Source organism: Dicentrarchus labrax, unplaced genomic scaffold (genome assembly GCF_905237075.1).
Source record: "Dicentrarchus labrax unplaced genomic scaffold, dlabrax2021, whole genome shotgun sequence".
In the NCBI taxonomy this organism is placed as follows: domain Eukaryota; kingdom Metazoa; phylum Chordata; class Actinopteri; family Moronidae; genus Dicentrarchus; species Dicentrarchus labrax.
The window spans coordinates 4,809,430-4,869,426 of record NW_026136706.1 but is presented as its reverse complement, the minus strand read 5'-3'; the positions used below and the strand labels follow the sequence as shown (position 1 = coordinate 4,869,426).

Genomic DNA, 59,997 nt, shown 5'->3' with positions numbered 1-59,997 from the left:
TCATGGTGAGAACCAAGACATCGTATTACTCAAACAGCACTTGCTTACAATATTACTAGCAGCATGTCATGTGTTGTGTTGAAGTTCATTATTTCAGTTTATCTGGGGGAAAAAAAAAAGTTTACAGAACTTGGCAAGCAGCCAACCTCCATAATGTTAGCTGTTGTCACACACACTCACTTTCTCATTCTCACTCCCCATTTAGTCCCCCAAGTGAGGATTTCGCCTTTGCAACTGCATACTATACACAAACCCTGTTTTAAAAAATGTAGTGCAGTTACACTGACTAAATGACTTTAAGAAAGTACGTATTAAAATTCCAGCATTTTATGTCTTAAAGCCACATGAATCAATAGTTTTATTATTAAAGCCTCAGTAATATTTTTATATTTACATTTGATAAACTGTAACTGTGTGAAGCGAAGATGTCGTTCATATTGATGAACCCACAGAGAATTATCACCCTTTTAGTCTCTTTGAGCTCATGTTTCCAGACACTGGGGTGCTGTTTTCAGTAAAAAATGCTCTAACAAACATATTGCACACTACCCACTCAGCAACTAGTCGGTGAACATTGTGGAGCATTTTTTCCATCCATAGTTGGTGCAGACCAAAAAGGAGCCAAAAGAACATTTTAAATGTACTTACATTTGTGCTAATGCTATGGAACAAATGCTAATGTTGCTCTTTATTTGCTTGTCATATTAACTTTATAAGGTGATAATATGTAAATCAAAAAATCAATGAATGCAGTTGCAGTGTAGTATTTTGTGGAGTCACATTTTGACTGATGGTTTCATACCGTGGAAATACAATCTCCTCTCTATCAACACTAGTACATTAGTGTATACTGTATGGAATGCTTTAAAATATATACACTGAAATGTACAACACACTATATGTCAACAGGAAATATCCCTCAGCAGCACTTTGCATTTGAACTCTTAGAAATGCCTTTGTCCAGGCCAAATGAAGGGAGGATTGCTGCCACATTTTTCTGTCAGTGAGCTAAAACAGACTTTGTTTCCAGAGGTCAGCATGCTGTGAGATATAACTCACTTATATCTGTGTGAATCAAAGTTGAAAGCTGTGCTCTTACAGCAGTTTGATTGTCAGGGAAAGAAACCTCTGCCACCGTACTGCACTATCTCTGCATTTATACCGTGTTTCTTAAATCATCAAATGCAAAAAAAGAGACTCCAAATTGCACCATATGGAAGTATTTATAACACTGGCCCATTGCATCCTTGTTCTGTTGTCTGTAGGTCATTACTCACACCACCAGTATTTCCCAAAGCGTTGCGCTGTTTTGGTGCTGCTAGGCAACCACTGCTGTAAAATTCACTGGGTTACAAGCTGTTGAATGTCCCGGGAGAACATGTAGATCAGATAAGCAGCAAAACTGTCCCAAAATTATGAACGATTATACTGCTTCTAAAATTGATGACTCCATTTCTCCTTCGGTAACAACAATCAGTTCTTGGTGTATTCATATATGTTGCGAGTTAACATCAAAGCAAAAAGAGGGGCTGATCAACTACAGCCAAACATTCCCTCGTCATTTATGAAACATGTCTTACATATATTCCCTTGTGAGCGAGCTCTAACCCAACACAGACCCTTCCGAATTAAAACCTTTCACAGTCGCAGTGTGACAAGGACTAATAATCATATTGTTGGGTGATGTTAATGTCACGCTCACAGCTTTTAACAATTGCCTGAGATGTCAAGGAAGGCCAGAGCTGACATCTGCGGCAAAGGGATTCTTTGATGCATGCCACCAAGGTGACTTCATGTGGGTGGATGAAAGTACAGATTGTTTCCTGTGATGCTTTTAAAAGCTTCCCTGACTCTTGTTTCTGTCATTAATAAAAGACTGGCTTTCATAACAGACAGGTATGCCACAGACAGACAGACGACATAATCACTCAACATTTTATCACTTTAAACATAAAAAGTGGAGCTAATGGACATTTTCTTCAGCATCTAGAGGATGTTCTGGGTGTGGCTGTAATGTCATGAAGTTCCTTACAGTTTGTGGAACTTATGAAAAGCATAGGAAATGTGTCTTTAAGCTCTATAAAATTATGAACACACATTCAGTGTTTATTCTATTCTGAAATAAAAGCATGAGACTCCCCTCCACATAACTGGAGTATTCAATCTGGTCTTTCTAGAAGTTGCTTTCCTTGCCTGTGAAGACGTTACCACTAGGAACAAACTGTTCACTGGCCAGTTTGAGGAAAATGCATGTGTTGATTCCACCAACACACTTATTTCCATTGGAGCATAAGCAAATAAATGGGTGGAGATGGACCGGCCTTACCTCACTCCAACCGTGTCTGATGAGGAAAGTGTTAATACTCACTGTAACGGTGAGTGCTCCACAGAAGGAGGTGCGAATACACTGAGCAGTCGCAATTTTCTACCTTTTTTAAAGCTGCCACCCTTCAGCCATAATCCAACACAAACATACGTATGTGTCCAAATAGAAATATATAATGTATATGAGGATAATCTGCTTAGGGACTTTATACAGTGTTTTCTAACTTTTTACTCAGCTCTCAGGTTTTGTGAGTATCAGCAAGAAAATTGATTTTAATTCTACATTTTTAAACACCTGTTACACAATACAGCTCAAAGTAAACTGGACCAAGATAAAAAAGTTACATCAGTGCCTTTTAGCTACGGTTTATGTTCCCCCTGACTTTTCACAAACAAGCCAGTGTACGACAAGCTGATGGGTTTATTCGTAGTTCTCGTAGTTTATCTCTTAAATTCCCACTATAATAACATATCTGCTCCTACAAAGTCCTCTGGTTTGTCCTGAAACTCTAAACAAGCAATATATGAAAAATCACCGGAAAATACTATACATTCGTATGGTGTTAGTCTAGTTTTGTTCAGTAAAACAGATACAATCTACACAAAGATGCACACTGTATTATTCAAAGCCTTGACAGATCAGTTCAGAAAGAAAGGTAGGATTTTCCTCTGTAATCTGAGATCCACTTGACATCACGACTGTATCAAAGTTAGCGTGTGAGAAGTGTGTTCATACTGACCTCCAGCAGGGATGAGTTAACAGAGCTCAGAATTGGAGGTCAGAGGCCATAGACTGGGCTACGTTCAAAAGTACGCCAGAGGTCTGCAGAGACTTTAAATCAAAGCCAGTGATATGCCTGGTGAGGTCATCTGCTTTTTCTTTTGAGCTGGATCATATAAGCATGAGTCCCTTATGGCAGTGTTTCACTTTCTGCATTAGAAAAGTACACAGTTAATAAAACAAAGCTAATCAAACAAAGGCCAAGCTTCAGGGAGAAGAAAACACTACATTTGTCAAAAAAGAAGCCTATTAAGTCTGTATGATTGTTAAACAGACAGATAATTGTGTAAAAAGTTCCTAAAAATATCAGAAAAACTCATCCAAATTCCTTATTTTACACAAACTTCCTGCAGTTATTGCATTCGCTCTATCACTGATAGAAAAAGGGGCCCCTTAAGGAAAAAGGTTGGGAACCACTGCCTTATGGGGTGACAGTGTAATCGTGTGGGGAATCAGCCACCGCACAGCCTCAAGTCAGCTTAAATCCAACAAAATATTCTATAATAACCATTTGGGTTTTCATACTTGTCTGTTGTGTTTGACAGAAAACCAGAAACATGGATGGCTAAAAGTCATAATCATCAGAGTCAAATCTTTTCTGTGGTTTTCATATTCCTGCACGGTATAATACTGACTGGCACATGTGCTGTACTTTCCACTTCCTGAATGACTTTGACTCAGTAACACCCAATGACTCATGAAAATATGAGACTCCCAAGAAACAAGCATTAATATGGGATTGGATATGGGATTAGTACATATGGCAACATACCGATCAGAATAATGAATGAAGACAATGTAAAGCACTCTAAGTAAGCAGAGCGGGTGGGACTTTGAGCTGCTTTTTTGTGCTTCCAGCAGGTGGCCACATCCAGTACGCAAGCTACTGTTCATTTCCTGAAGTGGGATATAGCAATCACATCTGGACATACAAGCTGAGGCATCAGTCTAAATATGGAACTTATCTAAAGACAATTCTTTTGAGCCCCGACTTGAATAAGTGGATAGATTATAGGCTCCATTCGTCCGGAGTAAAATGCTGAGTAATCGCTCAGCAAAAGTTTGCTCGACAGGGTGACGGAGGCCAAGCTAGGAAGCTTTTTGTTGTTTGAGGGGCAAACTGAGCGTGGTGTGGAGCAGCAATTTCCTCTCGCAGAGTTTATATATGTTATTTCTACAAATATAAATGCGTTATTCTAGGCTTATACGCTGAATGGTCTTTCACAAGGGTGGGAGTACCGGGACAAACTTGTGATGTTGCCAATAAAAACTCTTAGTTCAAGTATAAGTACATTTACAACTGTCCTATGAATTATGATTCATACGTTAATATATTTGTTCTTTGCTTTTTAGCATATTTGAAGTTTAGTAATTACATTGTACCTTGTAAAAGCGGACCCTTTCACATTCTTGATAAAAATGGCTCATTCTTAAGTAAAGAAAACACAACCATTCTTAATTTCAAGTGATTAAAACATACCTATATGTCCAATAATATTATATTCCATTTCTGCCAATAGATCCTCCTAAATAGTACAAACTGGACCTTTAAAACATGATGAGATGTAGGAGGCACAACTACTTAAGATAGTAAGATTTGTTGTCGGATCCAAGAGGCCTTAAAGCTGAGTGCCAGTGATATGGGATGGGCCCTGACCATTATGAACCTTGAAGGTAATCAGAAAGGTCTTACATTAAGCTATAAAATGAACAGGGAGCGAGTTTTTTACATGTGCATTCACAACAAGGTGAGGTGGCCTAACGTACTGGTGGTGTTAGGTCACCTCACCTCGGTGGTGGTTTCTGGTTTTGGAGGGGCCAAAGCTAATAACTTTAATTTTATTACTGTTAAACTGAATTATTGTTGCATTATGGGAACATATGGAGTATATGAAGTTCAACCACAAACACGTATTTTCCCTATAATCCTTATTTTATTATTTGTTCTTTGCAATGCCTCTTGGCTCCAACTGGTTTATTTGTTCTCCCATTTCCATCTGTTTTATCGTGTTCATGAAGAACACCATTTCTCTGTTTCAGCCCATGGATGTATTAAGAGAACTGATACACTGAGGAGGTGGCGCTCCATTCTTGTGCTGCTCTGTGGTGTGTAAAGCCAAAAAAGCCAATTCCCGCTGCAAAGAAAAGATCCAGATGGGGGGTTTGAGGGGTATGCAAACTTTTTTGTATATCTCTGTGAAAAAATACTGAGATACGCTCGGCAGAGGTCACAGTACTCAAGAACTATCATTGTAGCTGTTGAGGTTTTGTGTAAGAGATGTGATAGTGGACCAGAACAAAAAAAACAACACAATTCACTAAGATGTCACAACTAAATATGTTTTGTGGAATTCTGTATGAATCAATAGTGACATCCATGTTTCTTCCTCTCCCTGGGAATTCAGGGTTGGAAAAATGAATGCACGCAGGGTCCAACAACAGTCAGTGGTTTTTCTTTCTCGAGAACACAGCAGCCAATTCTGAGCACATTAGGAACAAATAACCGAGTGAAAGTTACTGCCGTTGAGGCATAAATCACATCATCTGCATATTTCTCTTATCAAGACTTATCTCCAGCATTGGTTAGGAAACCCCTGCAGTTTATCTAACAAGGTCACACCGTAATCATCTAATTAGCACAGAAGCCCAAACTTCCTGACATGCGACACACCCAAATAACCAAAACACCTCAAACATTTTGTTGGCCCTTAATCTGTTTAATGTTGCTTGACTGACAGGCCTCAGGCCTCTGTTTTACAGTACATTTACAGTAAATAGTAGACAGTTAAAAAAAGTAAAATATGGTTTTGAAACAAAGTTAAATAAACTTGAATGTTGTGCAACCAACCAAATATAGTCAGTTGAATATAAACAATTTCCTAAAGTACAGACAAATATGAAATTATATATATCAACATTTAATTTTCAGTTTAGTCTCATTTTAGATACTCATAATGGACACAGCAGAAATGTATGTAACAAGATTCAAATATATAAATACTTCTCAATGGAGCTGTAATCTCCATTAGGCAGGAGATGCAGAACTGGACATAGCTCATAACTCTGACAGATGCTCCAGATGTGGGTTGTGGGATGTGTGTGTGTGTGTGTGTTCAGGTGTTAAAGTAAACTGCTTACAGATGACACTGGTAGGGGAGCAGAGTGTGGATTGAGGGCGGAAGACAGAGGGGGAACATACTGGTCCTCCTTGAGTGAGGAAACAGAAACTTATCTCTCCTGCTGGAGGCATTTCTTGCGAGCTTTTTACATTCTGCTGTGTTCCTCTCTCTTTATCTGCAGCTTGTGCTTGTGAGTGCTAATATTTGAGTCTGTGTATGGGCTGCACTTGAGTGAATGAGTGTTTTGCTATCCAAGTGTAAACCAATTTGAGTTTTAGACTGTTAAAATAACAACATTTTTGTCAAGTGAGGTCATTTTGGCTAGACATCGGATCTTGGCTTGGCTTTAGGAAAATAGAATTATGATAAGACTTTTATTAAGGGTCAACGGTAGCACTGTCTGACTCTGGATTGATACCTGTACTTATTGTCTAAAATGTTCTCTATTTTAACCGATTTTGCCTTAAACTAGATATTCTGATTAGTGGTCTGTATTTGACATCACTGGAATGTGGACTATGTATATAAGCTAGGATGAGAAGTTATGAGAAAGACAATGGGTTGTTGTGTAATGATGATGGATTGGGTGTTGAAATAAGCGCAACTCACACCTCACATCCATGTGCAGATGAAGTGGAATTTAACTCCTGGGGTCTTCGCTGGTTTCCTGGCAACCTTATGGTGATGACAAGACTCCTTGACAGCTATGTGTAAGTTCTCTTCTAAGTTATGGTTGTAAAGTTGACACTAGAGGCTCAGCTACTAAAATTGGTAGATCAATACTGAAATATCAAATCAGTAAATTAGGTCTCCGCTCGATTAAGTGTCGCAAAATGGTTGAAATTATTGAAAAAATGCTGCTGTGTGGCAGAAAACCTGCGAGTTTCACCATCAGTGAGTAAACTTTTTATGATTTACACCACCTTAGGGGCATGTGTAACTATTTAGTTGTTACTGTAACTTATGTCCGTGGTGCAACCGCCTTTATTTCACTTAGAATTTACGTTATAAGTAGTTTGAACTTACATACAGCTGGTGTAACAGTAACAAGAAAGTGAATAAGTGCATTTTCCTAAGAGTCAAACTATTCCTCTAAGGTTAAGGAATGCATTAAGTGGGGCATGGTCCTAACAAGTATCCAAGTAGAAACATGTGTGTGTGTGTGTGTGTGTGTGTGTGTGTGTGTGTGTGTGTGTGTGTGTGTGTGTGAATGTTTATAGGTTTTTGCATTCAATGGGTATGTGTTTGTTAGTATGTGTTTGTCAGTGTGTGAGTATGCTTGTTTGTGAGGCGTTGCTAAGGGACAAACCTAGAAAAAAAAAGGCAAAAAACTATTTATACAGGCTATTTCCTCTGCAGGGATGAACCCAGCCACTTAAATCTGCCAAAAGACTTGAAATTCTGTTGTAGATGTACTCATCAAATTGTGCATCTGTTTAATGTCATATCTTCCAAAAGCTGCACTTTATCTCCATTATCTATATTTCTTCAGATCAGCAGTGATGATCAGGGACAGGCAGCGAGGCTTGTGGCTCATCTCAAACTTTGAAGCTCAGCATCTGAACATCTGAGGAAGTTATAGACAAACTCTGAAACATGTAATCATTACTAAGGTAGGAGGAAGGCATACAACAGTCTTTTATTTTGTTATTTCTGCGCAGTGGGAGGCGTCCACCTACCTATGTTTTTTGGGGCTTTATAGTCTTTTATTCAGACATGTTGTTTTGTTTGTGAAATAAACGATGGCAACCATAATTGGAAAAACATGGATGTTTTTGGATGGATGTTGGTCCATCGTCTGCTCTGAGCTGCTAATCATTAATTAACTGACCAAATCACAGAATTAGTTTCAGTCATGATGAGAGTATGATAAAAGGAAAACGATATAACTCACCACTGAGAACTATCAAATAAATTCTTTATGTGATGTAGAGAAACAAAAGCCTATCTGCCATTTGAGCCTATGTGATTAACACAGACTAATGAATTTTGCTATTATTTTTGACACCCTGTACTAAGAAATGGAGGAATTTTGAAAGACAAAAGCTAAATAGGAAGCAGACAGGCCCAACAGCTGGCCAAAAGGGGGGAAAAAAAGCTAAAGCAAAAATGTTTTAGGCCCACGAGGAGTTATAAAATGGAAATGTGTTGCACACATGAGGCGCACAGCTGCGTACCATCCTTCAGTGATCCCATTTCCTTTGATTTCCCTCACTCTTATCGGGATTAAACACTGATATTCTGGAACACCAAGCAGTCCACATGATCCACACCGGTGGACATCACACTGACGTGGCCGTTCGGTTTCATACCTGGGTCTTCATCTGGCCTTCATTTGTGCTGACACTGCAAAACAGTCAAAGTTAAACAAACATGAAAAAAACACTTTAGTGTCCCATCAACCTTTTCTGTTTCAAATGTGTCACTGATAAGGTTTCAATAATACAGATTAGCAAGTAAAATGATTTAATTAAAAGAAAGAACACTATGGTCAGGCTTGAAAACAATCAAAGCTCATTCAAAGGTTTTTGAGGGTCCAGAATGTAACTTTTAGGAGAATCTATTGGCAAAAATGAAATATAGGAACTGGTTTTTTTTTGTTTTGACACCACTAAATCCTATATGTGTGCTTTTGAATGTGGTGAAACTTAAAACTTATTAAAGATGCACAATAAATGATTGAATGATGTAACCAATCTTGAAGCAAAGCAATTCGCCCACTGGTCAGTCAGCTAGCAGCTCTGTCAGGAGGTGCCAACGCAGAGCAATGCTTAGAACTAAATGTTAACCCCAGCATGCTAACAGGCTCACAATGACAATGCTAAATTATGGATGTTTCGTAGGTACTGTATGCAAAAAAAGGATCATTAGCACTACATTCAAAGCTTTCAGTTATGGAAATGTCATTAGTTTTACAGATATTTGGCCACAAAAGTTGTGAATTTATCATTTGCATTGTAGTCCGGTTGATTTTTTAAAACATGCCATTTACATGTACTTATTTAGAACTCAACAGCGAAAGTTAAGTAACTATTTATATGCTTAACGGAACAACATCAGCTCTGAAAGTGAAGCCTTCAACTAAAATAAGAGACTCAACTTTTATGTCTCTTGTCTGGGCTTTTATTTGGATGACGGTTACTAATGCCGTAGAAAATGCAAGTCATCTTCATCCAAGTGTCATTACTCAATTATTTCTCTTTGAAATGCATTCACATGGCTCCACAGTATTTCATTTATTTTTTTTTCAACAAACCGCTTTGAGCAGAAGAGCTCACTAACATGGCCAGTCACGTGAGGCACACATATTTCCATACCCATTTTGGGTTTGGAAAGCCGTTCTGGAATATTCCTCTCTTACTTTTCCCATGGTCAACCTCAGGCCCCTGTTACACCTCTTCTTACATGACAACGATGGAGTTACTGACCACACCTTCTTCCCACAACACCCACTCAATCTCACTGGGAGGTAAGCTCAAAAATAGAACCAGATACTGTAATTACGTAATTAAGAGAAACTCTCTCTAAGTTATCTTTTGGACTACTTGTGTTCTGAAGAATTAGTGTCATCAATAGTTTTCCATTTGGTTTTTAAGGGAAATATGGTTCTGATAACTCAAGTGCATAATTCTTTCAGATTTCTAAAAATGTCTATTCTGCTAAAAAGTAGCTGCATGTTTCTTTGGCTCCCTCTCGTCCCCACAAAAGAGTCAGGGACTAAATGTCTTTCCAACACTCAACTGTTGCTGAAACTTGCTTCTGGTGTATCACATCTCCCTGTTGCTCTGCCAAGTTGCAGCCACACAGTCCCCCCCGCCCCGCCTCCGGTGCTTCTCTGACTCACCAATCCGACTGAACAATGCCCACCATTGAACTCTCAATGGCTGTCTTTAATTGACAGCTGGAATCTATTAATGCTGTAGCCAGTAGCCATGGCTACTCCACAATAACTTACATACGTACATATTCATGAATGAAAAATATATTTTCAGACGGATTCAAGATGGAAACATGGTCGGACTCTGTCTCATAGTCCTTAGTTGTCCTGAAAAGGCCCTTCAGAGTTGCAGATGTTTGGAGGCTGACTCACTATACCGTCGCCTTTTCCACCCCTGGTCCATGAGTGGTATTTACCTTGAGAAGTTATAATTTCCATGATTTGGATAAATGAGTTGGCTTGCGTGACATCTGGGAATAATTTTTTCTCATCAGGCTTACAGTTTTGTTCTCTCGTCTCTCTTAATTTCAAGTACAGTGCTGGGTTTCACACTATTGCGGCAGGGATAAGGGGAGATTAGATAACAAAACTTGAGCGCTGACGTGCTTAAAATTTGAAGCATTACACACTTTAAAACCTCCATGTGGTGATTTTGTTATCATACAAAATATGCTGTTTGATTTCAACTCTAAATTGAGCTAAAGTTGAGGCGACATAGATACTGAACAGCTGTTTGCAAATGGACAACGCTTGCAGCCAAACATGACTCATTTTAAAGAGAATCCAACTCACTGTCATGACACAAAAGGTATCTTACAATCTGTACCATGTAATCAAGAAAAGCCTTAACTATGTAGCAGGCCGTACAGTGTGGTAGAGGGGACGTAGCCAAGCAGCTGACTGAGTGGAATAATGTTTAAGACTCTGGATGTTCTCCTTTACAGGTTCACTTGGGGAAGTAGTTGTTATGTAATAGCAGAGGCACGGCAAACACTTCAACATGGGAGTAAAGCAAACACTGCTATGAAAGGATGGATTGCTATATTGCAGCGCTGCATTCCTCTCTGTGCCGTATTTAACAAAGAACTGCCACCTCAGGACGGTGGTTTGACTGCAGGTCAAAAGGTCACTGTCCACTGTGGATGAGTTCGGTGATTGAACCTTGGCTCCTCTGCGTCATTATAACATTTTAACACTGCTTTCTCCCCTCCCTTGTTCAGGAGGTACTCTGTCACCATTAACACACTCTGTTAATCTCTTTTCCGTCATCCTCCTTTCTTGTGTGTGAGCTGACTTAAGTGCTGCCATTTTGCCAGGTGGCCCAAAAGGGAAATGAGTTAAGCAGCTTCAAGGTCTCTCAAGAAACTTTGTATGACATACCCATTAACACCCAGAACACATAAACCTCACTTTACTCATACTCTAAAACTGTGTTAAACAACATTTTTTTTACAGTAAAACACTTACCTTATGCCCTTGGGCAGATAATGCTGATCATTTCCCAGAAGAAAGCGAGAGAGCTCATTGTTTTCTGGATAAGGAAACTCAATCTATTATACTTTTAACATTGTACTGGAGACAATGCTGCACCAAAGTAACTCACCTGCCCTGGTTTGATTCCAACCTGCAGTCCTTTGCTTGTATGTCACCCCCTCCCTCCCTCTCTCTCTCTCTCTCTCCCTACTTTCCTGCCACTCCTCAGCTACTCTCTCAAATAAAGGCAATAAAAAGCCCTACAAAATAATATGCAAAAAAGAAGAAACTCAACCATTCAAACAATCAAACCTGAAAATGAAATCAGTGTGCACATACAACTACAGCAAGTGTGGCCAAACCTGAATCAGGAAGTAAGTCTGTAAACTGGGATGGATGTTTACAGTGGACATTTAATTTTCAAAGTTTTCTTTCTGCCACATGTGACCTATTTTTAACAATGTTATCACACTCCCAGATCTCAGTAATTATCCTGGTGGGTATAATGTAATCATGACTGATGGTAATAATGGTCATACCAAAGAAAGTAAGATTAAAGTTGCATCAAAGTCAGAGGCCCAAGTCTTTCTCAAGACTTATCGGCAATATTAAGAGTTAATTTATTCACAAACCTGACAAAGTGTAACTCCATCTATTCATGACTCAGCAAATTCCCTTCCGCAGCCAGAATGCTGCTGCCAGTCTGTTCACACTCTAAGAGATATTGCTCTAGTCTTGTCTACCCTTTAGTGGTTGATTTTAGCAACATGCACAGCATAATTACTGCAAGAGATCTTCTGGCCGGGCCCTGTTGCCAGACTACTTGGAAACAACACGATGATGCACACAGCTGTTGCCCCCAGTAACCCAGTGCTCTTAGAGAAAGCATCGGTGGGAACAGCGGATCCTGAGGGCGGTCAGTGACACACCATGAAGGGGGAACTTTTAATTTTCGTCCGATTTTTTCCCATTAAACTTCATTCCCAGAATGTCCGTCTCCCACACACTATCATTTTCAGCACATGTACAGAAGTTTGTGTGGGTATTTGCAGTATGTAGTTCAAGGCGAAGGTAAATCGTTGCACAAAAGGTTGCAGTGCGTCAGTGCCGCATTACAAATTCAAGGCTGCAGATGTTACATATACCTGTCCTGTTGCTGGCAGATGGCTAAATGGTTTGAATCAACTGAAAAGGAGAGGTTTCATAATGATGGTAGGAATAACCCATCTTTTGTCAGTACAGACTGCCTTACTAAATATGTGTCTACCATTGGAAAGTGTATATTCAGTGTTCAATGGTTCTACATTTGGGGGACATATGCTTTTTTGCTTGAGTTAGATGAGATGTCTATCTGTCCAGTAAGGTTACAGCAGCTAGCAGGCAATCTTGTTTAGCATTAAGATTGGAAACTGGGGAAACAGCTAGCCTGTTTGTTGAAGTAACACAATCCTCCAACGAGCACCTCTAAAGCTCACTAATTGACAAATTATTTCTTGTTTAATTAATCTGTACAAACACGGATAGAGCGCAGTTTTTAGTCTGCTGCGTATTTAGTTAAAGTATGCACCAAGTCATCCAAACTAAACAACAATATCAATTTTTTGTAAATACCCTTCAGGCGCCCTTATTGGCACAAGGACATCATTTTCAGTCATTTGTCAGCAAAAATATAATTGTTTTTCTGATCCGACACCACTATGGTTAAGGTTTGGTTAGATTTAGGCACAAAAAAGACTTGGTTTTATGATTTGGAAACAATTGTGGTCGTGGTTAAAAGACACCAACATTAACTGTTTGTATAGCAAACGCGAATCAAATGGTGGTCTCCCATGTCAAACTCCCACATTTTTGCTCCAGACGGATGCACAGATTCATAATTCCTGCAGCCGCTTTGTAATTTAGCCATAGGCACATGTTGGTGTTGGCCATTTGCTGGAATGACTGATCCTGTCATTTTCCTGGGAGGACAGTCTTGGGTTATGTGGGCTAATGAATGGAATTTATAAAAAGCATTTAGAGTGAGGCTGGAGAAGATTCCCACTTCCTCTGTCAGTTTATGTATTAACTTTTCTCAGAATAGTTAACACAAAAACTCCCACAAGAAAGAAAAAAACTGTGACAAGTTTTCCCTCTATGTATGGAACATGTGACACTGTAAAAGACCCTTGTGTGTAGCACTAAAACTGTCTCTATAATGAGGCTTTGTCATGTGGTCCAAACAGCTTTCACATAAGAAAAAAATGCATTGACTGCCAGCAGTGCCCAGCTGGATGTGTGAAAGGAAACTTTTCCAGGGTAAGGCCTCCAACATTATAAAATGGGGGATTCCCATGAAAGTGTTTTGGCTCTATAATCCACATTATAGAACATACAAAAAACCTTTGCATGTACATTTGTCTGTTCCAGTGCATAGACTCAATGCAAGGATTTAAAACCAATCAGCGACCACAGCATTACTGCCACTTATTGATGAAACAAGGCTCTGCCTACTATGTAATGCTAGAGCTTGGAAACAGTCAGATTTATGACAAAACCAAAAACCTTTCAGGCATTCATATAAAAAAACACTAGACTGGGATGATGTTTTACTGTGTAGTGAAAAACCTTGCGTGATGGTTTGGGTCTTTGGGGTGGTTTTTAGAGTCCAGGGGGGAATGTGACCATTTCCTGCTGTTATGGCTTCATCGCAGTGTTGTATTGAAAACACTTCTTCCTGCTTTCCAATGATTACTGGAGAGGAGGGCCAAAAGTCCAATGATAACCCAGGAAGAGATAACTAGCAGGCCTGTATCAAAGCCATTGCTTATACTAAAAGGGCCTAATCTCACAATAATGGAAAAAGAGAAGAGACTCCAAAACCACGTAATGATGACTGGTCAAGAGAAAAAAATGTCAATATAATTTGTGGTTGAGTTAAATTCTTTCACTCGTTCTTTCTAATCGTTTGGTTCACATTTTGGGGTCCAGTTTAAACTAGTTTAAACCAGGCTGTGACTTCTGTCCCATGAGATCCTTATTTCTACAGAATATTAGGCTGTCCAAGTACCACCATTATGATCAACAGTAGCATAGACTGACCATATTTATCTATAAGGACAGCTCACACAGGAGGCAGGTATATTCCTAACAAGGTGATTTATTGTTGACTGTTTTTGTTAAACCGGTTCAAGAACCAGAGTTAATTTGGTTGAAATGGGGTCCTTCTAGTCCACACTTCTCTTTCTACAGTCATAGTTCCTGTTTGGATGTAAGCATGTTCTACATACATGAACTTGACTATGAAGCAGGCTGATATTGAAACAAAATATTACAGGAAAAACAAAAAAACATAAGCAAAACTTATTTTAAATGGCAAGTATTTTCATTTGAAATTTGATTGTATTATGTGTTTTTTCAATTAAATTATTACATTTTAAAAACATATTCCTCTGCATAACACTAGAAGGCAGCTTGCATACCACCAGTGGTACACAAACCATAGTTTGAGAACCAGTGGATTACAGCCACTAGCAGTGCCTCATGTGTGTTCTGTGTTTAGTTCATTACCAGATGGATGAAGGTTTCCTGTGCCCCCTGTAGAGCATAGAGAAAGACTGAGCTGAGGTAGTATTATGTACTGTGTAGCTGCTGGTTGTGACCTTATTGGGCACTCCCTCAGCTGTGGGAAAAAGTATATATCATTGCAGATAACCAGTGGAGACAGTTAACCTAGCTCTCTCTCTCCGACCGGCTGACTGAAACAGCCTGTAACTGTGATTACAAACCTTGGATGACAGAGCTTTGGCTGTTGCTGTTGCTGTGATTGTGGCTGTAGCTATGGCTGCACTTTGGTTGTTATGATTATGGCTGTGACACATTAGTTTATAATGAGTGTAACACTAACTACACACAGGGGCTCTGTGTGTGCAGTGAACTGACATGGTTGTGTTGGCTGAGCGCTGTATTGAAGCTACTGTATTCCTGAACTCCCGCGGTGTATTCGTAACACATCTGTCAAATCTGATAGAAGCACAGCGTTCGAATCCTGTGTGGCTTAACAATGCTTTCTTGGCTTATGGTAACAGGAGCAGTAAATCTGTCACAGTTCAGCTACTGTATATCCAGAGCATCATAGATTCAACCACAAACACAGCCATAGGAACAAAGCAGCACAGCCAGTGGCTTTAAACTGTTGGAGGTCGGCCTTTTAAAAGAAGTATTGAGCAATAAATGCATCATCAAGTGTCACATCATCTCTTCTTTCTGTAGTGTTTCCACAATGTTCCCCTAAACTGTATTAAAACTGGGGTGGACCAACACATTTACTGTTACCATGGATCTGGTGGAAAGCAAAAAATATTGGAATGCTTGTTAACTGATCACTGCCCCTCTAAGAGATCACTTGTAAACTTAACATCTCCATTGTATGTCAGTTAGTTTTGTAGTGAAGCTCCGTATTTTTTAGCCACACCAGTAGGGTGGCCATATCTTTCACATCAAAAAGGAGGACACTTTGCATACACAGGGACACGCAAGCAGATATTTGTTTGGTATGATCCGGTTTTAATATGTTTTTCCACCAGATTACATAAAGGTGCATACACATACCACATAGCTAATAATAAATATACAAGATACAGCTCATGACAACGTGGCCTTCCAATTCAGATTACATAGGTCTAATAAACATCATACAGAAACTGTTCTTAATGTTTTTATCTGGATAGATAAAGGGTAAAACAATACAGCACCCTCTGAGCATTTTCAGAATTCAGTCCAACAACCGATGTTAGTTAATGTTAAGTTCTCTGTTGCTGAGAGCTTGACTGACAGCCTGGTGGTAGCAACTGCCTGATGGCTCATTTGAATATTAAAATTAGCCATGTCTTGATAGGTCACACATGAAAATGTAACCAATGAAATTACTTATTTTGACACACATTTTTAGCCAATAAGTATTAAACTAACGAGGTAATGTGTCAAAAGGCGGACCTTTTTTGTTATTTTCTCAAAAGGAGGACAAATGAGAGTCAGGCTTAAGGTTGCGCCTGCAGCCAGACAGGGCATTTAAAAGGCAGACTGTCTGGCCTAAAGCCAGACGAATGGCCCCCCTACACACCAGCATCATGGCTCTTGGGTAACATCTGTCGGACCACGACAACTTGAATCTTTATCCGGGCATTCGTGTTCCCCAGATTGAAGACCTCGGTTTGATGGATTGTCATAATCTCTTAACTTTTAACCTGGCGCCCTCATCAGGAAGAAATTAACACCAACACCAGCCTACTTTGGTTGTTAATACATTGGTTTATGACTGACTCAGTTTAGTGTTAATCGGCAGGTGTTAGCATGCTAACACGCTAAACTAGAATGGTGAAAGTGATAATCTACCTGCTAAAAATCAGCATATTAGCCTTGCTGTTGTTCACATGGCTGTAGATGAACAAAACACGGAAGCAGTTTTTTCCATCAGTCACTTCTATTATGCATAATGTGTGTGTGTGTGTGTGTGTGTGTGTGTGTGTGTGTGTGTGTGTGTGAATGGTCCCCATATTTTTTTTATTCACTAATAAAGTTTGCCATCTTATCTGTGCATATGCCGGATACCACAGTGTTTGCACACACACATCAGAGGTTGTAGTTGTAATTCACTGTTTGCTCACACATTTAGCTCTTTATTACAAGTGGATGAAGCAAACAGGATGTGAAGACAAACATGCACAATGAGAACAAGAAGAGGCAAACATCCATCACTGAGAAATTTTAATTTTACTCTTACAAAATAACTACCTCCAAATGTAAAAATTGTGTGTGAAGTCTCAGGTGGGTATCATTTTCAAGCCAGCAAAGGGAAAGTCAAAATCAAACATGCAAACCTGTTGATCATGCTGTCCAGGATTTTTATACACACTAGCTTGTTTGCACTGGGTGCTACCCAAGATAAAACGGGAGGAATTTAATGCTAACACACACAGTGGACGATAACTGCAGGAACTGACTGTACTGGAGCCAAACCTTTGTTGTAGTGTTTTTCTCATCAAATTCAAAGACTCTTTGAAGTTCTTGATATTTTCGGGGGATTTACAGCAAGACCAGCAGACTTTAAATGTCATTTTTAAGATGAATTCAGAAAAATCAGTAATATGCTGTCACACAACCTGCTGTGACTGACTTAAATGTAACTATCCGAAACTCCACAGGGTACTTTTAAAAAAATACATCACTGATAATGTCATCAGTATGAGCTCATGTGCAGTTTAAGTCACGGGACACTTGTTCAGCAGTGTGTGTCATCTTTCAAAACATATTCCACTCAGTTACACTCAAGATAAAGTTGTTTGTGAAGGTTTACACAATATACCAAACTTTACAAACTTCCATGTATTCAATGTACTGCGCATATTTTAACCCTGTTACAATAATGGCTTGTGGAATACATTTCAGTCATTTAAAAAATCATAATTAAATAATGTTAAAATGTATTATTAAGAAAAGTTATGGTTATTCTGAACAGGTCAGCATGTATGGAACATAGACATTGTACATTGAGTTAAATCTTCCTCAAAAATATAATTAAAGTAACAGTTTTTTACCCAGGTTTAGGATTTATTGCATCTCCGTAACCCATTGAACTGTGGACTTCATGTAAGCAAATAAAGATATGTTTACATTCAGTGTTTCTCACCAAAAAACAACTGTCGATCATTAGATAGAATGAAACCATCACCACGTGCACAATACAAACAAAACTGGACCCACATGTTTGCTCAATAGCACCCCTAGTGGTCAAAAACTACTATAGGGTTTCTTTAAGTTAGATGTACAATATGTGCGCACTTGATGAAGAGACAAGATGGTGGAGAACAGGAGTGATCTTTCTCTCTCTGCCAATACACCAAACATTTGTCCAAGCAGGAATGTCAACACTTAAATTAAAGGTTTTTTTAAAAAAAAGGCAAAGGTCATCCGGTAACCAGGACACCGGATTCATTCACCAGAATGTAACTTACTTACTAAAATGTGTAAAAAAAAGAAGAAATCTGTGTGACTAAGCTCTTCCAAAGACTATTTTCATGTTTGTTTACTTCACGGACAGATGACAGGGCCTGGTGGTTGAGCAAACAAGTAAATTGGATTGCTGGACAGGACACATGGCCCAATTCAACCTCTTGGAAAACATAAACCAGTGAGGGAGGAAATGGGAGCAGATCCTCATGTTTGTGAGAGGAGAATGAGATAAGTAAATTAACAAAGATCTTCTAATTTCAGCAATTTTGATTATCACATTTAATTAGATTGTTTCTAATTTGATCAGTTTCTGAGTGGACGTTTCTGTCACAATCGATGGGGAGTTCCAACTCATTCACATCACATTAGAGTAATTGTAATGATCCTGACACATAAAAACACTTCCAAGTTGTAATTTAATGTGTAAATGTTTGTCTTTATCATTGGAACCTGATTCTTCCAGAGAGAAAACCTGACCCACCCACTGTGCAAATAACAGTCTTACAACTATATTCGTACCCTTAAACCAACATTGCATCAATAACTGACAGAGATACAAAGGTTTTAATAGGCGTTGTATTCCTTTGCTGTACTGCTTTTTTTTGCAACATGTCATTCAGTTCAGTTTTAATTTGTCTACCTTCTCATGACACTTTCCATATAGATTCTCCTGATAAAATCCCTGGCATGAATGCAGCAAATCAACCATAACAAGATCTCACTTGTCAGTTAATATCTGAGGTCATGCATCACCATTCTCTCCTATAACATCTACAGATCCATGACATGTGACTGGGGACTTAAGCCCAACTGGCCTCTATGTAACCTCATGATCATTTCACACTTGAATACTGTCCAAGCAACGCAATGCCCCAAATTATTCCAATCTAATTTATTTACCATTAATCGGGCATTTCCTGACATAAATGCAAACCAAAAGGGGTTACAACGTGTTTAATACTGTACCAATGCCAAGGAGGCCAGGGGGGCCAAAGCACAAAGCTGGACCCTTTGAAGTAAAAAGTCAAGGAAGGCGGAGAGGAGGCTTGTCTCACTGCCTGACTCATGGTTAACTAGACATGTGATTAGCATTGCTGTCTGCTACTTAGTTTGCCCTGCAGTCAGCCTGGTCTGCCCTCAGAGGAAATACTGCCTGCGGGCTACTCTGTCAACACCAAGGTAAGTCTTATTTATGTATACTGACCTCCTCATGATGTTAAGAGGAATAAATTATGCTGATGCCCACATGTGTTTGTATCTCAGAGATGCTACTATAAATTTAAACCTGTTGTTGCCCCTTTTTTTTATACTTAAACTTATCAGCTGGCGTTTTTGGCTCCTTTCATTGGACCAAACTCATGTCTGAAACTTTTGACAACTTTCTTAAATCTACTGAAAGGTAACCAAGGTTGCCACATTTAAAATAAGTATAATATAGTATAATGTGTGCTTTATCTCTACTGTTCTTATGCCGGTAAAATTATTCCAGGTTTGTGTGCGTCCACACCTGTTATCAAGCCAAACCTTCCTTTTGCAAACACATGGAGTCCTTCAAATGTGCACCTGTGGAGTTTTGTGCACCAGCAGCAAATTTAATGCAGCTAATCCTTTGTAGACCTCATGGTAAACAATTTCACTGGCTAAGGAATAAAGACTGAAGGAAGTAAGGAATATGATAGTTAGTGTGTGCATGTTTTCATAATCTTCCCCTAATACAACAAAGATACCAAGTAGCTCACCCGCTTAGCAAATACACACAGGGCTTTTATATGCTGCTTGGCTATTCAATGAAGAATTTAACTCAGTGTGCAAACTATATCATGGCCTTCAGGGGAGCTCGATGTTCTGACTGTGGAAATGAATAATGGCAATTTGGTACAGATCAAGAAAGTTTTTGTTTAGTTTTTTCTGATCTTTTCTTAACTGACGTTCCTTAACTTAAAGTAAATAAAGTCAATGATATTGAGCCACCACGCTTCAATGGTGATGGCAAGGATACCATGCATGTCGGTATCTTTATTAAAGTGAATTGGTGATGAATCATCCTAATGCATCAATCATCAACCTTATTCTACGCCTGATCCGTGAAGATATAAAAAAAAGTATCATATCATATTGTCCATATTAAGTCTTATTAAGCTTCCCCTGGCTCCCCTGTAGTTCACACCCTGCTTTAACTGTGGGAAGGTCGTAAGCAGTATCTTACACAGCTGGCTGAGTACAATGTTCGACTCATATTGTTCTAGCATTTAGATGTGACTTGTATCTCTGTTAAACTTGCATGCTTGTTTTTACCATTAGTGCCCACTTGCACAAGCAGAAATTAGATTAGGCTTCTTTTTTTTTACATAACACAATTATGTGATGTTCCTGAGCATTCCTCCTGTCCTCCCTGATTATCTAGTGTTTACATGCAATTCAGTGGTATTAGATTGTGTGTGTGAAGGTCTGCGTGTACATGTGTGCATCGCTCTGTCAGCTTGAGAGATACCTCATCCTCTGAGACCAATTCATTATAAAACTGGACCATGTGAAATATTTGGGCAGGCTCCATTTCACAGAGACTTGATTAAAATCTCTGAGCAATGTGATGGTTGAATGGTGCCAAACCTCCCCAGATCACAGGACAGATGCATGTGACAGAGACGTTTTAAGCACCTAATCGAGAGCAATACTCCAAGTCACTGACCCTTGATCGATACTATTATTCTGGTCTGCTGTTTTCGGCGAAAAAGCAAGAAAAACATCTGTAACCTATGAATTGCAGTTTCAGTTAGGCTTAAGTTAAAGGTTAATTAACCTTTGGAGAAGTTAGCGTTACAGTCTGTCAAGGAAGGAAAAAGAGAACACAGAAACTAAGAGTCAGAAACTATTTTCTAGCTATTGAGCATTAAAGAACAGATAATAAAGCCATAAAGTCTGAAATGCAGAAGTTGTCAAGAAGACTCACAATCCATATTCAGGTTATTGGTTGCTGTCATCATTTATCTTGTCCATAATAGCCACAAAGTTATCCACATGACTTTGCTGTGAAAGAAAACAAAATCCACAGCCCAACCCCTTGTTCTGTGCAAAATACATTCTAAAGCCAAAGCTAATAAGAGGCCTCAGCAGCTGAGTTGGCCAATTAAGTGGGGATCTTCCAAATTTACAGTGTTTATAGTATGAGATTCCCTTTTCATGTTTCCATGGACAGTGTTTCCTACTTTGTATGTAGGCTTTTTTTTTTTACCATGGCACAACACCAGCAATGTACACACTGCAGCCAGGAGATGTCCATTTGACCTATCTTTTAATGAATATATAGGTATTAGCAAATGTCTTGACCTGACCTTTAATTTTACAGTGTTATGTTTCCAACAAAGTGAAATAGAGGAACATGCAACAGATGTAAACAGGGCCTTTTTCGACTGTTATGGTCTTTGTCTGCAATGTTCAAGAGTTTAAGAGGTCAGTGAAACACTTATGGTTTAGAAACTTGTGTTTCAATTCACTCCCTTCACCCACCGATGAGTAGCAGGGACATTCACGTGCAAACTTCATGCAAGAAATCTGTTTCCAACCTGGCATGTGAATTTGTACTGTGAACCAGACGTGACCAACTGTTTAACACTTGTGTCAAGTTGTTTTCTTTAACACTAATGTCGCATAGAATCGCTGGCGGTGCAACACTGATTGATTATTTGGAAAAATAATGCAAGTGCCCTTATTTTACAATTTGTAGTGATCATGCAACATCCTTACTCTCATTTTTTAACGCTAATGCTGACTAATAGCTTAACTTTGCCTCATTTACAACTGACTAATCGTTTTGTTTTTTTTACTGTAGCAGCACCAGGCAGCCTGCCAGCTCACAGGCATCAAATTCACAATTATGCCTGGCACAACAACAGGCAAGAAGCTGGATCTTTCCAAGCTCACAGATGAGGAGGCCAAGCATGTTTGGGCAGTCGTCCAACGAGATTTTGACCTGAGGAAGAAGGAGGAAGACAGACTTGGGTAAGTTAAAAAGATCATGTTATGTTTCTATTTGATAAAGATTGGTCTCTCAGCGATCCCATAGAAAGATACCCCTTTGGATGTGTATGGCTTCAGGATTAACGTCACAATGGTTATGCAATCCGACAATACTCCCCAAAACCCCTGACAACCCCTGAATTCTTTAGGGGTTTGGTATTCATAAAACACAAGTGGTAATGGTGTCTGTAATTAAAATTAACCCTATTACAGTATTCCAATACAGACAAACAAAAAATAAGCAGACAAATAATGAATAATGAATTCAGAATTATAAATCTAAGACTAGTATAAGATTATACTTTTTTCTAAGTAAAAAAATGTAGTGTTTTTATTTTCTGCTCCAAATGTCAGCCACGAGGCATGTGACTTACATAACGTAACTTGATCAATAAAGTGAAGTCTAAGTCTCTCTAAGTCTTATGTAAGTTTTGTTTTCATATGGGACACAAACCCTGGTTTCCTGGTTGAAAATCCACCCAAAATTGACTTTCTCGCTCTTTTTACTATGTTACCAGACACAGATGGGTTTACATCAATGCCCAGTGCGTCCCCTGAGACACTGAGGAGGTTTACAAAGTGTCGGTACTTGAAAAGAATTGAGAATTTTTGATTTCTTCTTTCACAACTCACAAATAGATCAGTAAATTGGACACTAGAGAAAAAAAAAATCGCTTTTGAATAGAAACACTGTATTTGTTTCACATGGTGGTTCATTGCTCTTATATCATATTATAACGTCAGCGTAAACAGCACAGGGTGCTCACATATCGCAGTGAGCCAGTAATCACATATCCTGTTCTCAAACCGTGTAATGTGAGATAATTGGTTGTCTGCTGGGTTTCTTTATTGAGGGAAGATGGCTGGTCTTGTTTAAATTTCGTAAGGCAGAAATACAGTAAAATGCTGCGCTGTATTTCTGAAGGCTGCTCTAACTTTGCTGAGCTGTGCGTCATCATGATTCAGTCATTTGCTCCTAACTGACTGAGCTACTGCTCACATGTCTCCTTGGCAATAGTGACTGATGGATGGTTTAGATATCAGGCTGTGGGAGGAAGAGGTTTAGAGGGAATTTCCCCTCTCTCTTGGATGTGGGATGACCTCTGCACAGCAGCAGCAGCAGCAGTCCTCTTGAAGAGTAAGGATAGTCCACAAAATGAAGAAAACATTCATTGATACATTCTTTCACCTGCTATTTGTATCTTTAATCCACTTTGTTGAATGCCTAAAGCTACAAAACTGGTGATGTGTGAAAGCTAACTCTAAGGGCTGTGTCGACACTGCAGGCTGTGACTCAGATCTGTTTTTTTCATGACAGTTTGAATGGAATAAATCACATATAATCTGGTCATGTGGTCCAAATCAGAGACTGTCACAACGCAGGAAAATCAGGATTGGACCTAAATGCAAGACAGCACTGGAAGCAGGGAGATTTTGGTGATTTAATATAATATTTCCACAAACAAGCAGGTCCACGTGCAGGTAAACAGATCGAAGACATATAAAAAGCAAAAAAATCCAACAAGGGAACTCAGAGCAGAGACAAAATAACCTGGGCTGAAACAACCAGGAACTAAAACAAGACTAAATACACAACTGAGGGGAAAGATAACAAGAGACAGGTAAAATCACAAACCATGACTGACACATGTTTTGTTTTTTTACAATGTGACCTCAGTGTGAACAGTCATATCAGAATTCATGTGACCTTTATGTCACTCTGGATTTATTTGGGTCAATTCAGGTCACTGTGACCTCTTCACACTGGAATGTCATATGGGCCAAACAAAACAACAACAAAAGGTTTATACACAATATTTCTTATTGAAATGATTCACTGAAACCACTCAAACATCATCCACCCCCAAGATTACACATGGCAGCCTCATTACATATTGCCTGGAAAACCTGAAATAGCTGCCTAAGTTTCCTCCGTAAAAGTTCATTTGATTAAACACAATACGTATATCAGAACAGGCACCACATGGGCATTATATAAACTAAAATAATGGAGGTATTAAAGCTAAATTTGGACCCAGGGCTCCTCTACAAGACAACAGGAACCGCTTTACAGTAAAGCCTTTCTCCTTTCACTTTATATGACCCTTCAGAGCATATCACCAAACACACTTGCAAGTGATCAGATCAAATGATCCCCAAGAGCTCCTGGTGTGTTCAACTTCACTTATTGTATTACAAGTTGTAACCTCTTGATGTACACACCCATAGTCCACACACACACAGGTGTTTCCACTAAAGGAGTGTGTGTGGGGGTAAAAGCTGTTTGTGATTGATCTCGAGTTTGGCGACGTCAAACAGTTTCCATAAAGCTCCACCTACTTCCACCTGACTGTAGCTAGTGATGGGAAACACTTATGTGGGGTTGCAGGGCCTTTAAAAAACAAGTAAACTAAGGTCTATCTTGATATGATCCGGCTCCTGGAGGGTTTTTTTTTTAAGATGGCTATCTCAGACAAATTGATTTCCTACTTATTCATACAGCTTTCTGATCTCCAGGACTAAAATACTCCAGTTTATATTTCTCAGTGTTGTTTCTGGGCTCGATATCTCATCTGGGCCACTTTGAAATGTTCCAGACTTTAAGACACTTTTGAACGCATTTACAAGATTTCCTGTTGTTCCTTATTTTCCCCCTTCTCTGTTGGACATTGTGCTTTTGTGCATAATAAAATGGTCTTTTTACAATGATTTAATCGCACTTGGACCTTCTTGTCTCCAGCCTGCATTTCCCCAAAGCAGCAATAAATGGGGGAAGTCAGACGTTTTTGTTTTTTTTGTCGACGTACATTTTCATACATGCTGTTTATTCTTGAAGATTCCTCACTCCTGAAGCAGGTTTGTCTGTGTTTGTGAGTCTCCTTCGGGACAACACTTTCCTTCTTCAGTTTCAGCCACTTAGCTTGCGTTCCCTGCCAAGGTTCTTCTTCAGCTATTTGTTTTCCGTTCACATGAGCTGTTGTTTTCATGCATGGCCTCTGCAATCTATAAATAGGTGCTGATCTTCATGTGGTTTACATATAAAACTGTCACGACTAAATCTTGTAAAACCACATATGTTGGATTATAGAATGGAATATCTTATTCTGGCAAGGATTTAGTGTTTGTTTTGCTTCACCAAGTCCACCACAACAACAAAGACATCATTTAACTTCAAAAAAAGGGATTTTTAAGTTTGTTTAGTCATAATTTTCCTGTGGTGGATTCATTTTAAAATCATTACAAATTTGATGACATGAAATCTATGATACATTAATAGCAAAATACTTTCTAATTAGGCTACTTCCTGTTGAGTTTGGACATACTTTCATCAGATCAGGTGATCAACTGAATGTTTCCAGTGTAAATAGGCCATTATTTGCTTACACATTTGCTATATCAACTTTAAAAAGTGATAATATGTCAGTGTTGTGTTTCCATTCCCTGCAAATGGCAAAAAAGGACAGAGGGAGAGAATTAATGCTGTTTGAAAGTGTTCTTGAGCATAGTTTTAACTGTGTAGCTTTCCTGCACAGAGATAAAAATAACCTGTCTTTAATTTGAAGACAGAAACCCAAATTAAGTTAAGCTGCAACAGATTTATAACTGTTAGATGTTTGTTAGTAAGGTCTAAATATGGATGGGTTCACAAATGAGTCATATGAGCAAAAGGTACATTTTAAAGAACATAAAAGCATAACGGCCATTTGTGGAAGAATCAAAAACTATCCCAATATCCCAAATGCATTTCCTCATTGATTGACTGTTTGTTGTCTTAAGCTGGGTCTCTCTCTGGAAAGCATTATGTCTTAGCCCTAATCCTCTCTGTGTGTGTGTGTGTGTGTGTGTGTGTGTGTGTGTGTGTGTGTGTGTGTGTGTGTGTGTGTGCCAGAGTGTGTGTGAGTCCCCTTTTTTATTTCTCTCTCATTCTCACTTTCAATCGCCCCTTGAAGTATACGGTGACAGAATTGATTTAAGAGAGAGGAAAAGAATAGAATATGAGGTTTTGATGTGGAGATAGAAGATTGAGAAATAAGCACACTGGCTTAAACGCGGATAAGAACGTCTGAAACTGGAAGTTCATTTAAAGGAGAGAGGGTTTGATTTGTGCGGACAGACATGGCGAGAAGATCACCATGTATGGGAACACTCAGTTACTTTGCTCTTCGTTGCTGTCTGTGTCTAAGTGAACGTCTGGCTGCCGCACCCGGATTCCTCAGCTCTGCCAGTTAAGCAAATACTCTGCAGTACCTGCTTTTAATCAGGAAAAGGGAGGATTCTGAGAACATACTTTAGTGTGTTACTTGGTCAAAACTACAGAGAAAATGTACATGGTCATGGGAGCTATTTATAGTGTAAAGCTTAGTTTTATGACCTTCACTTTTTGCAGCAGGAAAGGAAGTGAGAGAATATAATCATTTAATTGTTGCATTGTAGTTACTCTGGATCTCTATGAAAAAGTGCTGTTGTGATGAAAATTGAATATAATATTCATTGGTATGTTTTCGTAGTTTCTCCTACAAACAGAGGAAGGGGAGGTGAGTGGTATTCAGCTGGCTGCAATCTGAAATCTCACCAGTAGATGCCACTAAATCTTACTGGACCTTTTAAGGTGCCCTGTGGAGTTTCCTTGTAAATAACCAAGAGTTATTTTTACATTACACGTGCTGAATTCATTTCCTACATCGTGCAATATTTCAAAACAAATTTTTCTTAAAGATTTTTAAATCCAGCTGTTTTTACATCAATGTTTACTGACTTGCAATAAAAAAGTGTGAAACCAGTGGCAGGACAATGTATCATGTCACCTGTGTGAATCGGTGTGTGTACCATGTGTGTGTGTCCTCATGCACAAACACAACCTCCTGTACAGATATTTAAGTGAAGAACAATTAATCAGGAAAAATAACTGAGTATTATTATTAATGATTATATAAGAGCCAACTAAAATTTTGATAGAGTAAAATATTGAAGAGATCAGGTCGCTGGGGAAGGAGCAGATTGATGGATGGGAAGGGAAGGAGTAAAGAAGGATTTAAAAAGGTTTAGGTTATAGTTGGACATTCATGAAGAGGGCGTTTAATTTCAGGGGGTTTTGTTTCATTTTCCTTCCTCTTAAGTATGATATATTCTTGTATGTTTTTTTTTCTTCTGTATCCCTTACACTATTTGTTATTTTATTTATTTATTTAGATATGTGCTATGTACTCCATAATGAATGTGGTAATTGAGAAAGCCAAACCAACAAAAAACGTTTGTCACAATAACAAAACACAACAGGGACCCCTCTCTTTTATAATGGTTCATAAAAGCATTTAAACATTGCCAAGAAGAAATCCTCTGCTGCACATAAGTGTCTTCATATTTACAGATGGATTGGAATAAAATAAGAATGTAGAAATATGAGGGACAGCAGTCTACAATTAAAGGGGTTGACAAACCAACAGGGAATTATCATACAAATCTGCACTTTCACTCTACAGAGCCTTTTAGGGTCATTCAGCTCATTGTTTCTGTTTTATGGCCCACAGCTTTACTGCTTTGCATCAGTCTCACTGCTCTCATCAGCATCATTTCCAGCTGCAGGCAGCTGTTTCCAGTAAAAAAAAAAAAGCTCTACACTGTCTCTACCACCCAAAACAGCAGACGGAGACAGTTAGCAATTAGCTGTTGAACATAGTGTGGCATTTGGCAGCTAAAGAGCCACATACTTCACTCAGAAGTGGGTGGAGACCAAAACAGAGCTAAGAAGAAGAGTTATTATCGGACTTGCATTCATCAGGTGGCTTTTAACACTTCTGTAATTTTTGCACTACATTTCCCCTGTGCTGCTGTGTCAACTTTAATTTCTCCCATGGGGGATCAATAAAGAAACCACATATCTTAAAACACTAATGCTAATATGGCCCTGTGTCTGGTGGATATGTAACTTTCTGAACAAAAAATTATTAATTCTGCTTTAATTTTGTTATTGTATTATATTATACTGTGTTTATGTTGAGTGCAAAACAGTAAAGGCCCGGACACACCAACCAGATTATCGGCTGTCAGACGTCGGTGACTCGAGAGGGTTCGGTGTGTCCCATGCTGTCTTCAGTCGGTGTCGGCGTCAGTGTTCATTTTGGCCGATCCGACATGTAGAATCGGCCAATGGCCGTTGGCCTCAATGACCAATCTGATTGGTGGAGTGCTAGCCCTTGACTAGCGAATCACGAGAAAACCGGAAGTGACGATGGTAAACATACTACGCCAACGCCAGTATCTTGTTATTATTAGCCATCGTATTTTCCGTTCAGCGAGTAATGACAGAAATGATCCTTCTTGACTACAATCAACACTCTCTGATGAAAACAATGACTGAAGACAGCGTGCTCTGTGTTTACTAGGTCTAGAGTGATCCATCATTTCTGGTTTTCATTTTTTGGGGGCGACAACACAGATTAGCGTCGGCTGCTGTTATGGGAACGTATTACACCTCGCGCACGCGCAGAACGTCCGCTCCAGTCGGTATCGGTTTGGTGTGTTCAAAGGCACTTTTTTGACCGACTCGGGGAGACGGGAGCCGACTGATCAGTCCGACTGCTTTTCTGCCGACGGTCGGCCGTCGGTTTAGTGTGACCTGGCCTTTAAGCAACAACCTAATAAACAAAATCTCTGCAAAATTAAGAAAACTAAATCTAAAATATTCCAGAGCTTTCAGTCACATTTCAAACCCCCTCTCACTCTTGGGAAGTCACTTGATATTTGAACTTGCCAGCCATGTATCAGTGCTTGGAAGGCCTGGTAGTTGCCTACAGCACCCATCTTATTTGAATCATAGAAGGCCATCTTGTTTACCAGATCTGTGGGATTTGATGTTTCAGAGGAGGGAAGATTTAACAGATATTACTTTTAAATCACATCGCTAATGGCCAGCAGCTGTTTCTGCAAAAGGTTATGGGATTATCCCGATGATCTGGGCTATGATTTAAAATAAAAAAAAGCTTTAATAAACAATAAGCATCCTCTCATCCTCGGTGGACTCCACCCACGCTGTGTGACATTTGGGATTTGTTATCTGAATTTTTTCCTTTCCGCTACTGTCAGCATCTCGGAGCGCTGAGTGAGGATGTTGCTTTTCCAACAATCAGCACAAGTTTGCCTCAAACTTTGTTGAAGAGAATGGTCTGACTCAAAGCAATGAAGTCATTCATGACACATGTGTGAGGAGCCGCCAAGTCACACAGAGGAGAGGAAAGATGTGTTTGTTTGAGCAGGATTTGGCTTTTCTTTTTGAAGTCTCTGAGTGGAATTTGACTGAGGTTATTGCAGCACTTACTGCCTCGTACAGGTATAATTAGTAGCATAGAGTATTTTCTAATGTTTTCATTGAGCGCAATTTCAGTCATTCCTGCAAGATGTTACTAAAATTAATGCAGTGAGAATATTTGAAGAGAGTAATTTCTTCTCTGCTGACTCAGTTTGTCTACAAGAATAAAATAAATGTTGATTTGGATGGATGTTTTTTGCGAACTGTAATAATATAATTAATCAACATGATTCCTGACCAAAAGTAAAATGTGACTTTACGGTGTGTTACTAAATACCCATCATTAGCTCAAGTAAAATCTTGTCTGCCACCAACCCATCACACAGTGCTCGTTTTTATACTGTGTGACAGAATATAATATGAAGCTTCAACAAAACCAGTATTTATTTAACTTTGGGTGATGCCATTTACCCTGAGACACTGGAACAAACAAAGCTTTTTGGAAAATCAATAATGCAGTCACTCAACTGGAAACAAAATTAGAGAAAAAGGCCTGTAGGTATTTACACACTATACACTCAATACTTGAGTGATAAATAAAAATGATCTCATTATAACACACCCAGGAGTGAGTATATTTATGCCCCATCCAGCAAAACGCCCTAGTAACATGCAAGATTACGCTTGCATATGTTGTTCACCCAAAATGGGCCACTAGTTTTTGCACATTGTCAGTTAACTTCTGTGAAAGAGAAACGGGGAGTAATGATCATTATGAAATTAACATTAACCACAGAAGAGGTGCAGATTTTGCAATTAATACTGGCCCCCAGAGGATTGGGACAACTACATAATTAGCCTTTTGCGTGTATTCTTTATTCCACTCATGAAAACTGGACAGCTATGCCTCAGTTTTTGCAAAGTAAATATATCAACCTGCACTACACCACTGAACACACCCATTCTTCAACAGATTGTTCAGTCAAACATTTTGCTGACAGTATTATGAATGCTTCGGCAATTGAGATCTAAATAATGGGGACGTGAACGGTAAAGCTGTATCTTGTCAATCTTAATTTGTTATTCTTATTTGAAACCGTAGCACTAAATGTTTCCTGGAGAAGTTCAGCAGTTTTTTACAGCCTTTACTGACTTTTCCATGTAACAAGGCTGACATAATATTTACATAAAGTTGCCAAAATGAAGCCATGTGTTGCCATCCGTGTGCTGACAACCATCTCTTCACTTATAATTGTCAGCCAGCATTTTGACTCATAAATTCTCTGTATAATGAAATGGTATAACTTTTGTTTTTTTAGCTGCAAAAACACAAAGTGGGTAACAAATTAGAAATGTACCTTCAAATGTATTCCATGACAGCTCAACAGTCAGTCAGCCTTTTCGGTAAAATGTGCTCATTTGCTTTGTTTGAGAGTGCGATGAGTAGTGTAGGACATGCTTAGCTTAGCTTAACATAAATACTGGAGACAGGGAGAAACAGCTAACCTGGCTGTGTCCAAAGTTCAAACATACAGCTACCAACAACTCTAAAGCTGTCTTATTTTATGGCATGAAATGTAAAAATGACCATTTCGAATTTGTGTTACGTTTCGGAGCTATTTCTTGGCAAACAAGTGTGAGCTCAGGATTTCTGTGTGGCCTCTCCAGCTATAGGGCAGGATGGCAGGTGAAGTGAGCACAAGTTCTGGCTTGATGGTACCAAATTTGGCTGAATTCCATCAACACAGTCAAGCCAGTGTCCAAAAAAAACATTTCCTGCTCCAAGATGTGCATTAAAAAATGAGCTTCAGTCATGTCTACTGCAGTATTATACACAAGATATTAGTTAGCAGTAGACTTACAGTAATAAACCCTGCGTCAAATACAGACCTTGGTTAAATAATTATCAGTGTTTGTTTAACCAGCCCAGCATACCAGATGGTGATGTTGGCACAATGAACCATGTACGTGCAACAAGGTCTATCAGAAAGTCAATGTAAGACTGTTACGGATCCCTAAAGCAAAAAGTAGTTGTCTTTCTCTTGCTGAGTTCAAGACATTAACCTGTGACTCAAGGATACATTAAAGTCATTTTCCTTCAAGAAACACACTAATCTCTTGTACTGTTTGTAGTGAACAGCTGGGGTTTGTCTCATCTTTTACTGCCCCATCTCTAATGTTTTTCCATGATTTTTAGCATAAGGTCTGTCTCTTTACAAATGCATGAAAACAGTAAATTATGACATTTTTATGACCCTAGGTTATATAATGTCAAACAGTAGATTTGGTTAGCCATTTCTATAGCTTTTACTATTGATATGATACCAAATGTGAAAGAGTTTTTAATGTTTACTTTTGTCCATTGGTAGTTAACACAGAATATTTTCATGTTTTCACTCATATTTCCAACCTTGTCTTTTTCAGGGAGCTAAAGACCAAGATTGAAAAAGAAGACACCAAGAGAGAGCTGTTGGGCAACCAGAGCAGCCTGGCGGAGTCGCACTGTATTCGATGTCTTGAGCCCTTCAAGTTCCTGGTCAACAGCAAACGTCAGTGTCTGGACTGCCAGCTCTACATCTGCAAGTCCTGCAGTCGCTACAACAAGAAGGAGCATGGCTGGGTGTGTGATCCCTGTCGTATGGCCAGGTAGGAAATGACAAATAAAAAAATAAATAAACCTGTAGTAGGTTCAAAGTGAGGGCAGGAACATGGTCAAAGGGTGAAAAATCTGTGTCTCTTTCAGAGATCCATTTACAAAGTGTCAGGTTCTCTTTGGAAACAAAAAGGCTTTTTTCAATTTCACATTTCAGAGCATATTTGCTTAATCAGTAGGGGTTTGGCACTGGCCTGTTTTCCCATATTTAAATTGATTGAGTCTGGCATGGCTCCCAAACATTGCTTACTGATGACGTCACACATTATTATTATATTAACAGTTACTAAGCCATTTATTTCCTCTATTCTACCCTCACTTCATTATCATTTCTGTAAAGCTATTTGTATCTTGCCAGCCAGTCTTGACGTACAGCTCTTCAGTACAGTTCTACACTAAACGCTCAAATCAGAGGTTCCCAAACCTTTTTTGCCTCGGGAGCCCAATTTTGGTTAACATGTTTATGACCCCAGCTATTTAAAGATATTTCTTTGCTATCTGATACCCACAAACAGGTATGTTAGTATTTTAGTCCCTACACTTTTCCGGATGCTGACACGCATGTCAAAAGAGACAGTTGTGTTTGCATGTCATACGTGTGTGCATACGGGATTCAGTTGAGGGTGCACATCTAATCTCATCTGTCACATCTAGTCTGGACCAGTACCTTGATTTTTTTTGCAACAAAAGCACCAACTCCACCCTCACAGCTTTCAAAGGAAACCATAAGTTTTAAAGTGTTCAGTCTCTCTTGCAGACAGTCGAATGAGTCATTTACTCAGTCAAACTTTTTGCTAGCTTGGTAGCTTGCCATGCATCACAGGAAGTCTTGCTTACTTCACTGCAACTGCGTTCAGTGCCAGGCCATGCCACATAATTCAACCCCATTTGTACATCAGGGAAGCACATGTGAGGTCCTTACCCCAAGGATGCCCCAAATCATTTCTTTTTCAGTATACTTGAAACATGTATTCAGATTCAAGTTGTAATCAATGTGGTTCTACACAGTGGTGATGCTGCCTTTGCTGTGGCTTTTGAACTTTATTATTTATCTCTGTTGACCTGCCTGTGATGCTAAAGGAATGCAAATTACTTTTGAATGTTTGGCCTATTTCCACAGTGTTCCCAATTTATTTTATCTTTTACTGTAATCAGAAGCCATTAAAATAATGCTCTGTTTTAAAGCTACTGATGAAAGTTTGATATTAGAAAATAGCTTAATAAAATCCAGGTTTTTAATGCAATGTCTTAGTTTGAACACCTGGATGGTCAGTGATCTGTTTTTGAGCATAAAAAAGCACTTAATACATTTGTAAGCTCATGGCAGCTAGTGGACGAATACTTTGGTTTGGCAGCTCAACTGAGGGCTGAATAAATGTGCAGTATGTGAGTTATGTCTTTCTGAAACAGCCCAAACATGCTCAGTTGGTGGAACATAAATATCACATATTAGCTACACACAACTCTTTATGAATTCCTTCAGCTCTCCTGGTCCCTGTGGACATTCATTTAGCTAATTATCTTGACCAGAGCAACCCATGCTTACTGAGGGGTTAAAGGTTCTTGCTCAGGCTTTGACTGCACACACAGCATTTGATGGACGTTTGGCAGTTACTGGTCAAGTTTCTTTTGTTAGCAGCAGTAGAATTTAATACAACCAACTCATTCCAGCTCCATATGTTGCCATTATACCATTGTTTGCTCAGATGAGGCAGAACACTGAAAAACCCTTTCACTGAACTCTACCAGTGTCTGGAAAATATCATGCTATGCATCTCATGCTTAAACCCCGCAATTTAGTTTTTTCAGCATAGCAGTCAGTAATTTCTTGCTTTGTGTGACAAAAGAGGCATATTCAGTCTTTACTGTTTGTATTTTCTGTGATTATTTGTGACAGATCTGATCCTCTATTTCCTTTAACAGGGTGCTCAAGATCGGTACATTGGAGTGGTACCACGAAAACGTCCGTGCCCGCTTCAAACGCTTCGGCAGCGCCAAGGTGATGAGATCTCTCTTCAAAAGGTTGAGCGGAGAAAGCAGTTGCTCTCAGAATGACCTTGAAGGTGAGCAGTTCATTTTATGTTATCAAGCTGCTGTGCGTTGTTTTCTGTACAGAAATTATATGTGGCGCTACTAAACTGGTTTTTGAAACATTTAGGTTTCCCCAACATAATGCTTGCCATGAAAAGTGACTTTAATACTTCTGTCTGGAATGTTTAAATCCTTGATCCACTTGTGAAAAGCATAAGTAGTACTAGATTAGATAAGTAGATGATTAGCACACCTTTACCTAACAAATATAGTTAGTTTGGCCTTTTAGCAAAGAGATTAACCCCACAGCAGCTGACTGAAGCTGCTCAGTGGTCAACAGTCAAAAAAAGTTATGCTAGGCAGCTGTCAAGTGGGGATCTGCAGCCTGTATGAACGTGAAGCAGTGCTAATCAAAGGTTACAAATGTGTTAGAATGACAGGTCTCAGGTCAAGGTTACTTTTAAGGGACAACCCTAACAAATTTCCATCTGTTCCACTCATTTCTTTACAAGCCCTCAGGAGGTGCTGCAGGTCAGAAGTTGAGTCTGCCAGAGAGCATTGCTGGAACTTGAGCTTACCATAAGAAATCCTCAATAAATGAAAAGCTTCAAGGAGATTCAACAGCTGCATTCTGTACTGTAACTGCATGGAAAATATGTCTCAGCATTTAGAATCACACTACGGCATCTGAAAGTTTGTGAAACGCATTCAGCGCGTATGTGAATTGTGTCAAGTTCAAGAATCGGACTGCAATAATTCTTAGTATTTCCCATATACTCCCTGTGAACAGCAAAAGTCCAAGCAAGTACCACAGATATTATCCTGCTGAATGCTACGCTATTAACCAAATCTCAACCCAATGGAACACATATGGGAGATCAGAACAGTGCTCATCATAAAAAACATACCAAATTAGGAAATGTTACTTGAAACAATGACAGGAGCAGATATTTGGAGAGCGTCAAAGGTACTCTGGAAGCTCCTGGTGGTCCAACACCTTGCTAAGTCACGTACAGGTCCAGTGTGTAGGATTTAGTGGCATCTAGTGGTGAAGCTGCAGAATGCAACTAACTGAACACCTTAAGTGTCTGTATTTAACAGCCTAGGAGTGAGAACATACTGTGGCTAAGCAAACGAAAACACAAAGATTCCTATGTTGAGATGATTATACACTGAACTTGAATATTATATGCCATTTTGTCAATACATCCTCCTAAATGTTACGCACTGGACCTTTTAATTTTTCACCCATCTGTGTATGAGACCCTTCATTTTTGTGACACTGAGTCACAAGAATGAAGTTTCCTGTCTCAGATAGTAAGCAATCATCAGGAGGCTGCCAAATCTGTCACAGGGATTTTTATCTCTTCCATCTTTCCTGTTTTTCCGGCTCTGGCTCCTCACAGCTGTACCGAGTGCTGTCACAGACTAGTATCTCGGGCCTGGATACAGCTCGGCACCAGGTCCTCCATTGTCAGGCTTTTGTCCTTATCTGACCAGTGTACTCGGAAACTCATTTCCACTGACATTTCCACAGCCTACTGTACCTCTGCAGACATTACTACCAGAGACTCTAATGTGGTAACAAGTCCTGTTTATGTTTGCTGCTCGTGTTTAAAGTCTGATGCAGTGACGGTATGAGGCTTCATCAAAACCTTTCCAGCACTTTTTGCTCTACTTTTGAAGTTGCTCACACAGCATTGCCTCTATCCTCTGGCCACACCCAGAGCATATAAAACAAGTGCCCTTGGAGCACAACTGTATTTCAGTTTTAAGCATTATTATACACAGCAGGTCTCCAAGTGAGATCATAGCATCAGGAGATCAATGAATTATGAGGAGGCAGCCTGGTACTGCTTACGCTGAGTCACCCTCGAGGATTTTGGGAATGGATACAGAGCAAGTTGGTTGGCTGGCTTAGCCCAGCGGGCCTTGTGATCATCCAGTCACATGTCTCCCATTCTGCGCCTGGGGCCCTGCAGCTCTCCACCGACCAGAAGCAGGGAGAGGGATAGAGAAAGAGGGTGGGAGAACAAAACTTCTGTTTGTCATGTATTTATGTAGAATCTAACCGTCGGAGCGCACACAGATGCAAGCTGTAGTTATGAAACACAGTCATAAATATGCATGTTAACAGATGCATTATGTTTAAAAATGATCGGCAACTCATCACATTCATGTGACCACATGGATTGAATTCAACATGCATGACTGTACTCACACACACACACACACACACACACACACACACACACACACACACAAACACACACACACACACACACACACACAGAGAGAGACAGATGCATTCTTTTGCTGTCTTTCTTTCTGTATGTTTTCCGCTGTGGTCCGTTGGGCCCCCAAAGCTCGGAGGGTGTCATCCTATGTGTCTTTGTGCACACTGGGAGATGTAACAGTGATTCTTACAACAGAGTCTTTGTTCACATACGTTGCATATAAAAGGAGTTCAACTCAGTTACTTGGCTAACCCCAGCTCCTCAGTTTAATGGTGCTACTGCTGCTTCGGATTATTATTTTATGTGGAAAGTAAGGACTACCTGAATTATCCCAATTTGCAGAGCTATTTATTATAGTTACATAATGGCAAAATTGCAAACCTCATCTCAGTCATTTTCATTGTAGGAGACAAGAGTGAGAAGGATAAATTATATGAAACATAACTAAATAAGCAACGTCTTCTTTCATCTTCTCTGTTTTCCAGAGACCCATGAGTATGACACACACCACAATGAGTGCACTAAACTAAATGACTGATCCAAATCATAGGGAGAGGTCAGATATTGTTGACAGACACATACATGTTTTGATTTAAATGCATCCTTCTTTCCCTTTTATTAACAGTTTGGTGCTTTTAACCTTCTTACCTCATGTAACCTGAGAACATTTCTGCAGTCTCGCTCGGTGAGACTGCACTTAAGACACAGGTGAGCGTTGAGCTGTCGTCATTAGTGTAGCAGGTATTTCAATCCCTTCAGGAAGTTAAGATGTTGCTAGTTAATGCAAATTCAGTCAACCTAGTGAATTCTAACTGTAACAAAATTGCAGACCATGCAGACATTTGCAACGCGGACATCTTACAATTTCCTTGAAAGGCTTTTCAGTAACGTTTCTTGGAGCTTTCCACGCTTTTGTACAATACCAAAAATTTTTTTTTTTACAATTTTTGCAATTTTCCCTCTTTGTCCCTCAATATCATTGCAATTTTCAACCGACAGACATTGCCATCTCTAGAGCCAGGTTGCCAGCCTAATAAAAAAAAATTAAATAGATGATTTACTGTTTTCTTTAGGGGACTTAGACTCTTGACGCATGGCTACAGCCCTGGTCACACATTTTCAGTTACTTACACTGATTTTCAGACATGTTGGAGTCATTTTCAGTGGATCTGGGTGGTCAAGGCTAGATTAGGTAAAACAGGGGGGACTACCACATCCACAGGGGTTTCGAAGGCCCCATCTTTGTGCTAAATGGTTTGTGGCCGTTTGATTAATTGGAAATTTGTTTGGGAATATGCATTGCAAAACGTTTTTACCGGGGGTCAGTTTGAGCCCACACATTGTTTTTTACCCCGAGGCCCCTTTGAGGCTTAATCCAGCAATGTGTGTGGTCTGACTTAGATCCACTTGGGAGTCACATTAATGTTTAAAAGTAGTGTACTTACAATAAGAGGTAGCCAGACTGTTCAATTATTTGTAAACAGATTAACACTGTAAATCAGGGTTATTTGAAAATATAATCTCAGTATAAAATATTCATTACTGGCCTATTAAACGGATCCATTTGGTAGTTGGAGTTTTGAACTTCTCATATAGTGAGTACAGTGGTTTGGGAACAGACCAGAAGGGTCTGGTTAGGCTGGTACAGTCAGCGCTTGCCTGGCTTTTATTAATATTGGCATATCGAGAGTAGAAGAGCAGAGCCAGGGAAGTTTTAGTCAGGGAAGGGTCAACAAATCATTAGAGGGAGTTCTTACTACTAATATATCATTATCATTAGAGGTAATACTAAAAGTTGTTCTAATGGTGTCTTTTGTGTCACATGTTCTCTGCAGTGCAGTAACTGTTGTTGTCGTTGTTCTGCATGAGCTTTTCACTTTGTCTGCTGATCTGGCGAGCTCACTCTTGAACTTTTGCTTCTCCCTGCAGCTTTTCTTGTTCCCCATCGGTCCTTCCTCTCTCTCTCTCTCTCTCTCTCTCTCTCTCTCTCTCTCTCTCTTTCTCTCTCTCTCTGTAAGAGGGAATTGTTACTTAGAGATGCAACAAACCAACATATACAACTCTCATAAAGAGGTGCTGAAAACACACAGTGTTCCTTCCTGTTGCCTCCCAGCACTGCAGATGGAAATAGAAAAAAGCACTTGATTTGTTGCAAGGCGTACAGTGTTCCCCCTGCTGCAAAGACAAAAGGTCATGGGTAAGAGTGACCCAGCGGGTGTGAAAGAGGTGTTACTCTCTACTCATGATGAATGTAGTTTGCATAATGTGACTGTGAGGTTTGCTTACACAGGAGAGTCATAAATGCACGCTTTAGGTCAACGCTAACATGCCTGCCTTCTTTATCAGCAGATGGATATGAGGAGCACAGTATGGACGGCACAGATTCACAACACTACAAAGGGGTAATTCATTTTATTTTTATTATTTTCTCTTACGATTGAAGCACTTGTACACGTGTGCTTCTTTCTACTTTGTTACTAATGCTTAATCTCTGTTTGCTCTGTTGAGGACAATAAATAAATAGACATCTTGCAGCTATTTCGTCGGCACTTAAGTTTTAGTGAGTTTGTGGCCAGCAGGAAGCACTCCAGTGATATGCATCATAAAACAAGAATCAGATATCAATTTGTTTTCAGCAGAGCGTTTGTTAGTTCTGGTGATTTTTACTGCTAATTTATGTTGAGACTTGGACATGTGGAAGTAAACAACGCTCAATTCACTTCAGTTCTGTTGATTTGTTTCCTGCTTCTTCATTATAAAGGTTTTTAGTGAGGGAAATCAAAGCAGATCTGCAAAAACAGGCAGTTTCATTCAAGTCAGCATTTGTGCACTCAACAACTTGACACCGATGTATGCGATGCTGTCGGGTCAGAAAACAGTGCTTGTCTGCACGGGGTTATCTATGTGATCTAGGTCAGCCCTCAAGAGCAACTGGAATGCTTTAACAGCTAAGGTACGGTCAAAACCAGCGCTAGCAGCGGTGTATTGTGGGTAAATACCAGGCTGTCATGCATCCACATACACACACACACATAATCCCAGTCCGAGCAGAGTTGAAAGAGACTCTGGTTCAAGTCCTGAGATTGTTAAAAAAAAAAAAAGGGGGGGCACTGAGGCCACTGGAATTCATCATAAAACCAAAACTACTATTGTTTACACCACAGTCTCTGTGTAATGTGGGAGCTAAGCTTTGTTTATTTTCAATCACTGCAGCCGCTGCTGAGTAGAAGAAAATGTTGACGGGACTCTTGGGCTCTCGCGGGTCTGTGGATGCTATGTCTTATTTACATCTTATATGATTGGACTTTTGATGGATGTTATAAAAAAAAAAGACAGACTTACAGGAAAGGCCAAGTGGAGCTTCCCCCTGCATCCCTCGTTTGATTTTTCACTTCGACAGAGTGCCCTCTACTGTTTCAAATAGAGTACTGCCTGTTGAAACACCCCAGGTGTCAGAAACACAGAGCTTGTATCTGGGTCTTTAAAAGAAGTCCCTGTCTTTCTACTCACACAGCCAAACAGCATGTTCCCCTCATGTAACAACATTACATTTAAAGCTGCAGTAGGTAGATTTTCTAAGAATAACTTTTTATCTTATTTGCTAAAACATTTCACTATAGCCTGATAGTAGTGCACAACACAGATAATCCATGAGAAAAACAGCTTCCTCTCACTCCTCCTTGTGCTCCTAACAGCATTTGCAAGAATCTACCTCATCTGAAGGAAAACAACCAATCAGAGCCGAGAAAGATAGTTGATTGTTGAGTCTGAATTAAAAAATATTCTTTCTGCTGCACATAAAAACAGATTGTTAACCCGTTTCCCAAGTTGTCTCTTATTATTAATTATATTGGCATGTATTGATGTTATTTTCCGATATTTTCATACAAAATAATTTATATTGCTTGCTGCTTGTGTTTTGAAAAATAGCACGTATATGTGTCATTTCTGGCTTTTTTTCAAGCTCGAGTCGTCTAATAAATGCATACAGAACAGCACTAAGTGGTGTGAACCTTTTTAAAATGATCCACATACAGTAGGCCTGTTGGGTTTTTTTTGGATGAGGATTTCACTTGGGGTCGAATCCTTTCTTTTCTCTCTTTCTTACCTCTCTGCTCTCTCTTTTGGTGACGGTGTTTTTTTCCCCTTTTCTGCTCTCCGAAGATGAAAAAGGCCAAAAGGCGGCTTACCGTCGATCCCATTGATTTCGAACTGGGCTGCGACTACTCTATCGAATCAAGAGGACGGTCAAATCAGGTAAAGGATGGACAACCCCAGAACCAACAGCTCCCCCCCTGCCCCCAATGCCCCGCCCCGACTGAAACCAGACTAATCTGCATGCCTTCATACAACGGGCCTCTGTCTGTTTCTTCTTTAGCTTGTTTCTGTTTTCTTTCTCTGCCAAACGTTGTCTGGTTCGGCGAGACAATATTACATAAGTGTCGAGCACTGTCATTATTCATTCTCGTATCTGGCCACAATACACTGGTTGTGTACATCCAGATTCTGCATGCTTGCGTGCGCAGACACTAACATGTATTGTCAGCTCATTAACACAATGAACATTTCACAGAATATAAAGGGACTCAAGACATGAAACCAAGCCAACTGTGGCTGTATCATTTGGGGAACATGTGAAAAATAGACTCTGAAAAATGAACCAGAAAGTAAAGAAATTAAAAGTTTGGACGTGCTGAGACACTAAGACACCAAACTAATGCCAGTAAACATCAGTTGTAATTGGAAACTTAGCTAAATATAACATAATTCACTTGCTGTGCCACCACTTTATTATTTCACTGTCACCCATTATTGTCTTTGCTTAATTAGACTATTTCTATTACTTATCAAAACTGATATAATTTGCATGCAGAGTATGAATAGGAATATTTTACTGTAGCTGGTAACTTCATCTACTTAGTAGTCACAAGTGTAAATGCAATAACTCATTTTGGAGGTACTTTTATCATCTAAAACTAATTCATGTAGCTTTGAATGAATGTGAAGCAAACAAATTTTAGAATTTGCCAATTATTGTGGCCAAACTTTGTATTTTTCTTACAATTTTTCTGACAACCCCAATGTCTCCACCCATGCACCATCTTCCACCGACCTACCGAAGTCTGAAACACATTAGCTCCTTTGCTAATGCATGCAAGATTTCTCCCAGTAGCACTCACCACTCTCCGTCCTCGTTCTCAGACCCCGGTGTCCCAGGACATCATGGACATGGACGTGGGTGTGAGAGAGTCGATGCTTGCTGAGGCTGACATGGCCTCGGTTTTCCAGCAGATTCTGGAGGAGCAACGCGAAGTTCTGGAGCTGGGAATGGCGCCACAGCAAGGTAAAGAAAGGACGAAACACAGCTGAATGGTTTCGACAAACTGCTGGATAAAAACAGCATGTACACAACCCTTCTATCACAGGCGCATGTTGAGGAACCATTCTGCTGAGTTAGTGACAATGTTACGTATGAGATACAAGGCCTAGCTCGCTATAATGGAGCTCCACAACTTTAAAGAATTGGCATTACTTCCTTAAACATGAAATTCGGCCACTTTTCCACATGATAGCATCATTTTCTGTCAGCACTGGTTAACTGGCTACAATATATACCAATGCTTGCTTTACTAAATTAGCTACAATTCAAACTGTGCTACATAAGCATTACTATGGAATCACACAGGCTAGTTATTAAACTTGTTAACGCTGAACGTAACCTGCACCAAAATCATCTTTTTAAGCTGTTATGCAGCCACAATAACGAGTTTTGACTTAACTTAAATGTGGAAACACCCCCTCGTATTTTCTCCAGATGACCTTACGTACCCAGACAGCCGAACTATTCCATCTCGCTCCATCTCCCGGCTCAGCTACTCTTCATGTGGCAGCGGTAGCGCCTGGGGACCCCGGAGCAGCAGCAGCTATCTGCCCGGCCCTGACGACTCGGAGGGGGAGGATGACCACGGCCAGCCCTACCCTCTCTACCAGTCTCATCTGCGCCCCTGCAGCCACACCTCCCAGGAGAGCCTTAACTCAGCAACCCCTGCGCCACAGGTCTTTTTAAAGAAATCTTTCATCTTTAAATCATTATATATCATTAATTAGGCACTTTTGGGACACTCATAAATCCAGTTTTAATGTTTTTCACATTGTAATAACGTCAGTAGAAGGTTTTTATTCTGTGGGATGAGGAAGGTCTTTGGGTTCATTATATATTTGGCCTGCAGTCCTCACCCCTTAACACACTGTGAATTAGAGATGTGACAATTACAATATCCAACTTTCTTACGCAATGAATTCCCATCACCGCACGTATATTCTGTCTGATATCAATCAACTTTATTGACGTATATACAAACCATATGGCTTTTAACAATGGATTATAAAAGTTGATTGTTTTTTGCTTGGCACAGTTTAAAAGAATTTTAGACCAAGAGACACTAAAAACCAAATAAACATTCAAAAGGGTGGCTATTATTTAGATTTTTTTTTACTATTTTTTGCTTTACCTTATCAGAAGAAGAAACAATGTGAAAAATGTCCCAAATGGTATAGCTCAGAGCTCAAGTTGAGAGGAATTTGCTTCCCCTGTTTAGGTTGTAAGAAAAATGCCTAGTTTGGCACAAACTCTCTGCACAATAATTAATCATGCTTTCACATGTATTAGCAAACAAACTGATTTTCCTTTTATTACTCTAGGTCTTTGTAGCAGAAAACACACAAACACGAGTTCATCGGGCTGACACACTGAGTGATGTTGGGGCAACAGCTGCTAGATCAGAGGGAGCTTACGTACATTACATCAGTGTCTATTTATGTGTCAGCATACAAGTCAGTCCCTGGAAAGGATCGCAACAACTGTTCACTGGGAGCAGATAAAAAACAGACTGTGTTTACCATTAATTTGACTTATTAGTGGGAGGACAGAAATCAATACATGTCTACATGTGTCCTTGTGTGCCCTCTGGGGGGGTTGAGTTCATACGGAAGCGTATTGATGCCATGCCAGTAAAAACTATATTAGGATATTTTTCACGATATAACAAGATGTTTTTATTACTTATATAATATTATATATATTTAGAAGTGGGTATACTGTTAATTTACACTCAAACTCTTGTGTATTTCACCCAAAAATGGTCCATTGTAGCTTAAATTCTGCTGCTTGTCTTTCAGGAGTATAGATCATTATCAGGTCAGGTCTTCTTTACTGGCCTGATCTGGATTGTAGAAAAATGTCTCTCTGTGGATTCAAATGAATGATGGACTTATACAAGTATTAATCATACTGGTTTAAATAAACAGTTTGATAGTATTGGTAGTAATTAAAGGCCTGTCCCATACAGAGGCCTGTTCCAAATATTGGCAGATTGAGTTCAAGGATTAAAGGAAAACAAAAGCCTGGGCTATTAATTGAAGTTAATCATTAATAATTACTCCATTCAGTCATGAAAATAGGACAGCTATGTCACGCCTTCGCCATCCTAGGCTTGCAGAACTGAATTATTAAAGTTATGACGTGTTGTGGTATAATAATAGATATAAAATAATAATAATAATAGAAGTTATTGTGTTAAAATATCTTGAATTTGAAAAGCCTTTTTTCTTATATAAACTTTCCACTATATAACATGACACTGAGATGCTTTTATTTTTGTGGCATGGCAGCAATGCGCCGTCCTAGATTCAGACACAGTGTGGAGGTTAATGTTGAATTATTGAGGTATAACTCGGATAATCTGAATCAAAATGTGTTTTTTGTGGTCATTAAAGATAAGAAATATGAAAACAAATTAAGTTAAGAAAGGGGAAAAAAAGGCCCTGATGTTATCAGTCCCACCTGGCTGTGCTGGTCGCCACCTTTGATATCTCGTGTCATGGCAGCTTTGTCTCACAGCTGGACAACAGGCCAGGAGACACAAACAGGACACCGACAGCCCAAACATGTGCCTGTCAGACATCAAAAACCCACCGTGATAATCCTCATTGGCTGTGAGGTCCGAGCTCAACGCAGACACCGGTGACTCATCGGGGTCTGTCGCGTCCTGACGGTTCTGATTCCAATCTGGAAAACATTTCGAGCCACTGAAGCGAGGTTGAAAGCTAAGTGACGTATCCGATTTTGATCGTGTTTGTGGAACAAGACATCACGATGAGTCAACAAGCACAGACTGTGTACAGGCTCAGGGCACATGTGGGGCAGACAGGGTGTCGAGCAGCCTTCTTCTTTGAGGGACCCCTTTTTCTATCATTTAGCAAACTAAGTGACATATTTTATGGAGATCTAATATTGTATGCAACAGTGAACTCAGTAACTGCAAGACGTCTGTGTAAAACAAGTGGTTTGGATGAATTTTGAGCAGATTATTTCCTATTTAAGGAACTTTTTATGCAATTCTTTGTCTGTATTATGTATTTTTTATCATTGTTAACAATCATACAGACTTAATACGTTTCTTTTTGGACAGATTCAGTGTTTAAAATGTACAATTTACTTTAAATATATTTTTCTTCACAGAAGTGACCCAAAAGCTGAGATATAGGCCTAATGTGTTTTTATTTAGTTTTCTCGCATGCCTCAAAATCACTGTGCATCGTCACCACGTTTTGCACATAACATGACATAGCGTAAAGATAGAAGACTTAGCTTTCCGTCATGCTCTAGCTATTGTAGTTTTTATTTTTGATGTATTTAAACAGGATAATGCAAAAAAAAAAAAACGGCTGCCCTGTGGGAGGAACTGTTTTAGCTATAGAGACTAAAAACTTTTTTACACGAGTCTGTAAACAAGCCTCAAGTGGCCGTTCGTGGAACTGCAGTTTATTTTATTTTCTTCTGGTGTGTTGGGTTCTGAAACAAGGATGACCTACATTCAAAACTCAGCTTGAACACATTCCTGTGCAGACAAAGACAGAGGGCTGAAAATAATGGGCTTCTCACGCTACGTGTTTGTCCTGTCTAGACACAACGCGAACATCTCAATGCATCCAATCATATGTCGGCGGAAACAGCCCTAAATTCAGCTGATCTGGTTATAGGTTAGGATAAGGTTAGGAATAGTGTCGTAGTCTGAGAGGAGCTATTGTCTGAGATGCACAACTCAGGGCAAAGAGGTTGCTTTCACATCAAAGATATGTCTGACTGTCTGCTTGACTTCCGGAGTTGAATATGACTTATTGCATTATAACCCGTCATCCAAAGGAAACGTGCCTTTTATTCCACTCGTGCAAAAGATAAACTAAATATACAGCATCATTTCTAGGAGATTTTATTTTTTCTCCCTGTCGACATTTATTTCATCAAACTGATTTCAGAGAGGACCCTCTCAATTATTGTGGAATCAGATTTGGGGATGAGGTGATTTGGCTCAGAGCTCAGACTCTGATGAAACCATGTGAAAGTGCAGCATGGACTTTATTAGGAGAGTAATTAATTGAAGGCCATCTGTATTTGAAAGCCCTATTTCTGGGTCAATTTGTTTTTTGATTTGAGTGAAAGTGGTATCATATGAAGTGCAGAGAGTGTTGTCAACAGTCCCATGTAAACTGAACTGCAGTGTCTTGTATCTTGTTTTAAAGAAACTATCCATGTTCCTTCCTTCTATGCTTCTGCTATCCTTCGATCATTAATCTGCTTAGTTGTTAATTATATTGAAACAAAAAATGTTTGTCAGTGACACTGACGAGCTAAAAATAGATCTTTGACAGTAAAAACTATGACGAAATGTTTGTTTTGGTTAGCAGACATTTTAAAAAATTATATAATTTTCCCCCAATAAGACCCCCTTTATGTATAACTGTAACGCTGCTTTGTCACTTGACCGGCCCGCCAAAACCCGTTATACACCCCGCTCAGCCCGGGTCCTGTGGGTTGTGAGTATTAAAAGTGTTAATTAAGATAGTAAAACACTTGATACTGTCACCTTTACTACTATACTTATATCCTATATGGCCTAATTAAATTAGTTTAACTTTTCATTGACTAAAACTGGACTTAAATGTTATGTGCTATCGTCCACTAAAACAAGAATAATACAATGAAGGATGTGACTACAACTAATAAGCATTTTCATCCGAAAGACTAAGACTAAATGTAAAATAGCAGCCGAACACTGGTTAACTTTTCTTTCTTCATTATATCTTCATCATCTGACTGCAGCCTCTCTCTCTCTTTCTCCAGATCACTGACCTGAACAGACGCATGTCAGCCATTGAGACCCTCTTGAACCACTTAGAGCAGAAGGTCACCTCAACATACGACCAGGTAAATCCATTGAAACGCACAGAATCATCATCATCATCATCATCAAAAGGAGGCTCTGGGAATTACATGAGCAGGCGAACAAAAAATATTCAAAAGGTTGGCAAGAACATGTTTACATATAGCGTACATAGCCACAGCAACAGGCACTCTGACTTTGTTTTCAGCTATGACATAAAGTATAAACCAACATACTGATGATAAATGAGTATGCAACAAACATTTGGTTTTATTAAATGAACTTTTACTGGACACAGAAAGAAACAACGTCCCGTTCCTCAGACTGCGCTCTGCATTCATACTCTTTGCTGCACACACACAGCTGATGTTAATTCAAGTCTGTGAGGACTGAGGGGGGATGTATAGCCTGCTGGGATTTGGCCTTAACTTCACAGAATACACTGTTGATGACCCCTGAGTGACTGCCATGTTTCCATATGGATGCTTATGGCTGTAGCTTAACATTCATCACCTGTCAGGAAATGCAGATATGTGCACACCATATGATGTGTGACGGTCTGCTCCATAGGCTACTTTTTATTTCTTTCTAATTCATCCTGCTGCTCGCAAGTTGGTGAAGAGTGAACAGTGATATTTATTAGTCAGCTAGATGAAATCATTGTTGGTTTTGGTCTATTTAAGGATCTCCTCCAGACATGTATTAATGTGTCTGATATGTTTTTTTCCACAATTTCCACATTAAAATCCTGAAAAATGAATCAACTCCTTCTACCTCATTGAAAATAAATGTACAAATTTTGTTAATTCTCAGTGTCTTTGCACTGGTGGCTTTACATTTTTTTTACGTCACACTTGTATAGGTTGCATACTGGACCAGCCTTGACTTTCAAACTATTTGTAATCAAATCATCTTCATAAAATCAGACTTTCAGTGAACACAGAGAATCTTTTCACTTTCAGCAGATGAATGTGAAAACATTCTTCTAGTGTAAAAACTGTGCACAGACATCATTCAAACAGCACTAATGACCTATGTGTGAAGTGAAAGGGGTTGCTACTTATGACAACCCCACAGAGAATTATCACCTGACTGCAGTTCTACAGAGCATTTTTAGCATCTTTCAGCTCATTGTTTAAAAAAAAAAAAACATACACCAATGCAGCGATCAACAGTTCAGTCTTGTGAACGTGGCCTTTCTTCTAACCTGCTGGTAAAGCTAAACGTGACCTGTGGGTTTATTCGAGTGTTTAGCTTTCAGAAATGTTTCTGTGCTAATAATGAGGCATTTTATGTGCAGCTCATTGTTCAAGCATTCTGATAATGAAGAGCGGCACACACTCCTCATATCCATCCTCCTCTCATCAACAGCGGTGTCTCATGTGGGTTTGGTGTCTGTTTTTAATTGGAACGTGAGCCCTGAAATCCACACCAATATCATCAGATGACATGCCAACCCACAAAAACAGCAAGCCGTAAACAAACATAGAACTTCAGCTCGCCTGGTAATTAGTGGCTGTTCGCCTTTCGAATGAGAGCAAAATGTGATAGACTCATGCTTTTTCCTCTTTCTTTTGGAAAACCACAACTTAAATCAATTCAGCACATGTTTTTTGCCAGTTTTGTCAGAGTCTGCACGCAGCACGTCCCGTGTTAATGTCCGTCTGATTACCATAGTAACAGGAGAGTTGTGCTTTCATGCATCCAGGCGGTCTTCTAGACGTGCTAGTTCCTGTTTAAGATCACAGGCGTGTCAGTGGCGTGGTGGGTGGAGGAGCTTTGGCCAAGAACTCCCTTCTCTTTGGTCTACCTCACAAATACCTCCATAAACTTCAACTGGTTCAGAACTGTGCAGCTCGGATCATCACCAGGACCCCCTCCATCCACCACATCACCCCTGTTTTGCAGCAACTCCACTGGCTCCCGGTCAAACTCTGCATAGACTTCAAAATCCTCCTGTTTACGTTCAAGGCCATCCACAACCTTTCCCCTCCTTATCTGTCCGATCTCCTCCAATCGCCACCCCTTCCCGTTCCCTCAGATCTGTCTCCTCTGTCCACCTCTCTGTCCCTCCCGCCCGCCTCGTCACAATGGGGAGCAGGGCATTCAGCCGCTCTGCCCCCCGACTCTGGAACTCACTTCCATCGGACATCGGGAACCTGGACTCTCTCCCCCTCTTCAAATCAAGACTAAAAACTCACCTATTCAGAACTGCATACCCCACTTAACTATCTACATCGTCTTTTTCCTGTCTGGTTCTTATTTCTTACTATTTTTTATTTTTATGTATTGTACGGTGTTCCTCGAGTGCCCAGAGAGGCGCCTTTAAATAAAATGTATTATTATTAAGATGCATTGTGCAGAAAGCAGGTGCAACACAGGACGACGGTTTATTGCAGTCAATCGCACACAGGCAACTGACCTCGCTAACACTACTGTTGCTAGTTAGTTAGTTAGTTAGTTTACAACCATACGGAGCATTGGCACCAATACCGGCTTATTTTTTACTGGATTTCTAAATAATATTAATCAAAAATGAACCTGCTTCTACTTTTTATCACCTGTGTGTCAGCCCTGTTTCATGTGAGGTAGAAATTATACTGTCCACAGCGACGTTGTCTCACAGAAAATGTAATCGAATCTACTGCGGGGGTCCTTGACGTGAATAAGTTTGGGAACCTCTGCCCATCTAATCTGTTTGTCCTGAACGTTGCCTGCTTTTGCTCACCCAATCACTCATTTTAAGTCAAACAAAAACACACATTATTAACACACGTATTCTCTGCTCTGTTCCTGCAACCCAACCAGGCTCCTCCGACTCCAAACAGCACCTCTCCTCTTCCTCAGTGGGAGGAGGTGGACCTAGAGGAGCAGCAACTCAGACAGAAGCTGCAGGAGATGACGGACAACATCAGTGACCACAGCCTGAGCTCGGATGAGGACGAGCCCAGCAGGCCACACTCCTCCCAAGAGATCCCAGCATGGAGAAGCCCAGAGGGGGAGGCCAAGCCCTCTAGACTGCCTACCAGACCCACATCCAGAACAAGCATCATAATCTCCAGACTTGAGGAGGAGCAGCCTCAGCAGGTAGAGATCTCTGTGGCTGAGGAGGGTAAAATTCTGTGTTCTTATGCAAGCATTCTTACTTGGATTAACACTCAACAGAAAGTTCATTAGAAACAAACTGCACATCTGGATTGTTGCACTTAAAAAAAAAAAACCCAAACAGCAAGGCTCATGAAATCCCATACCACCTCTGCTGGAATCCAGTTCAGGCACATACTGCAGTCATAAATCAAGTCACTCAGCCTTAGCGTTTATTTTTCCTTTGCAACCATTTCTCCAAGATTTTCTAAAACACAGAATTGACTTGAAAAATAGCTCCTTCTTCAGTTAGTCTGCTAAGTTGCCTGAACTGTTTTCACTGGCATTTTTTCCCCTTTAAAAGTAACAGAACGAACAGTGCTCTGGTGAGTAATGATATTCTGTTTTTTTCACATAACTTTAGTATAGGATTGTTCAAACTGCAATACCCTCTCTTAAGGATTTAAAGTATCACATAACACTAACTTGTACAAGCAGGAAAACAGAATCTGATAACGCTCTAACTCGTGGAGCTGCCTGTTTTGTTTCCATTGTGACTAAAGGGGGCAAAGGTCAATGTGTTTTCTGTTCTGCTTATTATCAAACCAAATGGCTTTTTCTGACCCACTGACTATAGTGAGTTATGAATGACAACCTGCCTCTACAGGATATGCTGTTTATGGAAGAGTGAATGTTGCTGTTCATATAATAAAAGCTCTTCTAGACTTTCAAAATGTTACCACGACTGTGGACGCCCTGGTAGCTCCCCTGGTAGAGCTGTCGCCCCATGTACCAAGGCTGAGTCCTTGCTGCAGCGGCCGTGGTTTCGACTTTGACCTGTGGCCCTTTGCTGCATGTGATCAAACTCTTACCGAAGCCAGTCAAATGAGAAAAAAACATCTTTGACCTCGAGAAAATCCTCCTGTGCCGTTTAATTGCTCTTCTTTCAGTGAAGTAATTCTCTCCAGTTCTGATACAACTGATGCATCTACACTAACCTCTTTAGCAGCTGCCATTGTTGTCACTCCTCACACCGTGCCACACACATCTAGCGTTAAACCACACCTGTAGCTCATGCTGTAGCTGCCAGCAGTTCCTCAGAGGACGCTGATTTGTCTGTAACTAACTGTGTTCAGATACATATCCAGCAGCCTTGCAAGGTTAATAAAATGCCCCACCACCCCCACAAAAAAGAAAATTCTCAATCAATTTTTGATGTGGCAAAACAAATCAGCAATTATTTTAAATTTGTCCCATTTCTGTTGTAGACATATCTTTCAACAGAGAGCCTGGAGAGGAAATTGCACCCCCTGGAGGAGGGACCAAAGGAAAGCTTCAAAGGCTCAACAGCCTTACTGGTGGAGCTGGAGGACAAGGTAGCACAAGCAGCTGCCAACGTCCAGAACGCCCAGAGTGAGGTAAGAAAAAAATATATATTATATAATATACTTGCTTAAAAGAGATAGAAACAGTAGAAGCATCAGTCACTTTCTCTCTTTTTACCTCAAGGTCTCTTACATAGAGAACAGGATCGCTGCCCTGAATGCTGCTGGCATGCCAGTGGATAAAAGAAGAAGGGTAAAGATATTTAACTACCATTGTCATGATTATAAATGTTTGTTTATATTAAATACGTTTCATATAGTGTGAACTCAAACAATTGCACAGGTAGAGCTGTTCTAATGGGATAATGGACTTGACTTGGTGGTCTTGGATATGACTCCCAGTTCTTGCCCACTTAGATTCAAATCAACCAATAAGATCATTTCTATTCCCTAAGCAGGTCTGTCTCTGATAAGTGTTTCTACACTCCATAGTGCCAAGAAAAAGGCTGATCAGTCATATATTTTCCCACATTCTCACTTTTTGCTTTTCTGTTTGTTTCCCGCTTTGGTGTCTTCCAGTCTGCAATCCCGATCCAAGCAAGAAGACTTTCCCACAACTTTCCCACAAGTAAGAACTGACACTGCTGCCCTTGAGAATAATCCCCAGGGCCTTTTTCGACTGACTCAAAACATCTTAACCTTGTTAAACTCAGAGAACACGATGATCTGTTTTGTGAGTCGGTGAACACTGAGTACTATTGTACTACAGCTTCAGTTTTCCCATCTGTATGTCAGATACTGAAATTTCTCCACATGCAGGATTCCCACAAGCGTGCTGTTCTATAAACGGTAGAATTTATTTTGAATAGGAGTTATAAAATAATAAATAATAAATAGTTTTGTTGGCCACTTAGAAGCTCTGCTGGGGCACTTCGGACTGAAATAGTGCATTACCTTGCTCATTGGGTCCTGACCAGCCGTTATACCGTTACTGATGTGAACCGTGATATTAAAAAAATTAAATATTGATATAATGTTAATAATACACATATGATAATGTCGTGTAAGTAATCCAGCGTCTTTTAAATAATTTCTGTTTCTTTCTGGCCGTAGTGCACCTTACCTAACGCTGGTTGATACCTGCTATAAAACAGGAAAAAAGGAGACGCAGTAACTAGATAGCAAGCTACTATATGATGTGTGGCTTCTGCTGCCGTGCAAAAAAGAGACAAAACACACACTTTACATTCAAGAGGACAAGCTATAGATTTGACTGAAAGCATTATTTATTCACGTTATATAGATATCACAATAATATCATTCATTTGGCCAAGATAATCATGTAGTGAAAATCTGATATCATGACTCTACTTTTAATTAACATTCCCAATGCTAATAATGATAATGCTTTTCTAACATTGTTAGTCTCTAAATAAGCTTCCAGCTTTTAGGTTTGTAACACGATGACATGGGAAACTGCAATCTGACTTTATAACTGTTCGAAGTTTAGAGCCAGTAGAACATGGATGTACAATGTAGTTGCTGTATGTTTCCAGGCCAGGTGGACAAGTTTGTGAGGAACTCCCTCTACAGGGGCTCCCTGACACAGAGGAACCCAGTGGCCAAGCCCAAGACCAGGGCTACCTTTGCGGTATGACCCCACTCTGCGGTGCTGGGTACAGTGAAGAGTTCAGTTCCAATAGTGTAATGCTACCATTTGAAAAAAAAAGCCTAACCTACACAGGCAAACGTAACTATTGGAAAAAATGTGAACATGTGATAGCAGATTGCTTTAGTCTGTCCTAAAGATATTGAACTTAAAGGAATAGTCTGACATTTTGGGAAATACACTTATTCACTGTCTTGCATTGATTAGCAGATAGATGCCACTCTCATGTCTATACATTAAGTAGAGAGATAGTGACAGGCGATTAGCTTAGTTTAGCATAAAGACCGGAGACCAAACAACAAGCTATTTAAAGATGAACTTAACCCCAAAACACCATACTTACTATTTAAATATAAGATGTAGGAACTTCCTAATCCAGAGATCCGGAGAGAAAGAGTAAGAGAGAGAAGGTGAAAGAAGCATGGCCCAAGAGAAGAGGGAGAGACCCTGGTTGGTAACAGAGCTGTAGACTGTGATAACTCTGAGCAGCATGCCTGGGAATTAATTGCAATATATAATATATATATATATATATATATATATATATATATATATATATATATTATATATTTCTCACCTTTTCCCTGATGGTCTGAATAAGTTGCTAAATTAGTTGTTTTTTAGAAATTAAAGTCAAGTCATTCTTATACTTTTGTTACAACAGATTAATTAGTGAGCTTTTTATTTAACAAACAGACATAAGTGGTATTGATTGTCTCATCTCTTGGCGAGAATGCAAATAATCATTTCCCAAAATATTACACTGTTCCTTTAGATTATTTTTCCATTCCATATGGCTCTGTTGCTGGAAACGAACTCTTCATTTACTGGTTACACTGGGCTTTGACCTCTGCTTCTGGTGGATTATTTTGGTTTCCAATCAAGCTTTGTAGTGGTTTGAAATAATTGTATTTTCTTTTATTTTTGCTTGCCTCTTCCGTTTCAATCAAATAACAAATCCTTTTGCAATTCTTGCATTATTAAGAGTGTATGCCCAATGTGCCGACTTTATTTAATTATTCAAGTTGTTAAAATCTCTCTGCACTCAGTAAAGATAAGGTAAGGGATAATTGCATTTTCTTTCATTTGTGCTTCTTCTGTTTCAATCAAATAACAAATTCAGTTCAGTTCTTGCATTATTGAGAATGTACTCCCTATGTGCCAGCTTTATTCAGTTACTAAAGTTGTTTACATTTCTTAAAACCTGGTAAAGATTATAATCAAATCCTTTTTCAGTGTTAATTTTTTGTTTTTTTTACTTTTACACAAGCACTGATACTATTAATGTGTGCACTTGCTTGGGTCTTTTGTTTTGCCTCAGTCTGAATAAAGCAGGAAGAACTGAGAAGAAACATAACAGGCGTAATTAGATGATGGAAAAAAAACAATGCAATATGGCTGTTTGCTGTGATCTTAAATACCCTAATGTGTATTCAATTTAGGAGGAACATATGTGCATGCATCACACAGCTCTGTCTGGAAGAGGGTGTCACTGTTTCGACTGCCAAGATTTCTGAGTTTAACGTACTTAAAGTTAACGATAAAGATTTGAGACACGACCACGCAGTATGCTTCAGGTGTATCTTTTTTTTAAAAGAAATCTTCTTCAGCCATGAATGAGGCACTTTTTTTGCAAACTTTTATAAGTGTGGGAGCTAAAGATTCTTGTCTTGGAGCTGAGCTGTGATCCAGACTCCAGCAGTCTAAGTCCAAGACACTGTTGAGCGTAATTGTATCTGTAATTTTCACTATTTGCTTATTATCCACCCTCTCCTCTATATGTACTAGTAAAGATGAAACAATGAGCACAAACGTAATGATTATTTTTGTACTTGAATGTGCTTTAATGTGCTCTATTCTCAATTTCCTGTCCGTTTATTTGCTTTAATCATTCACATACCCTCACATCTCACACGGTGATTCATCGGCCATCAACATGTTTATATATTACAGACCTGTTTTTAGTTCCTGTTGTATTCATTTTTATTTTTTTTTGTCTTACTTGCTGATAATGATTTCATGACTAACAATGAATTTATTAACCCAATCAGAGCATGTCGTGATTGATCTAGCTAGCTGTTGATCAAACAGCCAATCATTGCCTGTCTCCATCTCTCTCTTCTTGCAGAAACCAGTAATGACACAGGACTCGTGAGGAGGAGGCTGAGCATTTTGTGACTGACGGATTGTGACCACGTTTGTTATTACACTTTGTAAAAAATTGAAATTTTGCAGGAATGAAAGAGAGATTCCTATTTTAATAGAGACTGTCAGCTGGGATGGAAGCGCTTACATTTATATTTACAAATGTGTCCTTGTGATATTATTGTGTTATTTTACTGGGCTAGATCCACATTATATTTATATGTAGTATATGTTGCACATGACATGGAATAACTTTGCTAGAGCTGCATTTCATGGTATATTTATGGTTTGCATACAGTAGCATTCAAGTTAACAGTGTCATCTGAAATCTATTATTTATTCCATTGTTTCCGCCAAAGAAATGAAAACATGAAACGAAATGATGATGATTTTAAATTGTGTTATTTTGCCAGTCAAAAATCAGGACAGTAACAATAATTACTAATCAGTTTCGGATTTTTCATTTTTCATCTTCATGAACAATTGCTTAGCTATTATAACTAGAGGAAAGGTGAATTGATTGTAAAATTTTCATTATATGATAGCAAAGTTTAATATGGTTAATTAAATATATTGTGATATATATATATATATATATATATATATAAAGCAAATAAATACATTTATGCACATTCAATGTGTATTATGGCACAGTATTGAAAATACATTTATATTAAACTTTTTTTAAATTTTCTTCTGCAAATATTTATGCCAACAAGAGCTTTAATGGAAATGGGCTTGTGTGAGGTACTTGGTCAGTGTATTACCTACAGTAGATAGAGGTCAGTTCGCCCTCAGTTTGGAGAAACAGACAGTAGTCCCAGCAGAGAATCACAGCAATGCTCTCTTGTGGACCAGTGCTGCATAAAAACGTGTTTTAGCCACATTAAAAGGGCCCACATCAAAAAAATCAAGCTTCAGTTTAGGCTATATTAAGAATATTTTCACAGCTTTACCTTGCTGTAAAACTGTAGAGTTTCCGTAGTCCTGCGCATTAAGCCCAACTCTGTGGTAAAGCAGTGAAAATATTCTTAATATAGTGTACACATTTTACATTTTTCTGCCACCTCCAGTCACAGCTTTGCGTAACTCTGCTTCTGTGCCATGATTCCTATGTGCTTCCCCAAACTGGGGGCGCACTGACCACCACCTACTGTAATAGTAATACACTGACTTTGTATAAGTACCTCACAGAACCCCACTTCAAAAAACACAAACTATCCCTTTAAAGGCAGAATTAGCAGGATATCATACAAAATATATATATAATATAATATATAATATAAATATGGTTTGATGATTTTCATAAACTGTAGCCACATACAGACAGGTGAAAGTTAAAGAAAGCAGAAACACAAATATTTCCATTTTGAGCTCATTGAATGGTTTAATGAGCCTGACAGTGATATAAATCAGATCCTGTGACCTTTGGAGTCGCAGATTTTCCTTAAATTAGTCACTCATCTTTAGCTTTTTTAAATTGTATTCTGTTATTTCCATGTTTGAGATCCCAGTTTGTACCCTCTTATTAAATTATTTGCAAACTAAACTGATTCTGTCATTGTATCTTTTTTTATTTTCCTTATTAAGCACTATTGTTGTTTCCGACCATAACTGGAACATCAAACAGCATTTTCTGCAGCGCTTCCCTTGTGCATTTAATTCGCCTTTGTTGCCTCTTTCTGTGGCAGAACTGCATTATCTCACCATAACCTCAACCAATGTGTTTATTGTTAATACAGTGTTGGCAGCCTCTGATAGCGTTCACATTTGCCTGTTATTGCCTTTTATGGATCACCACACAGTCCTCTTCTGATGTATATTTTTTCCTTTTGGTTGTTATTCATTTACATGACTGAACGACCCCGTTTGTTCCTTGAATCCACAGCTTGTATCAGTTTGCACTCAGCAGATGCTTTCAAGGTCCTTTACAAAAGATCTTTTATGAAGTCGACACAAATGTTAAAGTAGAAATAGACAACATTTTTGTATCTATTGCATGAATTGACTCGGAATGCATAATTTTGTTTATAACCTTAGGTTTAAGTTTATGAAACTAGTTCAATACTGAACATAAAGTGTTTAAAACAGCTGCTTAGAGTTAGCATTACCAGTGAGGAACAAAGTACAAAGCACCACTTACAGACTTTTAAACTGCAAAAGAAAATTAAAGCAAAAAGACTTTATTGTTACCGCAGATAGTGTTTGACTTACAGATGAGTCTGGGAAGTGAGGAAAGCATTAAAAAATTACCATAGTTATGAAAATCTCACAAATTAGCACTTTAAAACTGCAGTAAGTAACTTTTATAAATATAACTTTTTGTCATAATTGCTGAAGGTTTTACTATATCTACTATAGATTGTCTGTCTCGTGTACTACTGTCAGGACAAAGTGAAAGGCTCAGCAAATATGACAAAAAAATATTTGTATTAAAATGACCTACTGCAGCTTTAAAGTTTGACTCTCTTACAAAAATCCAACAGAAGTTTATTGGGAACTTTTGGGATTTGGTCGTGCAGTTGTTGCACTGTTGAGGTGTTTCACTATAAGGGGTAAGAACCAAAGGGGTGTAAGTGACATTTTAGAGATTATTATGTATGTTGTCATCCACAAGTCAGGACCAAGTGTGGTATTTTTTTGTTTTGGTATGTCAAATGTCACCCCTCGAATGTAAGCCAGGTCACACGCACAGTGGGCAGGTCCGTGAGGAAATGTCGTGTATCATACTTATTATTCTTGAGAGGTGGGGGACATCAGCATATCAACACATTGCTGCCCCTCCTGTTGGAATATAAAGAGATGAAACAACTGATACGCTGAAACTGACACGTAGAGATATTAGAACCTCAAGTGCATCCACGTCACACAGAAGGTGAGAATTCACTCAGAGACAATCCCTTTGGTCTTCTAGTCTCAAGTTGCTTGTGTCTGGTAATTGGGATTTATAACAGACTTGTCCTTTCACAGCCAGAGGGAGAGAAGCATCTGCTCTGGTTCCGTTCATCATTGCTGCACCTGTTCAGCTGCTGTGGTTTTTACTGGGAGGCAGCAAAGCAGCCTGTGGAGTTTGGTTCTGCAGCTCAACTATCTGACGAGATCTTCCAAACAGTAAGTCTCCCTATTTGCTCAGTATTCCTCTGATGCCTTTATGTGAGATGCAAAGTCAGGTCAAGTGTTGTTTGGATAGAAAGTAACACAAAAGCAGAGCCAGAAAGTCAATTCAAACAGTCTGCTGAGATTAAGGAGAAAACTCCTCCAGAAATGTGTGCAAGACATCCAAAGTGCAGAATTCATGACGTGTTTGCTGCTTAAGCCCGGATCCTTCTTCGGTCTTTCAGCCAACACATTCTCTGGCACAGTTTACCCATCTTTGCTGCAATTTTTTCCAATGGTAGCACATTTGTCATGGCATTATTTTGAGGGAGGGATGCGATCATTCGCATTAGAGTTTATTAAACTGACTTCGAAGCAAGAAACTCTACAAGTTCCAGTGATTTGCTTTTGTTAGAGACGCTGATTCCTGTGATGGAAGTTCAAAATGATATTTTCTTGTAATTTCCTTTATCAGTGGAGAGCACAGATAAAATGATATTTCTTATGTGTGTGTGTGTGTGTGTGTGTGTGTGTGTCACCTCTTTATCAGCTGCAAATTGACACTTTATTCTGGGCAGTGGTGAAAGTACATTTACTCAACTACTGCACTTAAGTAGAATTTTGAGGTACTTTACTTAAGTATTTACTTTTTATATGATATAATACTTTATATTTATATTCCACTACACTTCCAAGCAAATATTGTACTTTTTACTCCACTACATTTCTTTTATACCTTTTATTTATTTTGCAGATTTAAATTAATAATGCAAAATATATTAAATTAATAAAATATTATATGTATTTTTAGGACTTCATTGAAATGTTGGTGGGGAATTCAAAATCAAATCAAATAATCAAACAGTATATAAAGTAGTTAGGATTATTTCCACCTGTATCATCTGGAACATTCAAGTTACACACAATAATCAATAAACAACATCAAATCATTTTAATCCAGTAATATATATGATTTTGAAATGTGCCATTCTGAACATTTTTACTTTTGAATGCAACTTATACTTGAGTATTTCTACACTGTGGTGTTGCTACATTTACTTAAAGGTGCTGTAAGTGATTATTATGTTTGTTAAAATAAGTTTTAAACAGTTCTACATTCTGACAGCCATCACTGATGTAAGAGTGTCCAGTCAGTTAATTGGGTCTCCCAGTCCTTCCTTTCTACAGTACATTTTCTGGTATCCCGTTCCCACTTCATCCAATTAGGGGAGAGAATTCCAGAGGCGGTCCGGGTTGGGGAGAAAGAACGAACAGGAAGTTAGTCAAAATGCCGAACTCACTTAACTTAAAGCTTTTTCTGGCGGCCCCTGTGGACACAAGCGGTACTGGTTCATATCCTTAAAGGGGAACCTGGTGCCAGGCAATAAGAATAACTTTATATAAACATCCAATCTTCTTGCTGATGGTCTCATGTGCTTATAGGTCACATATAGAGGCATCCGAATTAAATCGAGACTGTTTCATGCAATTAAAAACTACTTGTAATAAAGGTTTAAATGAAGCATCCGGGTACTTCTTCCTCCACTGATTCTGGGTTTTATGTTTGTTTTTTCGCTCCAGGTCGAACTGCAATGAGGGTGTGTGCAGTACTCTGTGTTCTCTTGCTGTTGCTGAATGAAGGCCTAAGTGGATCTCATCGTGACGGTTCCATAATTATCAGAAGTGAGGAATCCCCTATTGACTCAAAATATACAATATATACATTACTTGAGTAATTCAAGTCCAGCAGATTAGATGTCATTTTCAAGAGTGTTTTTATTTCTGTTTTCATAATAAAGTCACAACCAGTCACATAACTTTGCTTACAATTCCTGTTTTATTTTTAAAGTGAAACAACCATTGAGAAA

General features: G+C 39.2%; 1 protein-coding gene across 7 annotated transcripts; it reads left to right on the top strand.

Moving 5' to 3' along the window:
• The first annotated feature begins 19,473 nt into the window (after positions 1-19,473).
• Positions 19,474-56,582, top strand: mlphb (melanophilin b). 7 transcript variants are annotated; one of them, XM_051404030.1, is made up of 15 exons: positions 19,474-19,582; positions 22,233-22,402; positions 32,091-32,312; positions 34,243-34,382; positions 38,937-38,989; positions 40,752-40,844; positions 41,790-41,931; positions 42,403-42,644; positions 46,771-46,854; positions 49,619-49,897; positions 51,163-51,312; positions 51,404-51,472; positions 51,799-51,847; positions 52,776-52,870; positions 55,017-56,582. In XM_051404030.1, exons 2-15 carry the CDS (start codon positions 22,278-22,280, stop codon positions 55,041-55,043), a joined length of 1,770 nt encoding a protein of 589 aa, XP_051259990.1. In that variant the 5' UTR covers positions 19,474-19,582; positions 22,233-22,277; the 3' UTR covers positions 55,044-56,582. The 7 variants fall into 7 exon arrangements, 5 of the variants coding, with proteins under 5 accessions (XP_051259990.1, XP_051259989.1, XP_051259993.1 ...); XM_051404029.1 differs by having other exon boundaries at positions 38,934-38,989; XR_007885242.1 differs by lacking the exon at positions 52,776-52,870 and having other exon boundaries at positions 38,934-38,989; positions 51,417-51,472.
• Positions 56,583-59,997: the final 3,415 nt, after the last annotated feature.

Bases quoted from the DNA above. Each gene is read 5' to 3' on its own strand.
- mlphb (XM_051404029.1), top strand. From the start codon at position 22,278: ATGCCTGGCACAACAACAGGCAAGAAGCTGGATCTTTCCAAGCTCACA. The intron at 40,845-41,789 runs GTAAAGGATGGA...CCTCGTTCTCAG, and splicing joins CAAGAGGACGGTCAAATCAG to ACCCCGGTGTCCCAGGACAT. The intron at 52,871-55,016 runs GTATGACCCCAC...CTCTTCTTGCAG, and splicing joins AGACCAGGGCTACCTTTGCG to AAACCAGTAATGACACAGGA.